The sequence below is a fragment of the Amborella trichopoda genome, chromosome 6 (genome assembly GCF_054954075.1).
Source record: "Amborella trichopoda isolate Santa Cruz 75 chromosome 6, AtrichopodaSantaCruz75HAP2 v2.0, whole genome shotgun sequence".
In the NCBI taxonomy this organism is placed as follows: Eukaryota; Viridiplantae; Streptophyta; class Magnoliopsida; order Amborellales; family Amborellaceae; genus Amborella; species Amborella trichopoda.
The window spans coordinates 43,394,353-43,466,441 of NC_142341.1; the positions used below are offsets into that span (position 1 = coordinate 43,394,353).

Below are 72,089 nucleotides of genomic sequence, written 5' to 3' on the forward strand. Positions count from 1 at the left end.
ATGTAACTTCCTTTTGTTGCTGATATACCCAGAGATAATGTCTCTTTCATATGTACGTAAAATTTGAAACTTTTATAATCGAATAGAAGGAAGAGAAACATTCCCAAACATTTCCATACTTTATTATACACGAACCTACTATCCAAATCAATGTTACATTTCTTGTGTGCCACGTAGTTATTGTTGTTAAATCAAGCTTTATATATATATATATATATATATATATATATATATATATATATATATATATATATATATATATATATATATATTATATAAATAAAGTTTCAACTTTAAATTGTAGAATTACAGATGTACTCCAAAAATCTATAGGAAATGTTGTTTTAATATTGAAAAAACTTTCTAATCAATCATCTCGATATCGACATCTATGAATATTAAACAAAAAAATTTTTGAATATAAAAAATAGTGTATCTTGCAACACATTATCTAGATCATCTATTTTCAAGATTTTCATATATTTATAGGTTTACTTGATTTTAACCAATTTTGGAGTTTAAAATTTTCTAATTAGATATGAAAATAGATTTTGAGATAATCCTAATAATGTTTTACAAGAAAATTATATGTTATGATAAAATTTAGAGGTGTGCCTTAATTGGATTGTTTAAGGTTGCAATCTTAAACGATACAATTAAAACGCACCTTAAAATTTTATCATATTATGTAATTTTGTTGTATTACTATTATCGTAAAATCTATTTTCATATCTAATTAGAAAATTTAAAATTCCAAAAATTGTTATATTCAAGTAAATCTATAAATATATGAAAATCTTTAAAATGAACGGCTTGCAAGATGCACAATTTCTGAGACTCAATAACTTCTTCTTTTTTTTCTATTCATACATCTTGATGCCGAGATAATCAAATAAAGGATTTTTCAACATTAAAAAAACCATTCCGATAGATTTTTGAGGTGCATTTGTAATTCTACATTTTAAGGTTACAGCCTTATATAAACTTTTCCTAACAACCATTCCCATAAATTTTTTGAGGTGGATTTGTAATTCTATATTTTAAAGTTACAGCTTTATATAAACCTTTTCCATATAATATATATATATATATATATATATATATATATATATATATATATATATATATATATATATATATATATATATATATATATATATATATATATATATAGATCATTGATCCAAATTATATATACAATTTCCAGTTTGGTGAACCTACACCAGTTTTCTTGGGGAGCTTCCGCCAGCTTTCTCTCTCTACAATTTGGTAATCCTACACCAGTTTTCTCTCTCTACAGGTTTGATGCTCCTTCTTAATACTACTCTTGATTTTTTATGATTTGTTTATGTTCATGGATTACATATTCATAAAAAAGAAAAAGATTTTTGGAATTTTGATACTAGATCTTTTTTTTTTGAATTATTGCGCTTTTTATAGTGTGAATTTTGATGGTTGCTCTTTTATTTTAGGAAAAGTTTTAAATAAGGTTTGCAACTTTAAATTGTAGAAATAAAGATTGACCTCAAAAATCCATCGTAAAAAGTTATTTGGATGTTGGAAAACCCTCTAATTGATCATCTCGACCATGACAATTGAGATGTATGAATATGAAAAAAAAAAAAAGATTTCGAGTCCGCACAAAAATCCATCGTAAAAGGTTGTTTGGATGTTGGAAAACCCTCTAATTAATCATCTCGACCTTGACGTCGAGATGTATGAATATGAAAAGAAAAAAAGATTTCGAGTCCGTGAAATAGTATATCTTGCAACACATCATCTGGACTGTCAATTTTCAAGATTTTCATATGTTTATAGATCTACTTGATTTGAACCATTTTTAGAGTTTAAAATTTTATAATTAGAAATGAAAATAGATTCTCGGCATCTTAAAAAAAATTTATATCAAAGGTACCTATATAAAATTTAGAGCCGTGCCTTATTATTTTATTAGTGCTTATAAATTTAGGAAAGCTTTGTACGTGACTCCACCATAATATAAATTATATGTGACCTTTGGATTGCTCATCTCATAAACCAAATAATGTATGGTTTTAAATATTTTCTACAAAGCTTTTTGAGTGAAATTTATGGTGTCCTAGCAAAAAATTTAAAAAGTATTTCTTATGAAAATAAATGACGAAAATACCCCAAAAGTTCAGAGGCACTTTGATAATTTTTCTATGATAGGAAATTTTTTTAATTTTATCATGTGTGCCCCTGTGCACACGTGTAAAATATTTTATAGAGTAAAGATCAAAATCATTGTGGGATTATTGATTATTTTTGTCGAATTATTTCCATTTATGTGATTTTTCTTCTGCATCGCATGAATGGCCAATGATGATAATTGAGAAAAAATTATAAAGAAAGAAAAACTTATTTTTCCAATAAAATAAATTAGGTTTGTATGAAGGTGTTTATTTGAATAAACACCTTGACCTTTTCTTTTTTCTTGAGGAGAAAGCGATTTAAATACTATATTAATGGCGCATTTATCATTTAAAAATAAATCTTGTTGCTTTTTCCCCAAGTCTCTCTCCAAATATTGTATGGGATTCTCTATAATATGAAGAAGGAAACTCCCCAAACAATTTATTCCTTTTTCTCCTGATTTGGGATCTTACTCAACAAAATAGGAAAATAGGAATAAGATTAGGAGAATTGTTTGGTACGTCCAAGCCCACACCTGCTATTACACGTTCTGTGATAAAGAGAGTATGGATCTACACCTTAAATAACAGTAAAGTCCAAAATACATCATTTCCTGTTTTTAAAATTTGTTTATTTTTAGAGAAAAAAAAGAAAAAGAAAGATACTAATCTCTGATTTGGGTTTTAGTTAATCCTAATTTCTTCATATGTTGCAAACAAAAAAACAGACTAGTTTCTTCAGTGTTTTTGTGGTTATATGCTTTTAATCTTATTTGATCTTAACTTTCTTGAAAGAATTCAGAAAATCCGTAAAAGAAAAATAGAAAACAAAGCTTACAATAAAAAAATTGATAATTCATATAAAAAGACATGAAAATTATGCATAATTAATTAGTAATTTAGTAAAAAAGAAAATTATGTTTTTTTGTATGCTCAAGTTTGAACTGAACTCGCCTCGGCAGGGTGCTGTGGCCGAGTTAGTCGGCCAAGTCCGAGGCGATTTGTTTAAATCACTTTCACTTTCAGGAACCAGTGATGCATATTGTTGTGATCTACTGTATACTGTAGTTTTTTGTTTTCTTTCTCTGCTGTGAATAGTTGTTGATGATTTTAAATGACCTGCCTTTCACATGTTAATAAAGAAATTTTGTGCTCTGTTTAGCTGATTGAGAAGTAAGATTTTCTATCTATCAATGGGTTCCACACAGGTATGTCCTAAAAGCTTTGTATTATTCAAACACTTGTATTTCCTCTATTTTTATAATCAGTGTATTGCACTACGTTTTCCGTTTTTTTACTGAAGTTTTCATTGTCTATCAAATAGCTTAAGATTACTTAGGAGATTCGTCGAAAAAAGAGATTGTTGTTGTGGGTTTTCTACTGTTTACTTACATATATCTAAGTATGTTATGGTCACAAAAATATCAAAAGGATTCTAGTTATTTTCACCTAAGTTGCATAAAGTGTTTTCTTGTGGATCCAACTGTACTCATGGAGATGATTATCTTGTCAGCTATTATTGGTTTGAAAAAGGTTTATATAAGCTATCAACTTTATATTGTAGAAATAAGGTACATTTAAAAAACTCATTGAAAAAGGTTGTTTCATTTTAGAAAATTCTCTAATTGATCATATTGACATCAATACATATGGATATGAAAGTAAAAATGAATTTCCACTGTTAAACATGCATTGTATAATATATTATCTACATCATTAATTTTCAAGATTTTTAAGTGTTTATAGATCTGCTAGATTTGCACCATTTTTTGAAGTTTCAATTTTATTATGGGGTGAAAAATGGATTTTTAGGTTATAATAAGAGTTTTGCTACCAAAAATACATCTTTTAATAAGATTTGGAAGTGCAGCTTATTGTGACTGTTTAAGGTTGACACCTTAGCAAAACCTCACCCTATTGATTTCGAAATCTTAAAGGCTATCCTAACATGAACCTTTTTGCCGTAGTTATTTACAGTTTGGTGCTCTGATATGTATAAACTAATCCACAACATAATAGTTTTCTTTTTGACAATGAATCAACAACATAATAATTCATCCACACATACAGAACTCACTATGGAGAGGGTTATTTTTATATATTAGTAATGTAAGAATTCCATTATGTGTTTGTCACTCCTTTCATGGATCTTCTTATCAGGGGAAATTTTTTTTAAAAAAATAATGTTTTTGCCTTGGTTCATTAGTTTTCCAAACAAGAAGACACCTATTCAGGCCATCCAAATTCGCACCTAATGTACATATTTATAATCTTATGAATTCAACATTTAGTGACCTCTTGCAAGCTACTATGCACTTGCCTATTCATATTGAATCATCTGAAAATTTTCTTAACCTTCTTTCTACTTGATTCAACGTCCTTACTGAAAGGGATATGTACTCCCTTAGTTCTTATGGAACATCAAATTCCACATTGCTCAGGAGGCATGTATATTTTGCTAAGCTATATAATCATAAAGTATTCTATAATAGTACAAATTTATAATTATGTCTATATCACGGAGCAATATTGTATTGGACATTATTGTAATCGTATGTGTGCTGCCATAAATGAAGCAGCGAAAGTTTAGTTCATTTGTTTTACAAATAGGGTTTATCTGAAGAACAATTGTTCCATGCAGGGCTGGACCGCATCCATATGTATAGAGCATCCATCTTAAAGATGGATGCATGGTCCATCTAAAAACAATTGTAACTAACGGCCTAAATGTTTTTTTAATATAATTATCATTTCTAGTATTCAAAATTTATTTATTTATTTATATTCATGATCTCCATGTTAAAAATTATATATTCTTTAAAACTTGGGATATATTTATTCCCAAGCCTGCATTTCTACATTTCAAAAATATATTTATTGCCACGCATGCTAACCACGTCATTATCTGAATTCACTAGTAGTATTGGACCTTTGCTTACATTTGTTATTATTTTGCAGGATTATGGAACTGATGAATTTGACTCTAGAAACGATGAATGTGATTGTTTGGATGGGTATGGATTTGATGAATCAAATTTTAAATGGACCTAATAAGGTTTCAACTTTCTCATTTTCTCTCTTTTGTTTTTCTTATCATGCAATAGGTTATCTGCAAGTTTGTCTCTGTCTAGATATGCATGCCAATTTGATAGTTTTCTCATCCGGTCACCATGGTCTGATTCCATGTATACTTTTTGTGTTTGAAATAACTATTCGCAAAAATTCCACCTTGGTTCTAGTAGCAAAAACATATGAATATAGTTTTTATGTTTATAATACTTTCTTCAACATAGCAACAAATCCTTTACTTTTCATACAAGCTTAACTTTAGTCCTGATGGGATCTAGTCCATCAGTGCTTGCCAAACCCATTGCTATCTAGTATTATCGACAAATTGTCACATCATAGTCTATTTTACAAGGTTCAGTACTTGATGAATGGACTCGATTGCTGCATTTCTGAATTTCTTTCAATAGACTACGTTTCGACATATTCCCAAAAAATAAGTCAAATTAATCCCCTCTGAGTTTTTAGTTCTAGAATTATGTTCTCTGACTTGTGCTTTATTATAGATACGGATGTTCTCTCTTGCTTGTTTATTTAATATTTCATTGTCGTAACTCTGTTTTATGTCTTTGTCTTTTATGCCTCAGGTAGAAAGTGGGGATAAAGGTATGCTCTCTGGAAATCCAACTTTCTTTTATGCTATTTATCAACTTTTTTTTCTTTTTATTTTTATTTTTATTTTTCTGTTTCTTTGTTTTTTTTTTTTTTTTGAGTCCTAAATTTGGGTTTACTGTTTTCTTGAAAATTCCAGTTATATTGCCTCAATCTGCACTCCATAGTCTTGGTAAACAAACCTTTCTCTTTCTTATTTCCATTGCAGGCCATGGTTTCTTGATTGTTAGGTAGAGTTGGTTAGTTTATAAAGATATATAACTATTTTTTCTTTCTTTGTTATATATCTTTGATGCTTTTGTTTCTGGTGGATGTTAGTATTGACAATATTAAATGCACGATGCTATGTTTTTTCTACAGCAACTATGCATATGGAATACCCCATGTTGTTTGAGCTTTGGAATCCTTCCACGGAACATGTCGCATATTGTGGTCTCATAGAGTTCACTGCTGAAGAAGGCGAATTATATATGCCCAATTGAGTACGTATCTTTTGTGTAACAATGTATCTAGTAGTTGCCATTACTACAAAGCAGGACATGAGATTATTCTCTTTACTATTCTTTTGTAATTTTTTGACTTTTAGATGATGGAGAACATGCATTTACAAGAGGGCGTGGAAGTAAAGAATGGCACCCTTTGAAAGGGGATATTTGTGAAACTGCAACCTCACACCAAGGAATTTTTGGAGATCTCGAACCTAAAAGCCATGTAAGTAAACTGTAATAGTATGATTTGATCATTGTAATTGCTTCTAATTGTGCCAATTTATACATTCTGTGTTTCAGTTGTACTTGCTATTGTTCATGCTTGTTCCAAGATGGTGGTGTTAAAGTTGGTTTGGCTTGAATCTGCTGGGTTCCTGTTTATCTAGAGTAAACTATTATACAGTTGGACAAACTTTCGATGAATTGATTGTCATGGGTAGTTTGGGAAATGGTTGGTAGCTTGGTTTCAGATCACGCGGTCTACGCTCGGGTCTTCAGGACTAGCTGGATCCAAACTTGATTGGCAAGTCTATTTAGTGTGGAAGTTTACACCTTTGTTTTTGTCATATGTCTTTGAATGTTTTCTAGGCTACTAGTCGTCATGATTGCGGCTTGCTTTTTCTTTAATTTCTTGTGTTATGAAAATTCCATTTATTTTTTATTTTTCTTGTTATATATAAGATATATGGTATACAAAACATTTGCATTGCTAATTACCTTTGAGTTTGCTTTATTTATGTGAACCATGAGTAAATCTATCGTTTATTTAAGAAAGAAAAAGAAAAAAAAAAAGATGACCAGGTCCTTCAAGTAATTATGTTTTTGTATATCTCTCTTCTTGTCTGGGTGTGCTAAAAGTGCTCTAAGAAAAAAAAAAAAAGATGACCAAATCCTTCAAGTAATTATACTTTTGTATATCTCTCTTCTTGTCTGAGTGTGTTAAAAGTGCTCTAACTTCTTTTACAGCTAGTAGTGTAGATATTTTGTCTAAGATGGAGTCTATAATTTGTTGGAAGTTGTATTGATTTGATCTTATTAATTATTTGCATGGAAAATTTCGATTTTTGCAACAATAAATAAGAAATATACAGTTATAAAAAACTGTAAGTGGAATACAGGCATAACAACATAAGAAATAGAAGGAAATAAATGGACACAACAATATAATAAATCATCCAAATTCTCCATTTGTAAATTAATAATCTTGAAACTTGTCATTTATCAAGTTATTCATTTTCATCCCTTATACATGGGTATAGTTACTTACTTGATAGATTCAACTTAACTTGTTTGGGTAATTGTCTAAAAGAGGTGATTCTCAAAAGCTCCTCTGACATTAGCAACAATGTACTCTTCATTTGGTGGCAAGATATAGTGGACAAGGTATGGTTCACTGTGAAGAGTGGCATGTACTATTATTTTTTCATATGCATTAGTTTTGTTTGAGGCCAGCGGCTTATGAATATTGATCATCCAAGAGTTGCTTGATAAGCCCCTATGATACATAGAGGGGTTGAGTGACATAAGTCTTCTCCCTGTTGATTCTTGCAAATTGATTGTTTAGCAAGTTACATGCCCTTGCGTTGTAGTCAAATTTGCTTTTAATGTGAAATGAGATGCAAAAGAAGTATTGGAACCATTAAATTGGTTTAAAACGTGGTACATTTTTTAAAGGAGGAAGCAAAAGGGAGCTAAAATATTTTATTTAATCTACTCCATTGTTTGACGAGATCTTTGATCCCTTTTTTCTTTGTTTTTTACAGTTTGGAAACTACTCTGCCAAGCTTCACTTGTAACCACTGGCGACCGCATTATGTTGGGCTTCAATAATAAAAATTATTACATAAACATTGTGGAAACGAGACCAACTCCAACGGTTTGTATTGTTGATATAGACTGTGAGGTGGATTTTGCTCCCCCTCTCGATTACAATTAGCCACAAAGATCTGCTACCACTCTCTCATCAAGCCAAACACTTGAGAAAGGTTTCTCAGGTTTTTTCCGATTCCTTCTTTCTTTTCATTTTACTTTCTCATGTCTATTGTTATTCTTTCACCAAACCTGGCACCTAAGAAAGGTTTTTCCTGATTCCAAGGTTTTTCCTGATTCCTCTTTTCTTTTCATTTTACTTTCTCGGATCTATTATTACTTGATCCAATTATGATCCTTATTTATGCATTCTATCCAAATGTTTTTTTACTAGAATATTTCTGAGACTCCTAACATTTATTGTTCTTTTTCCAAAGCTAATTTATTTGAATTTGTGATGTTCTATTATGCTATCCGACATACTTTTAAAGAGTGTTATCCACTGTCCACATTGAGATTCCATTCTTTTACTTTAGGATTTGTTAAAGACTATGACTCTCTCAAATAAGAAAAGTCTCAGAGTTTTTATCTGTTTTGATTGAATCATTATTCTTCTCAAAATTCTTGGACATCATTTCTTAAAGAAACAAAAAACCATTGTCTTTTGTTCAAAAAATGGTAGTTGATTAGAAGGATGCGGGGATTAAACAAATTGAGTTCTATAAATAAAGCATCATGAATATAATGGATTTGGGTGCTCTTGTCTTTCGCGATATAAGAATAAACAAATTGAGTTTATTAGCTCTTGTCTTTCGCGACATAAGAATAAACAAATTGAGTTCTATAAATAAACCATCATGAATATAATGGATTTGGGTGCTCTTGAGTTCTATAAATAAAGCATCATGAATATAATGGATTTGGGTGCTCTTGTTTTTCGCGATGTAATGCTTCTCTTATTTTCCATCTTTCAGCCAAAGCTCTCAAAGGAATTTGAGAAGTTCATCCTTTTTACATGGGTTGGAAGTCGCTTAGATGGAAAGCATTCTTCCAACATTCAATCTCCCAACCCTTCCAATATTCCAATATTTAGAAAGAAGTTCAGAAAGAAGCCCCTAAAGAAGACTTCTTAAAGGAATTCAATCTCCCAACCCTTCCAATATTTAGAAAGAAGCCCCTAAGGAAGAACTCTTGAAGGAATTCAATCTCCCAACCCTTCCAATATTTAGAAAGAATTCAGAAAGAAGCCCCGAAGGAAGACCTCTTAAAGGAATTTGAGAAGATCATCCCTTTTACTGGGGCAGTGGGATGGTATGCATTCTTCCAACATTCAATCTCCTAACTCTTTTACCAATGTTCAGAATCCTTTTACCAATATTAAGAAAGAACCCCTAAGGAAAAATTCAAAGCATTTGCAGGCAAAAATTACAGATTGAGGGAGTGAAATTCACAGTGAACTCATTGTTACTTGTATTATTTTTTTATTATCAATTAGAATTTCATTTCTTCCCTCTAATCCAATGTCCAATGTGGTCTGATCATGAACGTGTATGCATAACTAAGTAAAGATTATGGCAGATTTTTTCAAATGAAAGGAGTCCATCGATGAATTGAATAAAAATTCAACACCTGCATTAAAATTCACTGAAATTCACTGCTTTGGATGTGATCTATGATTCTCGTGAAATAGGTCTCTGATATCATTAGATCATAATTTTAGATGTTATACACTGGACTCCATTAGTTACCCTTTGGACCACACCATTACTGTAGAATATGAAGTGTGGATTTGTAGTTGCTAAGTCAGGAACTAACAATGGGAACCGGTTATGTAGAAATGCGGGTCTCTTAATAATTTTATTTTGAGATGGATTTTAAGACTTAATATTTAAGGATATATAATCAGATCACGAATATTGAAAAATAAATAAATTTTAAAAAACTAAAAATAATAATTCTAGTAAGAAAACAGTTGGACCATTAGTTTCCATTGTTTTTAGATGGAACACTTTCTTGCATCCATCTTTAAGATGGACGCTTTACACTTTCCGGACTCATATGTAAGAATGAACTCCAGAAACAATTTTCTGTAACAATATATTGGGACCCATATGTAGGAATGTGCTCCAGAAACAATTTTCTGTAACAATATATTGGCAAAGTAGAAAATAATTGGTAATAAGTTAGTTTTGGTCAAGAAAATTAACAACAAAATGATGGGGCTATAGGAATAGCCAAAAATTAGTTAAGTAAAAAATAGAGACTACTTGGGATTTGGCTAAAAAAAAAGTGGAATACAAATTCTGATGTGTGTACATGACAAAATAAAATATGGGTGTGATCTGAATCACTTTTTCTTACATTGTTAACTAGCAATTGGGGAAATGCAGTATTTGGGGGAATATCGGAGAAGTATGTTTTAGGATTTTCTTTTTTAATTATAGAATACGTGCTGATTTTGGTTTCATAAAGAGGACGCTTTTAAGATCAGTTAGAAAATTTGGAGTTTTTAATGAATTCCAAAAAATAAAAATTTCTTTGAAGTAATTGTGTTTTAATCTGTATGGGCTAGAATTCCTAATATCCATGGGTATGATTGGTCAAAAACGAGTGCATAATCTCATGGAAAATTTATCTTCTTTTGCTGAAACATAGGTTTTAATTTTAAAGTTGCGTCACTTGATTTGATTTAATTTCTAAATATTTAATAAAACTCATGGGTATATGAGATAAGAAATTAGTTTATATTTGGTCAAGTAATAGATTTATTTCCTCTCGCATCTTTATCTAAGTTATTATAAAAGGCACTAGTACGTCAAACGGAGCACATGTGAACCTTGCTCATAGCTTTAAGATCTGAGAAGATGGTTAAGGAGGCTTGAGTCGCAATGTGTCAAGCTAGCTATTAACTATCATATCGTGATCAGATAGATTATAGCTATTTATTTATTTTTTTATTCTACAAATAATTTTGAAGTTAAATTTGAAGCATGCATGGATCCGACAGAAGCGCAGACAGAGGCGCATATGATAAAAATAATAAAGTATTTATGATGATGAAAAATTATCAGAATAGCCCTAAAATTGTAGGGATGCCCAAAATTTCATCCGAAGTGTTTTGTAGAAAATAAATAAATAAATAACACAATGTTTGGCACGAACAATAGCAGGTATTCGATTCAAATCGAACGGCTAAAAAGTAGAGTCACATATAACTAATTTGTTGTTGGGTCACATAGAAACATTTCCCAGTAGGTAAGGGTTCTGAGAAGAGCTTAAGTGATTTTTTGTGAGGCGTCATTTTTATACTAATTGTAGAAAATTTCAGTAAAACTTTCCCATTATTAGTTTTGTGTTTATGTGGGCTTTTCTTTAGTCCATCTGGACTTGCATTCATTCTTGGTTTGTTTTGGCCAGCCATATTCTTATTTATCTTGGAAAATTATAGATACCCATGGTCATGCCTTGTAGGCAATGCTTACCCTCCGCACCTTTTTAATTCACACCATCACTAACTTTAGTACTATTTATTATTATATCCAACTCCCAAATAAAAAATTAATTTTCATGAGACAAAAATACCCATAATGCTTAAACCCACATTCATTCTCATCTCTTCGCTCTTCACTCTCTCTAAGATTTCAAAATTTTTAGAGACTTCCTTTTTAGAAACTTGAAATTTTAAATAATTTAGATATTTAAGTTTTTTTGATATAGTTTATGATGCAGAAAAGTTTGAGGGAATAGTAATATCAGTAAGGAACAAAACTAAATACAAGCATAATTCAAAGAAACATAGTATCTCTTCTCTAAACCTAAGCTAGAGTTGCAAAAGCATAAGTTTTTATTTCTCTTTCAATTTTCTAAAAATCGTAAGGAATGGCCCCTTTAAAGCTCAATACTCCTCTTATATATTATAATTTTATGTTCCAAGTACAAAAAGTATCCAAACATACCATATATTCTAACTTAAACTTGAATTCGTAATTATAGGTTTACCGCTGTGAATAGTACCAATAAACAATACTCGTGTACAGTAATTGTGAATAGTACTTATGAAGTAAATAAATAAAAAAACTCCAGAATATCTAAAAAACAAATAAATATTTAAAATAAACACTAAAACTAAAATTATCATATATAGCTTTCAATTTTGAAAAAAAATTAGAAATAAGAATAATTTTTCCCTCCATCATTTTACCTTGTTTGGAGAAAACTCATCTTCAGGTTTAGAAGTGTGCTAAAATGAATTCGGCATCAAAACCACATTTTTCAACTTTTTTTTGCTTAATTTGTTTAAATATTGTTTGTGATAAGCATAATTCCCAGATAAATGGATCTTGGTGTGTATATGGAGGAATCAGTGCAACTTTTTCTAGTTTTTAGAGGTTTTCTAGACATCTATTTCATGACTTTCTAAAATCAAGGCCACAATTCACAGTTTATGAGTTGACTACATTTCATCTACGCTACCATGATTCCAATACCCTAAATTTCTTGAATGTTCTGCCTATATTAGTGAGATCTTCAAAAGCCATGATTTGGATCAGTCCTCCTGTTGTCTTCTCTCTATATTCTTCACCCTCTCCCAAAATATCGTCATCAACATTTCGATCCTTATTACAGATTAGATGTCATAAGAGATTCTGTTGTTCATTAGAGTATATCAAAGATTGGTGGTGAATCTCAATCTACAACTTGTTGATTTTTTATACTATCTGTATCAAAATCAATAATTTCGTCCTTAAAATCGAAAATCATAAAGTGATGTTCTCCAAGTCTAGATCTTCTATCGCTATCCTCATTACCTGATTCCACACGCGATATACAAATATAGAAAGGCTTGTACTCGATATCCTTTTAGGCTGAAAGATCACCATTGTCTTTCCTATTATTAAAACTCACGAATTACTACAACAACTATTGAATTTTCCTTTCAAGTTCATCAATTATGTTATTTATGGGATCATAGAGTGGATCTATGAAACCTCCCATTACACAGCCGCTTCTTGTCTAGGAATCGCCAAAATCACAAATACTAGGCAAGTGATCAATAAAACAGCAGAAATTAGCAAGATCTAAGTTTTGTTGTTGATCTAGAGTACAAAAATTAACGCTAAAATACCATCCGCATACTACTACAATAACTTCCATACACTGCAATAACAACTTCTTGACACTACTATATTACCTTCCGTATAGATAGCGAACTCTGATACCAATTTGATGCAGGAAAATTTGATAGAAGAGTAAAATCAACAAGGAATAAAACCAAACACAAACGTAATTCAAAGAAATCTAGGGTACTGTCCCCACATCTATGTTAGTTAGTGTTGCAAAAGCATAAGTTTTTATTTCTCCTTTAAGTTATAAAAACCATGTGGAATCACTCCCCTCAAAGCCCCACACATCTCTTATATATTATAATTTAATATTTCAAGTACAAAAATTATACAAATAAATAATACATTGACCTATAACCCTAAATTAAACTTAAAATTTATAATCACAAGTTTATCCCTGTGTACAGTACTCGTGAACAATAGTTATGAATAATATTCATAAAGTAAATTCAACCAAAATCCCTAGAATCTGTAAAAAACTAAAAGAACCTAGAAATAAACTCTAAAACTATAATATAGATCCTTCAAAATTGAATAAAAATTAAAAATAAAAATAATTTTGCCCTCCATCAATTTTTTTCTCTAAAAAATGTGAGATATCCTCTCACCTTAAAACTTGATATTTGAGATAATTTATCTCTCTAAAAATTTTAAGATGGTTTATTTATCTAAAAATTCAACATTTCAGATAGTTTATCTCTCTAAAAATTTTGAAATAGATTCTTTTTAAAATTTCAAGTTTCAAGTTGTTAGAGAGAAAGGGAAACTACCTTAAATACATGACGGTATCCTCATCCTAAAAGTTACTTCTTTACTTTGGGGATGGATGCAAAAATAAATATTGTTGAGTTTAGTAGCATGGTATAAAAAATATCCGAAGGTGGCGTGCCTAGAAAGTGTTGTCCCATAGGGTACTTATATAGATGTATGTCACTTATAACTCAAAATTACAATTTTCATTGAGATATACTGATTTCACTTGCCCATGCCATGGACATACACCGTTTTAGGTGAACTATGTAAATTGTGCGTCGTTGTAGTATGCCTTTTATATTTGCTTTATTTTTATTTTATTTTTGAATGTTAACTATTACTATCATCATATAAAAGGAGACGAGCTACAAAAATGCAATAGTAAACACAAAGATGAAGAAATAGAGAGATACTAATCCTTACTTCCAAGAATGACTAACCTAGACTTCCAAAACACAGACAACTCTAATCCTTGAAAGATTCACCATTACCGGCTAGCTAATAACCTCAACATAGCCACAAAAAGTAGCTTCCTCATAAATCAAACTCTCTTATTTCCTCTGCTCGACTTGAACCACTCACCAACACATTATAAAGCACCATCCCTTTAACAATAACCTCACAAGACGGGGTTGGAGTGATACATAACATACACTAATCTGCTTTATTTCTTGCATACTCACTATCTTTGTCTTGATATATTTTAAATTTAGCCACGTATATGATATTGAGTGAAATGCCATTATCAAATATCTAATTTTGCAAACATGGGGTTCATGAGTACCATACATAGTTGGGGTCCAATTACCCTTTTCCTTGCCAATTTAGATATCAAGTTCCTGTTCACACGATAGAAAAAAGTCACTGCTTCATGAGTAGGGTTGCGTAGCTTGGCCTGACCCTAGAAGAGTAGGGCTTCGGCAACAAACCCTAGCCCAATGGCAACACAAAGGCTAGTGCCCGCCAATTTGGCCTTGCCCGACCTTTTTTTTTTCTTGTTTTGTCTTTTGTATTTTATTCATTTGTTTTGGCACAGCCCAATCTTTATAGGGCCAAGGCCGGGCCTATGGGGACAAGGGCCTAGCCAGGGTTGCCCTAGACCAAGCACACCCTTATTTTTGAGTGATGAGAATTGAAATCACCAATTTAGGGCCAGTTTGGACGTACCCGAAATTAGATTATTTTGGATTGCAATTCAAAAATCTTGTGAGCCGCACTTTGACTTGTTTGGACAAATAGACGATTTTACCATATTTTTAGATAGAAAGAAAAAAAATCCCATGTAAAAGCCAAAAGTTACTATCCATCCAAAAATAAAATAAAATAAAGCTAAACTTGAATTTTTTCAGATGTAGATGTCACCTTCCGCGCCTCTTCTGCCCTCTGTCGCCTCACTCTCTCAACCCTCTCTGCTCTCTAACTCCCTATCGTCTCTCTGCTCTCAGTGACGCACAGTACTGCTGTAAATGGGTTTGAGAGAGATAGTAGGCTGCAAAGCCCTGTTATCGATGGGTTTAGTGAGAGACAGAGCCCCAAGCATCTAAGACAGGGGGAGAGAGAGGGCTGCAAAAGCCCTGTTGAAAATGGGGTTAGAGAGAGAGAGAGAGGGCCCCAAGCTTCTAAGACGATTGGAGAGATAGAGGACTGCAAACCCCTACTGTAAATGAGTGAAGCCCTGCTGTAAATGGGGTTAGAGAGAGCCCCAAGCTTCCAAAATGAGAGAGAGAGACACAGAGGTAGAGGGCTGCAAAGCCCTACTATGAATGGGGTTAGATAGAGGGTTTGCCAAGCCTCTAAAATGAGAGAGAGAAGGCTATAAGCCCTACTGTAAATGGGGTTAGAGAGACAGGGCCCCAAGCTTCTAAGACGAGAGAGATAGAGGGCAGCAAAGCCCTGCTGTAAATGAGTGAGGCCCTACTGTAAATGGGGTTAGAGAGAGAGCTTCAAGAAGCTTCCTAAATGAGAAAGAGAGACAAAGGTAGAGGGCTGCAAAGCCCTGCTATGAATGCGGTTAGAGAAAAAGAGAGCACCCCAAGCTTCTAAACTGGGAGAGAGAAGGCTGCAAAGCCCTGCTGTAAATGAGGTTAGAGAGAGAGGGCCCCAAGCTTTTAAGATTAGAAGAGGTTGTTTTGAAAATATCTTCAAATCGATCATCTCAACATCAAGATGCATGGACATGAAAAAAAAAATGTATTTTAAATTTTCAAAATAATATATTTTGTAACACGTTTTTGGACTGTTAATTTTTTTGGTTTTCAAGTTTTCACATATCTATCAATCTATACTATTTTTAAAGTTTTAAACTTTATAAATAAATATGAAAATATATTTTAAAAATATTATAAAGATTTTCAAATTTTCATAGATCTATCGATCTATATTATTTTTAGAGCTTTAAACTTTATAAATAAATATGAAAATATATTTTAAAGATATTACAAAGATTTTCAATATTAAAACCATGTTTTTCATATACTATTTGAAGGTAGACTCTAATTTGATTGTTTAGAACCTAGGCCCTGTACAAACTGCATCCAATAAATATTGACATTGAAGTCACGGATTGCGCCTTTTACCAACAAGAACTTAATTATACTAAAATATACACAACTTGACATTTAAGATAGGCGTGTGTTTAGGCATGTCTTAGGACACACCTCTTATATATTATTCATTTTGTCAGAGATGGATAATGGATTTAAGATTTTAGTCGCCCTTGACGGCGACCATTATAGATATGAAAAGTGTTTATAAAATAATTTACTTGCATGCTTTTTACAGCAACATTTTAATTTTTAAAATATTACAAAATGTGTATTATTTTTAGAGCTACAACTCATGGTACAAAGAGAAAATAGATTTCCAGTTATGTGAGATGCGTTTCAAGCAGGGTTTTAAAAATAATCGATTAGGATTGAAATCAACAGATCAGGATGGGAAAATGATGGGGATCGATCCAGCTCTCGGTTGCAACTGTGAATCGATCATTTTAATAGGAAAATGACAAATTTTCTCAGGGAACTCAGCGATCCAAATTGGGCGGATCTCTAGGTTCCAACATTTGCGATTTATTTATTTATTTTTAAAGTTTTTTATTTTTGTTGACTGGTTTTTCAAAATGAGATTTAGTTCGATTGTAGGTTCGAACGACTTTCCGAATTCCCAGCTCACCCGGCCCATCCAAGTTTTAAAACACTGGCTTCATGTCTTAAATTCCTTGAAAACTAGGGTAGACACGGGAATCTACCGAATCACCAAAATACTTCTCCCCTAATATTCTATCCTTTCTTAAGCATCTCTCATGAAATTAGGTCATATTATACCAGTGGTTTAAAAAATGGATCGGTGCCTAAGAACGGACACCTCAAAAATCCATCCGGATCAGTGAATCGGCGATCCAGATTGAAAATCGACTAAATCAGTTCTATTAAGCCTTAAAAAAAATTATAAAAATTCATTATAAATGTTATTTTTAATAATCCAATAAGAAATACGGGTATTACATTTTTAACTTTCATTTTTAATCAATTTGTGAATAATTAAGATGTTCTTTTCCTGTATGAACTTATGTTAACCATTAAATTTACATCACATAAAACAAAAAATATAGAATTACCATGAATAAAGTATATAATCATACATAAACTACAATAAATAATGGATTAAGTCGATAAAAATGGCCACTAAAATCTTGAATTGGCGAAAAACCTAATACACTAAAAAAAAAAAAAACCAAATTATTACAACCTAACTAACTTTAATCCAAAATTATTATAACCTATCTAACTATAATATTATATAGTGCAATAAAAATTGTTGGTTTATATTTTATTATATAAATAATATAAAGTTTAAAATATTTTATAATACTATTTAATTTAAAATATATTATTGACAACTGTAAGAAAAATAATACATTACAAGATTTATAATACAAATAAATAAATAGAATATTTAATTATCAATATATAAATTATTCGAATGCACATCAATTTTCAAAATAACACTTCAAATTTTAAAAAATATAATTTTTTAGAATTCTAGAATAAATTTAATGGAAGAGATTGTTAGAGACAGAGAATATTTCAAATGTGTATGAATCATAACTTAAAATTAATATTCCTAAATTTATGTTAAAGCTTACTATATTATAAAAAATATATATATAATTAGATCAGTTATTCCTAGTTTGTAATAAAAAATATTTGTTGTATTAAGAAATATATATATATATATATATATATATATATATATATATATATATATTTACAAGTAATACTTGTTGTATGTTATTTTTAAGAGAAAATATGATATTTGTTGTATTATTATTATTATTTTTTTCTAAAGAGAACTAGTTAAAAATGATTAGATTTTTTAAAAATAAAAATAACCTATATACCCCTAAATTTATTTTGATCAATTTTTTATTTAAAATATTATTAATTAATGATAACTATAAAATAAAATTAAAACCCCAATTTCAGATTAATATTATTTTTAAACAAAAAATTAAAATAAAAAACAAAATTCACTTTTAGCCTTTGGATGAGGCTAGTTCAATCTTAACCACGTTCACATGTTGTGGATAGGTGTGGCAATAGCCCAGTTGGCTCAACCCTAGGGCTACAAAATGTCCCTCGAGAGCTAGGCGTGAGTCTTATGTTTTTATCTTTTTTGGATTATTTTCCTTTAATTTTACCAGCCACGGTCTGGCCTTATTAAGGCCAAGGCCATGACTGGGAGGTGCAAGGCCCAGGCCCAACCCGTTATGGATGCAACTCTAACCCTATTTAAAATTCCTCATTAAGCTCAACGATGTCGAAAGCACGTTGCCCTGTCAAAAACGCCAGAGTCTTGGGACCCATCTATGCAATAAAAAACACAAAACAAAGTACGGCGAACTCGGTCACCTCAATGAATATGTAGTCGAGAATCATACGTCTCATCTTCTTTTGGCTGGAACACAGTGAAGATAAGAATAAAGTAATTTCCCTCTGTACATTACCCAAACCCCTAAACTAACAAACCTCTTGGCTTCACAACCTTCCTATAGATTAATGAGAATGGTGCCCTATCAAACCAGTACACCGAACCCTTGAACTTCTGGATTCGAACCTAGTTTACTGAAGAAAAAAAAAAGGCTAATTTCTTCATGTGTAAATTGCTCCTTTCGATCTATTTGATGACCATCAAACACCAATGAAGTTTGTTGCCGGTTTCGTTTTCTCAGTCTTATCATTGCTGTTGCCTTTCGGCGGCTTTGCCAAGAAGGTCGTCGATAAGAAGAAGCGACCTCCAGGTCCTTCAGGGCTCCCCATAATCGGAAACCTCCACCAAATAGGCTCAATGCCACACCGCTTTCTGGCCAAACTGGCCAAAACCTATGGACCCCTCTTGCTCCTAAACCTAGCCCAACTGCCCACCCTGGTGGTGTCTTCTGCAAATATGGCAGAGCCAGTCCTGAAGGTCAATGACCTCGCATTCTCGAGCAGACCCCTCTCATTGCGGTCAAGCGTCTGTCGTATGGCTACTCAAACGTTTCATTTTCGCCCTATGGGACATACTGGCGGAAAGTTCGCAAGATTTGTATCCTTGAACTGCTCAACACAAAGAGGATGCAGTCGTTTCAGCCGGTGAGAGAAGAAGAAGTGAAACATTGGATTGATTCTATCCCATCTTCCGCCGAAACTGGTTTGCCTATGAATTTGAGCATGATGTTACCTGCGCAACACAAACGTTTCAGCCGGTAGGAGAAGAAGAAGTGAAACATTTGATTGATTCTATCCCATCTTCCGCCGAAACTGGTAACTGGTTTGCCTATGAATTTGAGCATGATGTTACCTATTCTCTCAAGCAATGTAGTTTGTAGGATCGCATTCTGGAAGAGGTATTGGGAGAAAGGATCGGCATTTAAGGACATAATGGAGTAAACACAGAGATTGGCAGCAGGATTTTCTATAGGGGATGTGTTTCCATCAATGGAGTGGGTGAACTACCTTGCTGGACGACAATACCGGATCGAGAAAAACTTTGCTAGATGGGATGAATTTCTTGAAACAGTGATAGCTGATCATTTTCTTTCTTCTCATGGGGAGGCCAAGGAAGAGGAGGATTTCGTTGATGTTCTACTGCAACTGCAGAGAGAGGAGACCCCTGACTTCACCCTCACCAGAGATCAAATTAAATCACTTGTCTTGGTAATATCTCTATACATTTCAAATTTTTTGCTCTGTCATTGCATATTTATTGTTCCCTTTGTTTCTTTTATGGCAAAGAAACTATCAATTCACACCCTGAACACTTTCTTAAACTTGAGAGGTATAGAATCTGAAAAAAATTTGATCTAGTAAATTCTTTTTCTAGATAAGTAATCTGGTACTTAAAAAGGGTAGTGATCTAATGCAACGGTTGCATCATAGTATAATACAACCACACTTATAGAAAACTATGTTTATGGTATTTGTATGATCTAAATATTTGTACACATACTCTCTTCATCTCAATAATCAATTTCAAAAAACAAAAAAGTTTAGTTTGAACGCTAGATATGGTAAAAATGATTATTCTCCAACAACGAATATAAACCATTAATTTGGTGAATTTCAAGATCTTAACTTTTATAAACGCAAAATCATTTTTATTTTTTTTAATATTTTTTATCTAATGATAATAAAGCCATCTAAAAGAATTTGAAAAATAAAAAGTTCTTTTTGAGGTCTAGATCTAAGCATCTTATCAAAATGGACGACTAATGTTAATTGAGTTAAAAAAATACTTCCTAGGTTGTGTTTTCAAATTTTTCTTTTTTTGTGATTATTCATTAGAATGAAAAAAATGTATATTTTAAATTTTGGATCAACAAATAGCCTTAAAATTTATAACATGGCTGTTGTATTAGATCAAACAAAAACGTTTTTGAAGATTGTTGCATTATATTATTATATAACGATAAATAGTCTCATTGTATACTTTTCCAAAATATAATATAAAATTAATTTTTTTCTATTGGATATGTCCTTGTCAATTCTCAACCATGGAAGGGTGCTTGTGTATCCTTTCACCTATTTAATGATGTGGATGGGATACTTTTTCTTTCAAAGCTTAATGGTGCAGGAGAGAACAAGAGTTGCGTGAGCCTTACACTCTAATGGGCTTCAATTCACCACTTCGATAATAATAGGAAAAAGTCTTCAATATAATAGGAAAAAGTCTATATACGGGTGAGGCCCTAAACAATCAAATTAAAGTACACCTCACAAATTTACTACAAAAGGTTGTTTTTTATGATGAAAAACCCTCAATATCACCTCAACCTTTCCTCTCTTAATCAAATGTGCAGTTTTTAACGGTTCAGATTCAACCAGCTTCATCAAATCCAAAATTCAAATAAATATTTTATTCAAATAAAAATTTAAAACTAAAACCAACGTTTGACCATTAGATATGACCAAGTGAAATCTCAAATATTAAAAGAAGGTGCTTGTGTACCCTTCCCACCGTTAATGTATAATCCGAAAAAAGAAAAAAAAAAAAGAGGGAAAAAAAGGAAAGATTTCTATACTTCCCTAACAGCATAAAAGATCTATACTTCCTCTACCATCCAGCCGTCCAATTTTGATCAAGAGAGTCACTCATCGTTTGATCTTAAATCCGACGTCTCAAAGTATTTTATTTTTAGTTTTTTTTATACAATTCGTATGAGTATGAAATTTGGGACGTACCGTTTTCTCATTGGGGATCACCTATAAAAAATAATAAAAATTATTTTTTGATATAATATAATGACCAAAATACCCCTTGAATTTTTTGGGGGTATTTTGGTCATTTTATATCATTGAAAATATTTTATTTTATATTTTTAGCTAGTGAGAGTTTAATAGAGGATTGGACACAAACTTTGGTGTTAAAATAGTTTGTAGAAAACAAACTAAAAATAAAATAGTGTAGAGATGTGACATTGTGATTGGAGAAATCATAGCCCTCCATTCAGAATGGACGGTTGAATCAGGGGAAATATATATGTTGTAGGGAAGCATAAAAAGCTTGCCCCGAAAAAAATAAAACCTCCTTTCCAAGGATCGATCACCAAAGAGAAAGACTTCAGCCCCCCTCTCTTCATCAAGCTAATCTTCTTTATCAGCAAGAAAACCCACTGCAACGCTAAGAGGCATTTGTTGCAAAGAGCTGTGACGCAATTCATGGTAGCCTTTAGGTTCTAGTGAGAGAAAGATACGGGAGGGGTTATTCTTAAAGAGAGACGGATTAAATTTTAAAATTGAGAATTGTTGGAGTATGTCTACTAGACTGCAGCTACATATAGGCCCAACGGTCCAAATTCAATCTGGGCTAATCTGACGGACACAACATTATTTCTTATTTTAATTTTACTTTTTTATAAAAATCCAAATCATGTGAAATTTTAGGGCATCTATTCTTCTTATCAATGTGTATCTAATAAAAATATTAAAAAAATAATTCATAAAATATAAATTGATCAAAATACTTCTACAATATTTCAGAAGTATTTTCATCAATTTATTTTTCACAAAATATTATTTTGATATTTTTAATAGATTTTAATATTTTTGAAGAACATACGTCCAAATTTTCAAGTGATTTGGATTTATATAAAAATAAATAAAAATAAAATACGAAATACAATCATGATAATTGGATCTGCCCAGATTCAATATGGGTCGTTTGACTTATATGTATCTAGCTGTAGGCTAGTAGACCTACGATAGTATTACTCTAAAAAATTAAAAAATGTATAAATAAGAGTATGTTAGGGAGCTCCAAAAGAGAGAGAAGGTTAGAGAGAGATCAAGGGATGACACTGGAGTATTTAGAGTGAGATGGGGTAAGAGAATGAGGGGGATTCGGGGAGAGAGAGAAAAGGTGGGTTGGGGTAGGGCTGTCAATGGCCCGGCCTATCCTTGATCGGGCCAAGGCCAAAGAGAGACCCTAGCCTAGTCTTAGTCCTAGCCTCTCAAGGCCAAGATAGGTTGGGCTAGAAAAAATTAAATAAAAAAAAAAAGAAAAAGAAGAAAAGAAAAATAAGAGCTAGGCTAGACCTGTCATGCCCCAGCCTGCCCTTGGGCCTGGCTCGCAATTCCACTAAGGTTCGGGTTATAGATTTCATTGAGAAAAGGGACCAAAGGAGAGTTAATGGAGAAAAGGAGGAGAAATGTGTGGGTACAAGAATGTAGGGAAAGAGGTTGTGCCTTTGGGAGTACCGGAAGGCATGGTAGTAGGCACTTAAATTGAGGCTGCAAGGGTATCTTGTGAGCATGTAGGCATTGAATTGGGTTAGCAATTAACATGGGGGGCATTTTAGGCCAGCCGGCATTTAATTAGTCAAAGTCTCAAGTTTTTATGAAGAAAATTCTATATTGAATATACGAATTCAATATGACATGACAAGAATAGGAAGACATTGTTGACGCCTCCAATACATAGGGTAACTTTGGGTAAAAGGGGAGAGTGAGAGGCAATAGTGTAGGGAGAGTCTCAAGCATTAAGGAAAGCAGCGCAAAGAGAGAGAATGTGGTAATTGAGAGATGAGATTTAGGAAGTTGGGGAACCATGGAGAAATTGAAAGAAATTGTGGATTTAGGATGACGGGGGACAGAGATTGGGTGAGAGAATCGAAGCACCTTCTCACTAAGGCTGTGAATGGGTTAGATTGGGTCTGGATCCAAGAGGATTTGGATTCGAATATGAAAAGTATGCATGGGGACTACAGCCCGATCTGAGCTTGATCCAGAGCTAATCAGATCCAAATATTATTTTATATTATAAACTAATATATAACAAAAAATATTATGTAACATGTACATATAAATAATATATAATATTTTAATAACTAGGTTGGATCTAGATCAGATCCATCTGCACTCGGATCCGATCCAAATACTATTCGGATCCAAATTTTAGAGCTGAAGTTTTTGATTATTCAGATCCAAATTTTGGATCCAAATCCAATCCATCGGATGTCATACCCAAACCTAGATAGAGTTCGAAATTTGAGTTTCGAATCCAAACTGGGTAAATTCTTACCCTACTTCTCACCACTAAGGCACCATCCTCGGCACTACGCAAAGAATAACCCTCCTAGGCAACTCTAGTACTTTCCCTTAGGAATCCGTGGCCACAACCATTTTATCCATGGAAAAGTCAGAAGCGTGGAAGGGTGCACAATGGTTAAAATTTCTCGAGGCCATATCTAAGGTCAAAACTCAATTTAATTTTTTATTTTTTTATTTTTATTGAAATAAAATATTTATTTGAATATATGGGTGTAGGTTTTTTTTTGTAAAGATGGCCAAAATGCACTAAATTTATTTTGATCAATATTTTTAATTCAATTCCGTATATAAAAATGAAGCTAAAACCCAACTTTCAGATTAACATAATTTCTAAATAAAATTAAAAATTAAAAAAAAAGATTCATTTTTGGCCCTTGGATGAGGCTAGTTCAATCTGAACCGTTAAAATGTGCTCGTGCACCTATTCAGCTTCCACATTTATTGGACGCAATACTATCCCTTTATCTATTTTGAACTTCGAGAATATATTATTTTAAAGGAATAACATTTAAAGAGACCATTTACTTTTAGAACAAGGAGGTTAAATTCACTCTTGTCCTTCCGATCTCAAATTGAGTAGTTGTAAGCATATTGTTGACTAGAATCAAAATTCCAAAGCAAATTTCTCGAACTTTATGACACATCCGAGCCATCCAATTTGGCATCTAATAGTTAGAAGTAATTGTGACTTTCTTGTATGAAAGATAAATAGTCTTAGTATACAATTCTTATTTTAAACCTTAGCTTTTTACTATTTTTGCAGCTTTCTCTTTTTAAATGATATATTTTTAATATTGGGTGTGATTTGTATAGAACCTAGGCTCTAAACAATAATATTAGAGCCCACCTTCAAATGGTGTCGAGAAATGTGGTTTCAATACTAAAAATATTTGTGATAGCCTTAAATATATTTCTATTTTTATTTATAAAGTTTAAAGCTTCAAAAATAGTGTAGATCGATATATCTATGAAAATCTTGAAAATTGACAGTCTAAAAATGTGTTACAAAATATACTATTTCCAATACTTGAAATTCATTTTTTTCTCATGTTCATGCATCTTGATGTCGAGATGATCAATTTGAGGATATTTGGGCATCAAAACAACCTCTTCTAGTGCAATTTTTTAGGTAGGCTCAAATTTGATTGTTTAGAGCCTTGGCTTTATATAAAATTTTCCCTTTAATATTTGAGTTTAATTATATTTTTAGAATCATAATCGTGGCAGAAAAGATTATTGTGAAATTGAAGGGTAAAGAAGCTTAGGAAAGGTTTCTATACTTCCCCTACAGCATAGAGGATCTAAGCTTCCCCTACCATCCAGCCATCCAATTTTTATGAAGTGAGCCACTCATTGTTTGATCCTAGATCCAATACCTTAGCGTATTTTATTTTTAAGTTTTTTTATACAAAGTGTATGAATATGAAATTTGGTACATGTCATCTTCTAATTGGGGTCTACCTACAAAAAATATTAAAAATAATTTTTCGATAAAATATATTGACCAAAATGCCCCTTGAATCTTTTAGGGGTATTTTAGTTATTTTATTTTATCGGGAATTTTTTATATTTTTTACGAGTGAGAGTTTAATAGAGGATTGGATGCCCAAAATTTGGTGTCAAAATATTATATATAAAAAATTTAAAAATAAAATAGTGTAGAGATGTGATGTTGTGATTGGGACAATCTTAGCCCTCCATTCAAAATAGACCGAAGTATATAAATTTTATGTTGTAAGGGAAGCATAGAAAAACTTGTCCAATAAAAGTTTGCGTGGACATACAAAACACTTAACAACAGGGAAAGATTTATGGTCGTGTTGGAACAAATTTTAGATTTAGACCCGACGACAAAAAAACCTTGTTTTGTGGTTTGTTTTGTCCCAAATGGAGCAGGACCTTTACTCATATCTGAGATCCATCAAGTAAGAAAAGAAATGGAGCTCAACAAATGCCGGAAATTAATTCTAGTACAGAAGTTAATTTTTAACTGTTTGTGAACATCTAAATCCATGTTTGTGAACATCTAAATCCATTGTTTTTTTTTATTATTATTATTATTATTATTTTCTTTTTTAAAATTTTTAAAAAACCATCATGACGTGAAATAAATATGTTATGAAAAGCTAATAATCATGTTATGGTTTCCAATCCTACTGATACTATCTACTTACACCTTCAAAATAGCTAATGCACCTTCAAAATAGCTAACTCTCGAATCTATATGAAAAAACGAATAAGGATTTATCTTATCTACTTGATTAACCCAAAAAAATAAAAACACAAAATCCCTAACGCTTGTCTGCAAGAATAGTTTGGTCCAAAAGAACCACCATCTACACGAAAATACGACTCAGAACCTGGCCATGGACCAGATCCGGATAAGTTCCAGGTAGCGCATAGAAGCATTAGTTTTTTTAAAAAAAAAAAAGAAAAAAATCCTAAAACAAATAAAAAGTATGTTTAAAGTAGAATTTAAAATAATACATCCAAATGAGCATAAAAAGATAGCGCAAAAATGAGAAAAAATGAATTTTGAAATATCACTTTGAAGGGTTATTTTAGAAATAATATAAAAAAGTATGAACAATGTAAAACTAAGTATTTATGATCAAACTACTCCCCAATCTTTTCCAAAACAATAGAAAATATAAAAATTCTATTGCACTATTACAAATAAATTATGTATCATATATATATATATATATATATGAGTAGTGATCTAATGCACCTGTTGATGGTATAATGCAACCACACTTCTAAAAAATCATGTTTGTAGCATTTGTATAACCCAAAATTTTGCACACACTCTCTCTTCACCTCAATAATCAATCCTAAACAACAAAAAAAAACAAGATTCAATTTGAACCCTAGATAATGTCAAAATGAGTCCCCTCCAAGAATGAATCTAAACCATTCATTTGGTGAATTTTAAGTTCATTTTTTCTTTTTTTAACATTTTTCATCTAATGGTAATAAAACCATTTAAAAAATTTAGAAAATAAAAAATCGTTTAAGCATCTTATCAAAATGAATGGCTTATGTTAATTGGGCTAAAAAAATACTTTCTAGGTTGCATTTTCAAATTTTTCCTTTTTATGATTGTTCATTAAAATGACAATAGTGTATATTTTAAAATTTGGATCAAACAAGTGACCCCTAACATGGTTTTTGAAGATTGTTGTATTATATTACTATACAACTGTTGCATGAAATCATTGCCCTTTTAAGACTACTTGTTTGAGTCCAATTTTTAAATGTATACTATTTTCATTCCAATGAACGATCACAAAAAGTAAATTTTGAAAATATAACCTAGAAAGTGGTTTTTTAGCCCAATTAATATAGGCCGTCCATTTTCATAAGATGCTAAGATCTAGGTTTTACAAGGACTTTTTTTTTTACAAGGACTTTTTTTCCTTTCCAATTTCTATAGATGACTTTACCATTGAACAATGTTAAAAAAGAAACAAATGACTTTGAGTTTGTAAAAGCTTAAGTTTTGAAATTCACCAAATGAATGGTCTATAATAGTAGTTGGAGGGCCTCATTTTTACCATATCTAGAGTGTAAATTAAATTTAAGTTTTTTAAAATTGATTATTAGGATGAAGAGAAGGTTTGTGCAAGTTTTGGGGTCATAACAATACCAAAAATATGGTTTTCTAGGTGAGTGATTTCATTATATTAAAATGGCACAGTGACATGATATCATTCCCCAACTTCTTGGCTTGACAGCCCAAACCGGCCAAGGCCAGTGGCCGGTTCTAGGTCAACCTAGCTGGTATTGCTAACACTGATCTATAAACCCCTGTAAAGAAAGGAACCTTATTTGTACAAATCAGCCCAACTCACATTATCCACATTATTTTGTAGTTTTTAGTTCTTTTTTGGATTGTACATGGCAAGTCCACAAGGCCTGCGGAGTGGCCGAATCGTGAGCCCGAGCCGAGCAAGTCCATGATATGCCAGTGTTCCTCCTCGCTAGATCCATTTTGTATGGGGAGTTCATGGCACTATTTTTTTGATTCATTCAAGCCCTTTGGGTTGCCTACTTAAACACAAAAGGGTGCAGGATATGTTTGCAGGTGCGACAGAAAGTGCATCCGCGACATTAGAGTGGGGAATGTCTGAGCTGATGAAGAACCCGGAAGTGATGCGAAATGCCCAAACTGAAGTGCGAAGGATCACAAAAAGCAGTGGCAAAACAATGATAGAAGAGAGAGATTTGCAGCACTTGGATTATCTCAAAAGGGTGGTGAAGGAGATCTTGAGGGTACATCCCCCTGCTCCACTATTGCTTCCCCATGAGAGTATAGAGGACTGTGATCTTGATGGCTATCGAATCCCTTCAGGGACCAGGGTTTTCCTAAATGCTTGGGCAATTGGGAGCACCCCGACTCTTGGGACGACCCAGAAGCATTCAAGCCCGACAGGTTTAAAGAGAGTAGCATTGATTTCAGGGGACAGCATTTCCAGCTTATTCCATTCGAGGCAGGTCAGAGGGGTTGTCCTGGACTCTCATTTGGAGTGGCTGTTGTAGAACTTGCATTGGGGAATCTCTTGCTCCAATTCGATTGGGAACTGCCTGATGGGGTGAAACAGAGAGAGTTGGACATGACTGAAGCGCTGGGTATCACTGTGCATAGAAAATCAAATTTGATCCTCAAGGCGACGCCTTGCCACAGTATATAGTGGTATCAGGGACTATTTTTCATGGTGGTGACTATGGCCATTGTTCTGTTTCCAAATTATGTAGAATAGGTAGATGGACAAATATTAGTCTGAAATCTTGTGGGTGATGCATGACTAAAAAAACATGGTGAAGTTCATAGGGCCATAATTTCAAGCACTACTATTATTATTTTTTCTATCTACTGTAGTTAAGATTGCTTCGGGATTTTCTATTTCGATTTGTATTTTTTTGCAAATATGACCTCAAATTTTGCACACACTCTCGTCATCTCAATAATCAATTCCAAAAAAAAAAAAAGTTCAATTTGAATTCTAGATATGGTTAAAATGAGTCCCCTCCAAAAACAAATCTAGATATGGTCTAGATTCATTTTTGGAGGGAACTCATTTTGACCTTATCTAGGGTTCGAATTGAAAATATTTTTTGGGGGGAATGATTATTGAGATGAAGAGAGTGTGTATGCAAAATTTGAGGTCATACAAATACCACAAACATGGTTTTCTAGAAGTGTCATTGCATCATAATATGATACAAGTGTTGCGTTGGATATATATATATATATATATATATATATATATATATATATATATATATATATATATATATATATATATATATATATATATACCTTTCAAATTACAAAGGTTTAAGATAGAGAGAGTTGTGAATTGTGGATTTATTAATTTTGTAGTCAATTTTTTAAAAACGTTTCTTTTGTGGGGCAAATTTGTAAATATCACTACAAGACAAAGGTTACTTTTGTCACCTCCGTAAGGGGTAAAGTTGAAATTTTAATTAAAAGACCAGGGCACTATACAAATAAAGTTCCAAAATACTAACTTCCTAAATGCCATTATACATTTGTGAAAATTTTAAATTTATCATTGCTTGATGGTAAAGTTATCTATTTAAATAATTTTTTTATAAAAAAGTAATAATTGATTTGATAAATACACCCATCACAGCCCCTTATAACTTGAACCTTTGTAGTTTGAGGGGTTGTTATATATATATATATATATACAAAAGTTAATGATAGAAGGGGTTGTGACAATTGTATTTATCAAAATGATCTTTATTTTTTTTATTAAAAAATTATTTTAATAGGTAACTTTACTATTAAACAATAGCAAATTTGAAATTTTTATAAAAGTATAATAACATTTTGGAAGTTAGTGTTTTGAAACTTTATTTGTAGAGTGTCATTATCTTTTAGTCAAAATTTCAGTTTTACCTCTCATGAAGATAACAGAAGTACCCATTGTCTTGTTGTGATATTTATAAAATTACATTTACTTAATGAAGTAACTTTTTTTTATAAAATAAGTCACAAACTTAGTAAATCCACCATTCACAGCTCATTCTATAATTAACCTTTGTAATTAGGTTTAGGACCCCAAATTTTGGGGATATAATCTCTTTGGCCTCTTTAACTCATAGACTAACCTCAATAAAAATCCCAATTGCACCCTCTAAGCACTTGAAAGAAATAATTTCCCAAGATTGAATAGAAACTGTCCAATTTTTTTAGGGTGAGATCTAGGTATTAGAATACTCAAATGTCTTCTTTCTTTCTTTCTGTGGGCAGTTCTGTTGGGCAGGGGGGTAATAGGGGGGTCGGGGGGTAATCATCTAGAAAAATTTTAGATGTAAAATAGTCATCTGACTAAAGGAGGAGGCGTAAACTATGCTCCCAAAAGAGCATATTATATATGTGTTTATAAATAAATACATACACACACAATGTATGTATTAATATATGTATGTATGTGTGTATATATATTGATATGTTTGGGTCGGGTCTGGGTAGGTCAACCTAGATCCAAATCAAACTCTAATCCGACTCAACTCCAGGGTTTTGGACCCAAACCCAATTCACCATATACAAAACTTGGACCTGAACCCCAACATAGATTTCCACCCCTACAAAATGCTAGTGCCTTCCAACCATGTGAGAGGTGCCCCAAAATTTGACATAAAAATTAGATGGTGATTGTTATGGCCCGTTTACGGTTTAGAAGTTACACGTGCTAATTTTTTTTAGACGGTCTAGATGCTCTTTGATCTCTCATCTATTAAGTTTGAAAGCAATATTTTTGTTTCAAAAATGTATATTATGAGATAATTTATTTTTTATATAAAGAGATCACAATCATTATTAGCCCTCAGATGTAAAATCAAACAATTAGGATACGTCATTGACTAAAAACAACTTCCAAATAAAATTTTACGAATGTTGTGACATATTTCAAGCTATCGAATTTCACGTCCAATAGTTACAGTAAATGTAACATCCTTGTGTCTAAAGTAAATGAACTTATTAAATACAATCCCTTTTGTTCCCTTTGGACGTTTGGGAATCTTTCACTTAAGACATATGAGTGATGATGCGTTAATCAATTATTAAGGGCTGGTGAGGATGCTCCACTAAACTACTCTTTGGTGATGTTGAGAAGGCATTATATGTGAGGGCCCATTTTTAATTGTCCCTTTGATTGCCCCTATAGAAAATCCAGATTTTAATGGTAGCTTTAATTGCCATTTGATATGCTAACACGTGTAAAGCTCAAAATATTTTATTTTATGTAAAAAAATGCAACCAACTCTAATTAATTGAAAAAATAAACTACGCGATTGCTTTCTTTATTTTGCTATTTCAAATGGTTGTGGACGTACTCAATGACCCCAATTACTTCATGGCAACTAGAAATAATAATTCAATTTCCACGTACAAATCAGCATTTTTTTTTTTTTTTTTTTGATATAACTGACGACAAAGTATTGATTACACTAGATTTTTGTTAATAATATTTCCACTTTACGTTATGGATGGTTGGTGTCCTCCAATCATTCTAAATTTAAGATATTAAACGCACCTTATGTTTGAATTATTTAACATCTCGCCGTCTTTCTTGACGTATTTTAAATAGGCGATCTATTATTTTTTATCAAATTTTAAGTAGCATATCAAAGCACATGCCAGAATCAGTTTTGATGCCCCACCCTTTTAGTAATCTACATCTACCATTTTAGCTCGGTATTGTCGATGTAGCATGTATTTTAAACTAATGTCAATAAATCCATTTCTTTAAAATAAAGGTTTGTATCGATGTTCGCAAAAGCGGTCGGGTTACGTTTTGGTCGGTCGGGTTACGTTTTAAGGTTATGTTTTGGTCGGTCGGGTTACGTTTTAATAAATTGTTGGCAAAAATTTATTAAAAATCTAGAAAAACATGAAATTAATTTGTTATGTGTTTTTTTATATTTTCTAATATTTTGGTAAAGATGTTCATAAATTGATTTTTCAAAATCTATTTATTTACTAATTTTTTAACCTCATTTAGATGCGCTTTATTTAATTTACTTTAAACATAATTGTCATATTTTTTTGTTTGTTTTGGTATTTTTTTTATTTTCTTAACAATTATTTGCCCTCATTGAGACCTACCCATCTAGCTCTGGGTTACCTAGAACCGGTTCATGGCCGGGTAACTGGCCCGAGTCGTGTAATCTAACACGGGTTTGTATAACGTACCCATCTTAAACTATATTACTAATTCATATGTTTAAATTTTACAGGAAGATATAGTTCCTGACAACCAGTATCAGAAACCTTAAGATGGCTTGAAAATATATATTAAACATAATTGTGAAATTTATTTATTTTTTCAACTTGTGCAGATTGAGCAGATCTATAAGCACTTGAAAATTTTTAAAATAGATAATATAAATAATTTGTTATAAAATACATTATTTTAAAAACTTGATTTTTTTTTTTTTAATATATTTATGTATCTTGATGTTGAAATAATCAATTGAAATGCTTTTCAAGCATCTTTTGACGGAATTTTTAAGATACACCTTACTTCTACAAGACAGTTGTTGGATTATATAAAATTTATCCTTTAAATAAGTGCACAATCAATACTATGCAATTAAAATAGACAATGTACATTACTACAAGTTTGTTTCCAACATGACATTGCCACGTTCAACGAACTTTTTTCTCATTAAAATAGATCTATTTTGTTTACTAAAATAGAGAAATATATACAATGAGACCATTTATTTTTTATAGAGGTGTTGGGTGTGAAATTGGGTGGTCGAGGATGTATCATTGATTGGGCACAATATCAAAAATAAAACTTCTCGAATATTGGGACATATTTCAATCCATTAGATTTCACATTCAATAGCTGAAAATGATTATGATCTCCTTATACAAAAAGCAAACGAGTCTCAAAATATACAATCCCTTAAAATACACCTGATAAAACCGGTTAATAATTTAACCTATTAATTTTGTTTCCATAAATCATAAAAAATCCTCGTGGCAGTACGACATCAAATGAGGCTGAATTTCATGTTGTATTGCAAGGTCTAAAGCTGGTAAGGGAAAGGGTGGAAGGTGATTTGCTAAATGCCATAAATTGGTGCAAGAAGTGTAGTAAGCTTCCATGGAGACTGCTGCCAATATGAGCGGAGGTAATGGACTTACGTGTGAGTATAACCGTCATATTTTCCATCTCTATCTACATGCCAATTCGACGGCGGATGGTCTTGCCAAATTTGATACAACTTTGGAGGTGCTTGTAGTTCTTGAGGTTTTTAATAAGGAAAAGCATACAATGAGACCATTTTTGTTTGGTATAAGGTGGTCACAATTGTACTTCTTGAGATTTTAAATAAGGAAAAGCATACAATGAGACCATTTTTGTTTGGTACAAGGTAGTCACAATTAATCTTAGCGATTGGATGTGAAATTAGATGGTTGTATTTATTTCGTTGACCAAGCTTAAATTTGAAAAAAAAATTTCTCGAACTATATAACACGCCCAAGCTATCAAATTTGATATTAGATAGTTGTAAATAATTGTGATCTCCTTGTATCAAAAGTAAATAGTAACATTAAAACAAGGGTGTGGTTTGTATAAGGTTGCAACCTTAAACAATCAAATTAGGGTGCATCTCTAAATTTTATTGTAACGTGTACTTTTGATATAGAAAATTCTTAGGATTACCGAAAGACCTATTTTCATATTTAATTATAAAATTTTAAACTCAAAAAATAATTAAAATCAAGTAGATCTATAAACATATAAAAGTCTTGAAAATGGACGGTTTAGATAATGTGTTGTAATATGTACTATTTTTGGCACTCAAAATATTTTTTTTATATATATTCATGCATCTCAATGTCAAGATGATCAATTAAAACGTTTTTCAATATTAAAACACTCTTTTTCAATGAAATTTTGAAATGCATCTTTAATTCTACATTTTAATTCCAAGGTTGCAATCATATGTAAACTTTTTCCTTAAAACAATAAATAATATATAATAGTACAAAGAAAAAAAATATAAAATGACATCGTTTACCTTTGATATAAAGGGTCACATTAATCTTGACTATTGTAAAAAATATAGTAAAACAAGTGGAAGCGTTTCACATTAATTTAGGTTAATTGTGGCAGTGATGATAGGACAAGTTTCGGTATGCAAATTATTTGTCATGCCTCGGAGCTTTCAAAACATTGGATTCCTGTCATATTTTATTTATATTAATGTACAACCCACTGTGGCAAGGCTCTCGGTTTTGTCAGCAACTTATTGAAAAACGAATCCACCAGCCATTACGTGTAGTACAAGGTAGATATTGACACCACACTCCACTGTGCTTATGAAATGAATGGCAATGAATATAAGACAAAAAACAAATATAAAGTTTTGGACACGAGTGTAACTGCTCTCCATATTCAAAACCCACTTTGTCGTCTTACTTGAGGTTACAATCTTAGATAATTCAAATTACGTGTACTTCCAAACTTTTTCATAAGTTTTGTATTTTTGGTGTTAAAAGATTTTTACTAAGGAAAAAGTTTAGAAAAAGCATAGAATGTGACTATTTACTTTTTATATTTAGTGGTCACAATTAATTTTGATCATTGGATGTGAAATTGAATGACTGTATTTTTTCTATTAACGAAACTCAAACTTCAAAAAAACAATTTTAAACTTTGTGACATCCAATTTCACATGGGATGGTTGTAAGCAATTGTGACCACCTTGTTTCAAAGGTAAATGATTTCAATGTATACGATCCCAAAAGTTTACATTAGGGTGAGGCTTAAACGATCAAACTAAAGCGCATCACAAAAATTCACAAAAAGAGATTGTGTCGATGTCCAAATATTCTTAAATCCATCATCTCAACCTCAAGATGTATGGACACGAGAAAAAATAGATTTCAAGTATGAAAATAGTGTATCTTGTAATACATTTTTTGGACCGTCAATTTTCAAGAGTTTCAAGTGTTCATAGATTCGCTTGATTTATACTGTATTTTAGGATTTAAATTTTATAATTGGACATAAAAATAAATCTTCAGGCTATTACATAGATTTTTAGTACTGAAACAACTTTTATACAAACCACAACCGTTTTAGATTAGCTCGAGAATCTATTTTATTTTTAATCATAAAATTTTAAACTCTAAAAAACATTAAAATCAAGTAGATCTATAAAAACATGAAAATCTTTAAAATTGATAATCTAGATAATATGGTGCAAGATGTGTTATTTTTGGAACTTGAACTCTTTTTTCTTTTCAATGTCGAGATGATCAATTAAATGGTTTTTTAATGTCAAAATAACTTTTCCCAATGGTATTTTGAGATACACTTTAATTCTACAATTTAAGTTGTTAACCGTGAATAAATTTGTCCTTTGTTTATTTATTATTTTGTTGATGTTTTGTATAGCTCCTTGGGTTCGTGCATCCTCGTATAAAAGCTCTACATTGGAGAAACGGTAGAGGATTGATTAAGGTGCCTACCTTATATATACAAGTAACGTGTACTTCTTATTAGAAGATGCTGCTTTGATGTCAAAAACTTACGATTGCTGGAAAATTTATGTTAATATTAATTATGAAATTTGGAATTTTAAAAAATTAAAAAATTTTGTAAATAAATTGCCTAGATACCAGATGTATAATTTTAAATATTTAAAAGTATTTTTTTCTTTTTATTCATACATCTTATGTCAAGATGATCAATTGTAAGATTTTCCAACTTCGGAATGTTCTTTTCTTTTGTTATATTTTTTAGTTGGACTTTATTTTTATAAAATAAAATTGCAACCTTATATAAAAATTTTATTCATATAAAAGCCGCTATGTATGTAGTTTTAGGGTTCTAGAATGCTCTTGGTATGGTATTGGGATTAAGTTCCTCAACTTCATAATGTTGTACTCTACCTATGGGAAAATATTACGTTTTATGTTAAAATGACTTTTCTATTTAACTACAATGTTTTGGAAACCATATTATGTCTTATTTGTAAAAAGAGAAGTAGTGGGCTATTTATCTTAGATTAAAAAATGAATTAAAGAAAATCATGTTTAATTATAGGGATATCATCTTTCTTCCTGCTCTAAGAAATAAGGATTAGAAAAAGCCTCTATAGAACATGTGCATGTACGTGTATGAGGACGCAGAGTTGATTAGGGTACACTTGGTGCTTCACATACTTGCATCGGTAAGAGATGCCCACTAAGCCTGCTGCGACTGTGTGTGAATCGAGACCGGGGCTCACATAAATTCTACCACATGGGCATAAGTAAGAGTGGTATAAGGGAATAACCGACCTTAGTTCAGTTGGTAGAGCGGAGAACTGTAGTTTGTAACTGTTATCCTTAGGTCGCTGGTTCGAATCCGGTAGGTTGGATTTTACACATCTATCGTTCCTTTTTATTACCCAAAAGACAAAGTCGTATCTAAAAATAGAGACTAATTTTCCTCCCATTAAGTATTTATTTTTTTACTATTTTTGATAACAGAATATCATGTATTTTCTCTCTAAAACAACAACTCTAGTATTCTAGGTCTTACGATATTTGTGCATTTATGTCGGCAAGATAGTTGAACAATCATATGTTTTTTTAATCCTAAAAACAAACTTGCCTAGAAAACTTAGATGCACACTGATTCATGTCAATTGCTGCAAATGTTTTCTTGTAATAGTTAAACTGTTTGTGCTTGGAAACAGAGAGACTGCAGTTCTTACTTCGCTTCACAACAAAAGTTTTGATATCTTTCCTTGTGTGGCCCTGTTTCATCCTCCATTCTGCAGAAGATAACTAACCTTGAAGCATAAAAAATTATTATGCATTTTATATTTACTTAAGAAAATAGCATCTCAGGATTGAAAAGGTGCTGGAAAAAAATGAGGACTCGGATCGAGGCTCATTGGTTTGGATCTAGAATTGGAGGGGACTGACTATGTTCCTTGATGGAACCAGAAATCGGTCAGGTATTCACTGTACTCTTAAAGAATTGAGCAAGTCTGCCATGGAACTAGAATCCTGATTGGCTAAATAAACATGTTCCCACCGGTTTAAAAATAAAATAATATTAAGTTTGGTACCAAAATTTTGGGACGATGCAATTTTTTATCCCTTGGGAGAATGCTATGGGAACTATTTGGAAAAAAATGGAGTTAAGATGCCGCAAAGAGAAGAGATCACAACAAACTTTCAATGTTTTTTGGTCTCACCGGGTCCACTCCTTTCTTGGTTCGCATGTTTGTTGTCCTAAATGTGTAATATTTCTTACGTTTTCATAAAGGGTGCAGAATCAAAGTAAAGCACGCCTTCAAATAGTGTAAGGAAATGTGGTTTCAATGTTGAAAATCTTTGTCATAGTTTTAAAATATATTTTCATTTTTATTTATAAAAGTTAAAGCTTCAAAAATAGTGTAGATCAAACAGATATATGAAAACTTAAAAATCTTAGAAATTAATGGTCCAAAATGTGCTACAAGATGCACTATTTCCAAAACTTGAAATCTTTTTTTTTTTCTTGTCTAGGAATCTTGATGTCGAGATGATCAATTGGACGATATTTGGACATTGAAACAACCTCTTCTAATGAATTTTTGGATGTGTGCTCTAATTTGATTGTTTAGAGACTTGGCTCTATTTAAACTTTTTCATAAATGGTGGTGATTTGTTTGTAGCTAAAGATGCTAGCTGATAGCGCCACATAAACTATGATGCCCTCCTTTGATCAGAGCCTTTGTATGGCTCTCCCCATAATGAGCTAGCCTGTAGATTTGTTTTTCAGTTTCCTTTTTTAATATATTTTTAATTTTTTAAAAAAATTATTAAAAGGATAAAGTTTATATAGAGCCAAGGCTCTAAACGATCAAATTAGAGCCCACATAAAAAATCATACTAGAAGAGACTGTTTTGATGCCCAAATGTCCTCAAATTGATCATCTTGACATTAAGAAGCATGGACATGAATAAAACATAGATTCAAGTTTTGGAAATATTGCATCTTGTAACACATTTTTTGACCAACTTTCAAGATTTTCAAGTTTTCATAGATCTGCTCAAATTTTTGAAGCTTTAAATTTTATAATTAAATATAAAAATATATTTTAAGGCTATCATAAAGATTTATAGTATTGAAACCACATTTATCGATACTATCTGAAGGTGCTTTACTTTGATTGTTTAGAGCTTTGGCTCTATACCAACCACACCCTTATTAAAAATTATCGATATAGATCAATTATTTAATTTCCTGTAAATATTTTTTTAAAGACTGATCACAATTCACGTGATCATCAATTGAAATAGTTTTAAATTATAAAATTGTTAAAATTTTAATATTATTTACACAAATTTCCCTAATTAAAAAAATGAAACCTGTCAAGTTTATAAATAAACCAACGTGAAGGTGCCAACATTGCCCCAAAGTTGCTCCAATGTTTTTGGTCATACATGTATGTTTTTGTTTTACATCTTAAACATTAAGTAAAAAATTTTATCTAATGTCTTAGATGTAAAACAAAAATTAAGAGCTCTTCTCTTGTTTTTATTTTTCTTACTTCAGTTTATCACTCCAAGTATCATGGCAAAACCTCCTCTCAAATAACCAAAGCCCATTTTAGTTAATTGGAAAATTTATCTAAAGGAAAATCTTTAAAAACATTTATAGGCGAAGGGCTACAGCGTTTCGCCACCGTCACAGACTTGTTATGTCCATGGTAGTTTATTGAACGGACTCGCAATAGACGACGCGTTCTGATTCCATGTAACATTTTGACCGTCACGGACCTATGAATGGTAAAAAACACATGCCGTCTGATTTTTTCGAATGGTGACGAGCCTATGGGCAAAAACACTATCCATTTTTGCCGATAGCCGTTGCGTACTCTTCCTTATCTAAATTTCTAGAAGGGATGAACTATTTAACATTCTACCCTTCTCTTTTATGTGGAATTTCAAAGTACCTATCAAATACACATGATCCTGAGTTGGAATAGTTACCTATGGGTAAAATACTTCTAGTTCATCTCGAATATTTTTGACATATATCCCTCATCTATATATGGGGACTGTATATTATAAGACTATTTATCTTTATTACAAGGGGTTCACAATTATTCCTAGCCATCAGATATCCACCTGGATGGCTTAGTGTGTGTTACGAAGTTCAAGAAATAGACTTTGAGTCTACTCAAAGGCATACTCACAGCTATCCGATTTGAAATCAGATGGAGAAGAGTGTTTATAACCTCCTTGTACTACAAGTAAATAGTATCTCGGTGTAATTGTCCTTTATTTATACCCACCACAAATGACCGTAAATCATATCCTCGTCATTTCATTTTTTGGGTGAATTTATCCTTCATCATTCTTGCTTTTGCCTACCTACATCACTATTATCTCTATTTTCCATTTGAAAGTAGTACCACTTAATCAAGAAAAATGTATCCTTAGTTGTGATCATTGTTTAGAAACCAGCTCGGGAACCTGAATTGGGTGCTTGTTGGGTCCTAGTTGGCCAATCCGACTCGGCCAATATTACCAAAAAGAGAAATATAAAGAGAGAGAAAAAATTGAACAAAGGGTATGGTTTGTATAAGGCTGAGGCCCTTAACAATCAAACTAAAGCTCACCTTCTAGTAACGAAAGATGTTGTTTCAATACCAAAAATCTTTATGATGGCCTAAAATTTATTGTCTATCACTAATTATGAAGTTTAAATCTTAAAAATAGTGTGGATCGAACAGATCTATGAACACTCGAAAACATTGAAAATTGATAGTACAAAAATGTATTACAAGATGCACTATTTCTAAGATGTGAAATCCAATATTTCTGATGTTCATACATCTTGAGGTCTAGATGATCAATCTGAGAATTTTTGGGCATTGAAAAAACCTCTTCAACTAAATTTTTGAGGTACGTCTTAATTTGATTGTTTAGGACCTCACCCTAATATAAATTTTTTCTTTAATAAAAAATAGTAAAAAAAAAAAAGAAAAAAGAAAAGGTAGAATACATAAATCAAGAAATCAAAATCATATCATAGAAAGACACAAATTACGCTTATTTATATTTTCCATTCAAGAAATTGATGTAGTCTTGAATGAGGGCTTAAGCACGATTAATTTGGAACAAGTTTTAAGTGATTCTGCTTAGAATCGAGAGAGAAATCAGATGAATGGCCGATTTGAAGTTTACGGTCGAAGGAACAAAATTGTTTTATGACAAATTCTTTTCAAGATCCGAAATCGATTCAAATGAACTAGTTTTGGATCCAACAATGGGTGTTAAAAAATTAATTTTAAAGGGAAAATAGTATTGGATTAATTATTGATAAGAAATACTCAAATAAAGAACTGAAAACCGAATTTTTTTTAGCTTTTTAGAATAAATATACGGTAGCCCATGACTCGCCCTGGTCCTGGCAAAAATGACCCCGGTTTCCCACCTTGCTCGGTAGGCTCAGAGGATTTCCAGTTGACTCGCCGGTTTTCTAAACAATGACTGATGCACGTCTAATACATGCCTCATCAAATTTTGTCCTTTTGGACATCTCTGTTTTTATCAGAGTACTCTTACACAATAAGAAAAAAAACATAGGCACTATGTAATAAATATGGCTACATGTTTATTGGCATTTCAAAAGTAGCTTTGAGAAGTCTTGTACCCCTATAAAATGCAAATAAAGGGAAATTATCAGTTTAAGGACGAGAGAAGAAGGATTTGACAGTTTATTTATATCTTTTCATTTAATTTTAAAATACCTATAAAAACACCTTGTCTTAAGCTGTAATAGTTCAAAGCAGATAGGGAAGTTATTGTAAATATATTTTAATTTTGATCTAATTAGAAAAAAAAAAAAACCCAATACTTTTTTAAACCTTCATCCACACCATTTTTTTCCACTTTTTATATTATTTTATTACTAAAATATCCTTGGCCTTTATGGTATAGCCAGTGTAGTAATGTTTAGAGGCATCACGGTACTTAAAATATCATAATGAACTTTATATGTATGATTAAGAAAATTATTAGAAAGATATTTTAATTTTCGTTTAATTGATAAAAACCTTCAACTTTCATAAACTTTTTTCACACCCTTTTTTCTCAATTTTGACATTTTTTTTTTACTAAAATAGCTTTCACGGTAGCCGTATTACCGTAATAAATACAGCATTACATTACGTAAAGCACCATAATGATAGACCCTTCACGGTAATATGACTATCGTGAAGAATAATTTGATAAAAAGACTACCAAAACTAAAAAAAAAATATGAACGAAATTTATGAAAGTTGATTATTTTTCCAATTAAATAAAAATTAAAGTATAATTTTTATAATTTTTCTGTGTATTACGATACGTAAAGTGTTATCATTCGAGAGATGTATCACGTTGCTTAAAAAATGGTGAAAAATCCAACAAAAATAAAGATAGAAAGTTAGAAGTATAGCAGTGAATGGCGCGCTAACCTGCACACCCATGTGCCTTCACCTTTTTTTTTGTCTCCTTTCTCACTTCTATTTCCAGCTAAATATATTTCTTGTATTCTCTCTCTTCTGGTCCCCACGCCACTTGCAATTTGTCTCTCTCTCTAAAGCCATCTCTCTTTTGCCTCCCAAGCCACTTAGCACTTGTGGCCCCCCAGTTAAGTCTTCCGTACTCTCTCTCCCTCTTTTTGGAGCAGTTTCCAGAATTAGATCAAGGGATTTACTCTTTGAGATAAAACCCTTTTCAGAGCTTAATTTTGGGGTTGTGCAGGAAGAAGGCGGGGATCCAAATCCTTCCGCTAGATTTTCTCATCCCACAAAACTATTATGGTTTTTTAAGTACCATGTCATCGAGGCACTTTAAATAGCGTGATACATCTAATGTTCATTATGGCATTTTAAGTACAACAAAGGTGAAGGTTATTTTGGTTAAAAAATACGAAAAGTGAAATAAATGATTAGATGAGATTTAGAAAAGTATGAAGTATTTTTGTATTAGCTCAAAATTAAGGTATATTTTTAATAATTTTCTAAATAAATATAAAAATCTTTGTATACTATATATTATTATAGAAAATATGGTCAGATACACTTTTGTAGTAATCTTAATTGTAAGGATGCTAGTTTGAGATTTACAACATCGAACCGGTGCTTTTCTTGAAAAGCACCTCAGAAACTTTTTTCTTTTTCTTTTTTCTTTTTTTATTTTTCCCAAGTTACGCCAATGTTCAAAACTCACAACATCGGATGTGGAAATTGATATTTTAACTTTTTATTTTGTTGGAGACGTAGGTAGTTCGATATTTCAAACCTTGGATAGCTCTCGATATAGTTTGTCCTATATTTCAAATTTCGAACGTCTTGTTATCCTTAATTTTAAAGTAGAACAAATGATCTGGGCTTAAAAACATCGCATTGGAGAATAACGACAAGCAGTTTGGCATGTTGAACTTCAAACTGCTTGTTCTCCCTATCTTCCTGTGAGAACATGCAGTATGAGATTCTAGACCTTGATCCAATACCTACATACTTTCCCCATCATAGTCGGGCAATTGAATCATATTTAGGGCTATCCGACATTTCAAACATCGGACATCTCCAGATATGGCCTCTCCACCAACTTTAGAGCCTTATGAGTGTGATTTTCGAAATTGCCCCTTAAAATACTATTGAAAAGGCATAAACCTGGCAAAAATCTATGAATTATAAAAGGAAAATGTTTTGAAAGGGTGCAGCCCTATTAAAATAAGTAAAGCCTCACCTCAAAACTAATTAAAAAAATTAGTTTTGGCATTGGAAAACCTAAATCGATCATCTCAGTCCATTATGGTTGTGAAAAAAATTTAAGATTTCAAACCCTAAAAATAGTGTATATTGTAACACATTATCTAGACCTTCCATTTCACCCTAAAAATCAGTGTTCACGGATCTACATAATTTATATCATTTGGTGAGCTTCAAATTTTATAGTCAAGGTTAAAAATTGATTTTAGAGCTATCATGGAAAATTTATGATATCTAAAGTGCTTTTCAAAATGAGCTTTTACTTTATTTTCATAGGTCATAGGCCTTATAGAAACTGCTGGCATTATAAAATTGAAATGCATACAAAGAGACCATGACTTTAATAGAAAATGACCAATGAACAGCCGGTTGTATCGATAAAACTATAGGACCACATCAAACCTCTATGTTGTGATGGACTTCATAAAATATTCTTTGTACTAAAATGCAAGAGTGATCATGAGTTGTGACCTCCAATTACCACAACCAAATGGTTGGTTCGTACATTTTTCCATTATTCATACCCTCCATTAAATCGTATCCTTCGTCTATTATTTGAAAAAAAAAGTTATTGTGACCTCCAATTACCAAAAGCAAATGGTTGCTTTGTATATTTTTCAATTATTCATACCCTCGATTAAATCGTATCCTCCATCAATTTCCGTGGGTTCATGTATTATTTGAAGGAAAAAGTGATTGTGACCTCCAATTGCCAAAAGCAAATGGTTTTTTTTTTTTTTTGGTCTACTTTTGCATTATTCCTATCCTCCATTAAATCATATTTCCTTGAATTCATGTATTATTTTAAGTTTATAAATACTTTTTTTTTTGGGTAGTTCCATGGGGATGACAAACCCTACATGTTTTTTGAAATTGTTAGTGGTTTTTTAATATGTTGGGTGAGAATGGAAGCTTAGACATTAACTAGAGCACAAGTGGTACTACTACCTCGACCCCGACCCCAACCCCAACCCCAACCCCAACCCCAAACCCAAACCCCATTCTCAAGTCCATAAATATTGTCATGCATAATTGTCAATATAGTATTTGAAATTGTAGGGTTCTCAAGAACCCCTTAGCTTGCAGAACCAGGAATCCCCAATAACGGGATCCCACTTAAGATCGTGTGCTCAATTGATAAAATGCGAAGTAGATGAATACACCTATAAATCGAGTGCGAGAAATAAAGCAAATATAAAAAGCATTCCACAACAATACATAATTTGTGTGGTTCACCCCGTAGGGCTACATCCACGGCCTCGACAACTAGAAATCCACTATCACAATGAATATTACAGTTTTAGGTTACAAGAGATAATATCTATCTCTAAACATTGGTAAAAGACTATCACCGATCTTCCCTTCTAAACTCGCTCTTCTGACCGAGCAACACCGTCGATCAACATCATCTTTCCTACCGCAATACCGTAACTGGAAAGATAACCTCAAGAGCAACGTAGAGATTTTTTCTTTCTAGAAGTAGAAGTTAACCAATCCAAAACTCATGGGAAACCGCCTCTCTGTCAGAAGCAGTATCTCTATCTCTTGGAGACAAGAGTAATGATCCTATGAGATATTGCTTCTGAGAGTAATGATCCATAAGAGTAATGATCCCATAACCCCTAAATGGGTGACCCTCAAAGGATGTGTATTATGTCATTATTCATTCTCTTATAAAGATATCACTTTCTTACTTCTCAAAAAAATTAATTTTTTATTTTCCATAAGAGTAATGATCCTATGAGACCTTCTTACATTTATGTATGTAGAACTCCAAAAGATCATAATTAAATTTGACACAGATCTCTAAACAAGTCAAATCCCGCACTCATGTGATAACTTTTCTAGAAATATGTATTGAATTTAATAGTGATCCTTTAGGGTCCTATACACATAAGTGTGGGAGGGACTCATTGGATCATTACTCCTTCCACAATGCCGTAATCTTTAGAAAAAAATATGGGTGCGGAATTTAGCTATCACCAAACCCAACATAAATCCATTGTGAATTTCTAGTTTATAGCCTCCAAAAATATCTCACTCTCTCTTGAAGAGCACATATATAATGGCCGGTCCCAATTCGAAAGCGCAACCTATTCTCTGATCTTGAGGCCTCAATAGAGCGAACCCAACCCTTTCTGCACAAAACATGGCTGACCAACAAACAGCTGCAATACTCTACACCTTCCTTCTCTGTTTACTCTCTCTGCACTTATTTTGGGTGTGGAAGAGGTCAGGCACCAAAAAGAAGGTGCCTCCGGGTCCTTCAGGGCTCCCCATAATCGGCAACCTCCACCAACTCGGCTCGATGCCGCATCTCACTCTAGCCCGGCTAGCTGAAACCTATGGACCCCTCATCCACCTGAAAATGGGCCAAGTCCCCACCCTGGTTGTCTCCTCCGCAAAGATGGCAGAGGAAATCATGAAAACTCATGACCTCACCTTCTGCAGTAGGCCGGCTCTTCTCTCCCCTCGACACCTCCACTATGAATGCTCTGGTATAGTTTTCGCCCCCTACGGGCCCTATTGGAGGAACGTTCGCAGGATATGTGTTCAAGAGCTCCTCAGAGCGAAACGGGTGGAGCTGGAATCATTTCGCATAGTGAGAGAAGCTGAAGTGGGGCACATGATTGACACTATCACCTCAAGTTCGAAGGCCGGAAAGCTAGTGAATTTGAGTGAGATGTTCCTTTCTTTCTCTAGCAATGTCATTTGCGGAGTGGCTTATGGGAAGAGATATTGGGAAGATGGCTCTGAATTGAGTGAGATGATGGCACAAACAGATCGTTTGTTTGGTGGGTTCTTTGTGGGGGATTTCTTCCCATATTTGGATTGGGTGAAATATGTTACTGGTTTGAAACGCAGGCTTGACAAGTGCTTTACAATCAGGGATGCGTTCCTTGAGAAAGTGATTGACGATCATCTTCTTCCTTCTCGTGGGGAGATCAAGGATGATCAAAAAGACCTGGTAGATGTTTTATTGCAGCTTCAAAAAGATGGCGCCCTTGAATTCCCTCTTACAAGAGACAACATCAAAGCAGTTGTCATGGTAATCACTATTTTATCTTATTTTTATGAGAGTTACAAATGGGGAAGGATGGGTGAAACCATCGCCTCACCTGACAAGGTACGGTGTTCGGCCCAGATCCGACCCAACCTTGGTTAACTTGACCCTGTTAGGTCCTTGACCCAAACTCATACGGAACTGAACTGATGGTGAGGACTATACTTTTGGACCCCCCAAACTTTAACGGCCGGGTCCAGTGGCTAGACCATGATTATTAGGAGCCCTCTTCGAGGGCATGGTTTTGGCTCCGGAATTTAGATCCTGCACTCCGAAGCTAGGATCTCGGCCGAAACTCTTTTTTTTTTAAGGGAGCTCGCGCCCTTTCTGTGGAATCTGGATTCCTTAATAGTAACGATCTTGATCCCACCTTATATCAGTGCTCGATCCAAATACTTGTGGATCCTGATCCCTATCATGTTCGGATTGCGATCATCAATTCAAGGATCTCGATCCTTTTATTTATGGATCTCTATCTTTATTGGGATCTTGATACCTATATTTGTGGATCTCCATACTCATCGTGTATTAATCCCAAACATCAAGATATAAATTATCTATATTGTTGCCAGAGATGTAAAATGTATAAATCACATTAAGAAATAAAATAATTAAAATATTTAACACAATAGGAAGAGAGAATCTCATTCGTCGTGTTATGTGATCTAGTTTCTATGAGCATTGGGACTGCTGCGATCCTTTATATTTATGGGTCGAGGACCCCAACTTATGTGGATTGCGGTCCTTGTGTATTTGGGGTTTGAGATCCCATGAGAAGTGGGTATGGCAGTCTTTGTGAGATTGGATCTCGCTTCCATGAGCATTGGGAATGAGATCCTTCATATATAGGATCGAGCTCTGGGATAGATATGCTTTACATAGCGTGTGCTCTCCCTAAATGCTTGGAGCTTCTATCACACTTCGATCCACTGTTCCCGCTCTTGATCTTGGAGCCGTCCCTGTTCCCGGTCTTGTAGGTCTTCCCACTTGGGTTAGACCACAACTTAGATTTAGGTGGACCAGTAGCCCTATACCTATGCCATGTACAATTTGAATTCTATGATGGGCGATGTTTTTAAATTTGGCTCAGGCCTCAGACTCATCTCTAACCCGAGCTGAGTAATTCGGCGGAGTCTGAGTGGACTCAAGTGGGTTTGAGTGGACTCAAGCAAGTAGCATATAAGACAAAATGGTTAAAAACAAATAAAAAATATACATAATTTGCTAAAAAAAATTTAAATAATAAAAATAAAATAAGTATTAGAACTCATTAGAAATCCATAAAAGTCCAACACAGTATATAAAAATTGGATTATTGGAATTATGATTTATATATTGAAATATTAAGAAAATAAAAAAAATAACGAGAAAAAACTTCTCAAATCATCAAAAAAAGTATATAAATGATATAAAAATATAATTTTAAATCATGTATACTTTTATATCATTTAATTAATTTTTTAACAAAAATAGGTATTTTTAATCCTTTTAAATGTGAACAAAGTTGTCCCCTGGAACGGTTAGAATATTATTGAAAACATTATTCGTTGTTTGGTCATTCTTTGCTAATGGCGGGAGTGTAGTACATGCTTTTGTTTTTTTCTATGTGGTGAGAGGGCCTTTGGAATTGAACTTACCATGGGAAATCGTCAAGCACTAACTAATTAAGGCTCGACTCTGGCTTTTTTTTAGAGTAAGTGGGGAGTGGGCACTTGCCTTTTATACGAATTGGGTCGAGCACTAACTAATTAGGGCTCGACTCTATCTTTTATTGAAGAGTCGGTGGGCAGTGGGCCCTTGTTTTTTATAAGAATTGAAGAGTCAGTGGGCAGTGGGCCCTTGTTTTTTATAGGAATTGAGTCGGATGTAGTGTTATAAATTGTCAGGCGCTAACCAATTAAGTTTCGATATTTTTTATTTTTTATTTTTTTAAGTAATTCAGTAGAAAAGACAAGCTTCCATTCATATTTTCAAACAGATTAGGAATTAGCTTTTTGAAAGTGTTAGTACCATAGTGTTAGTGATGGGAAGCTTTTTAAAAGTGTTAGTACCATAGTGTTAGTGATGGGAATGGAAAGTAGATTAACAATTTGCTTTTTGAAAATGTAAATGATGGGAATGGAAACTACAATGTGGTGACTAGAGTGTCCACTACTCTAGCCCCTTCCCATTAAGCATGGCTTTTTTTTTTTTTCTGATAGATCAGTAAAGAATATATGCCCCTACCTATTTTTAAAAATAATTAACGGTTTTCGAATGCATCGGGAGAATGAAAACTTAGACAGATAGTTGAAGTTCAAGTAGTAACACCACGACAACCTCAACCTCATTGATTAAGCCCTGGCTCTTTCCCTAGGCTAACTACATACTTGAATAGTGTGACTGATCGAGCATCATCAGCTGTTCATTGTTGACAATGGACGGCTAATGTTAATTCAAAATACTGCAATATACTATAAGCAGCATGATATACTATTTCTAAATGAATGCGATTTGAACATGGCACGCCTTATTTCCGTTATGTCATATTAGGAGGAGCACTTGTGGATTTTGCTATTCTACCCAGGGTTTAAAAGCACGGTTCGGTTACCCGGAGCCCTCCAGAAAACTGGTCTTGATCGGTTCGGATCGATGATCTGGCCTAATAAAACAGCAAATAAAAATAAAAAATTAAAAAGTATTAAAAAATAAAGTGGGACCAAGCCAAAACCGGCCGGTTAATAAGGGAAACCAGCCGGTTCCCAAATTTAGTGGGACCTAGATTTGCTTGCCTGATTCTCAATCCATGTCAACTAATTCCGATATGGATTACCAACTTTGAAAACCTTGATTTTATCAAAAGAAATACTTTTCTTCTAAATTACTATTCCAAAACATGAGTTTTTCGAAACACTAATCCAATTTAACATTAAGAAGCTCATGTAATCTATAACTTTAGGGGTGAGGTTTGCATAAGGTTGCAACCTTAAATAATCAAAGTAAGGTGCATATGCAAACTTTTTATAAGATGCAATTTTTGTGTTAAAAACTTTTAGAATGACGCAATAATATAATTTGTCCCTACTTATAAAATCTGAAACTCCAAAAATAGTTCAAATCAAGCAAATTTATTAATAGATGAAGATCTTCAAATAGAATGTTCAAATAATATGCTACAAGATGTTCTACTATATTTGGGAGTTGAAAATGTTTTTTTTTTCCTACATCCATATATCTTGATGTGGAGATGATTAAGTAGATGGTTTGTCAATATCAAAATAGCCTTTTCTAATGCACTATTGAGGTGTTCATTAATTCTACAATTTAAGTAGTCAAACTTATTATAACTTTTTCCACACTCGAGTTCAAATGTGTACTGTTTGTAAGCAAAAAATATGTTAAGGGTGTGGTTTGCATAAAGTTGCAACCTTAAACCATCTAATTAAGGTGTATCTCCAAATTTTTTCATAAGATACAATTTGGTATAAAAAGTTCTTAGGATGGTGCGATAATCTATTTCTATATCTAATTATAATATTTTAGACACCAAAAATAGTTCAAATCAAGCAAATCTATAAACTCATTAAAATTTTGAATATGAACAATCCAAATAACGTGTTGTAAGATTGACTTTTTTTAAGCTTTAAAATATCTTTTTTTCTCCATATATATACATCTCCAATATCAAGATAATCAATTAAAAGTTTTTCTAACATTAAGACTACAAAGGATTTGAGAGGTGCACCTTAATTCTACGTTAACATATAAAAAACTTTGCTTGAGGTTTTTGACGTTGTAAACCCACTGTTGGTGGTGGCAACTTTATATCAAAAAAAACAACAAAGGGTGGTGGCAACTTTATATCACATTTTTTTATAAATAAGGGATTGTTTATAGAATGATCATTTATCTTTTCTACATTGATATTATAATCATTATTGTCTTTTAAACCCCTTAAATTTCAAAATGAGTGAATGTAAGAATGTCATTAAATAAATACAATTTTTTTTTTTTTAAAAAAATAAATATCTACCTTCGTTACTCACTCTAAACCATCTAATTTAACATCTAACGTGTGAGAATAATTAAGACCTCCGGGTTCAATATACAAGATATAAATGGTCTCTTTAGAGACAGTCCATTTAAAGATGGAGCGAAAGGCAAAATTGGGAAGTGCATCTAAGGGTTCAAAAACTCGGGCCGTACCTAAACGGCCGAGATATTAGGACTTGTACCTTATAATCCGAGCACTTGGTACTTGGGTTGTAACTCATAACTGGTCCATTAATTGGCAATTTGGGTGGGCCGTACCTGTATGCTCGTTTTTATTTTATTTTCTAGTTTTATCACATTTGATTTTGGGGGAATCCTACCGGTTTTTTTTACATTATGTTTATTGTTTTTAACTATGGGATTGTTGGATAGCTTGGAGGTCAATTAGGGGTCTGTCGATGCTTCAAATTTCAAACTCTCCTAAAGTCTTAGTTGTTAAATGTCCCAAATATCAGGAAATTTATATAGTAATCGTCATCTCTTGTTTTGGGTCGGTCCGATGTTCAAAATATAGGGTTGAGGACTGACCCCTTAGTCTTTTTTTTTATTTTTTATTTAAAGATGGTCCAATGCTAAAAATATTGGACAACCTCTTTAAAGTAACTGGTCCAATATTTGGGACATTGAACCCTCTTCTAGAAGAAAAGAAAGTGGCTAAGTTGTCAGTTCGATATTTTGAACTCAAACAAGGGTTGAGGAGCAGAGGTCTTTTAATGTTTGAGACATCAAACTGTGCAACTTTAGGGCAATCTAATGTTTAAAATATCAAACCGACTGCATATTGACCCCCAATGTATTAAATATCCCTACAGTAAAAAATATAAAAATATGAAGAATAAAAAACTGGCCCCACATTTACAACATTGGACTTGGGGAAATACAGGAATAGAAAAAAGGCAAAAGGATAGGGCTTCTATATAAAATTGGGGAAAATATGTGGAATATTATAATCTTTCATTTATTTTTTCGTTTTCCTATAAATTTTCTTGCTTAAAAGCCATGCAAATAAAAGAATACATATAACCTCAAAGTTACCTACATAACATAGGATGACTACCATTCCAATGGTATACTTAAAATATAACATTTCTATATAGGGTAAGGTTTGTAGATACGGTAAGGTTTGTATAAAGTGCCCACCTTATAATATATAGAAGTAAAACACACCTCTAAATTTGGTAGTTTAGGTGTCAGAAACCTTTTGATGGCTTGAAAATGAAATATTAAATTCTAAAAATGATGCAGTTAAAGTTGGTTTATAAATAATTAAAAATCTTGAAAATAAATTTTTTAAATAACTTTTTGCAAGATTCACTATATTTAGGACTTAAATTTTTTTTTTTTTTTCTTTATAAATCTACACATCTTGAGGTGGAGATGATCAATTGGAAGGTTTTTCAACTTCGGAATGCTCTTTTCTACTGGATTTTTGACGTGCAACCTTACGGCATTTTTTGGTTCGTGTGAAAATATTTTTTAAAAACATTTTCTTATGAAAAATTCTCTCATGTGGTTAAATATGATAATATTTTTATACCAATTAGCCTTAGTGCATCTTTTCACACCAATTGGCGAACTAATTGATGTAAAAATATTCCTTAATCCGGACAACTTTATATGAAGGACCTTGTGCACTAACCTCTTATTTAATAAAGGCCTATTTTCGGGCCATTTTATTATGACCGTATTAAAAACCGATCCATATGTAAATTTCCCATTTTTTTTTTTCTGTGATTTTTTAAATTTTAAATTATTAATTCAATTTCTGGTCCAATTCTGACAAGATAACCTATATAAACCACTACGATGCGGGGCTATCGACCCCACAGACCCATGTTTAAAACAGGCATATATGCATACTGTTTCTTAGTAATCAGTCGTTGTGATTTAAGTATTAAGGATTCCTATGATTGACAATGAAATGGAAATATTTGCAGGATATGTTTGGAGCAGGGATAGATACGACTTCTGCAATACTAGAATGGGGAATGTCAGAGCTCGTGAAGAATCCCAGAGTGATGCAAAAAGCCCAAGAAGAAGTAAGAAGGATCGTCAAAAGCAATCATATCAACAAAATAAAGGAAACCGATTTGCACCAGTTCCAGTATCTGAAAGCAGTGGTGAAAGAGATTATGCGCCTGCACCCTCCAGGTCCATTGCTGGTTCCTCGTGAATCAATGGAGGATTGTGAAATTGAGGGCTATCATATTCCAGCAAAAACTAGGGTTTTAATTAACGCTTGGGCAATCGGCAGACACCCAGATTCTTGGGAAGACCCCGAAGAGTTTAAGCCTGAGAGGTTCATGGATAGTAGCATTGATTACAGGGGCCAAGATTTCCAACTAATTCCCTTCGGTGCAGGCCGGAGGGTTTGCCCAGGGCTCTCATTTGGAGTGACTGTCTTAGAGCTCACATTGGCGAATCTCTTGCTCCATTTTGAGTGGGGACTGCCGGATGGGTTGAACCCAAATGATCTGGACATGGCTGAGGCTTTTGGGCTCGTTGTGCATCGAAAATCTCATCTGCTTTTGGAAGCAACTCCTCTCAGTGCTTTCTAGCTTTGCCTTTGGCAATTGTCTTAATTAACAATAAATCCTTGTTAACTATTAAGAAACTGTTTCGATGGAAATATGTAATTTGAATCTCTCTAGATGGCATTCTCAGCCATTTGTAGAGAAGGTTTCATTAACAATGAGATTCCTTCCTGTTTAAACGAGGCAGAGAATTGTCTTCAGAAGTAAAACCATTTTGGGTTGATGCCCATGGTTCAAATGTGTTGAAGTGTCCATGGTACAAAACCATGGGTTACTAATGCGTTGAAGTTGCAGTAAAAGAAATAGAGACGAGAGGAGAAGAGAGAGAAATAGATCAATACAACATATATGTGGTTCGGTAATGGTGTTTAAATTTACGGAGGGTAAACCAGTATCATTCATACGGATTACTTCAGTTTATCAGAGATTTATAAAATTACAATTATAATATTTTAAAAAACAAATCTCATACAATTGTAATCCCACAAAATGGAAAACTCAATATAAGAAACTTAATATCTTGTAATACACAAGATATGAAACCCAACATCTGGTTTCTATAATTGTCAACAATCCCCCTCAAGTTGGTGCGTAGATATCAATAGAGCCTAACTTGGACAATATCTGATGGAACTTTGTCTTGCAATAGCTTTGGTAAATATGTCTACTAGTTGGTCTTCACTTTGAACATAAAGAGTGCTAATAATTTTTTATTGAAGTTTTTCTCTTACAAAGTGACAATCAACTTCTATGTGCTTGATTCTTTCATGATAAACTAAATTGAAGGCTATATGCATAGCTGCTTGATCATCTCCATTGGATTGACCGTTGTGAACCCTATATTTCGAAGTAGGTATTTTAGCCATATCAATTCACTTCTAGTTGAAGCCATAGTTATATATTCGACATCTGCACTAGATCAAGCAACTACATTTTGTTTCTTGCTTTTTCAAGTAATTAAGTTTCCTTCGACCAGTATACAATAGCCGGTAGTTGACCTCCTATCAATTGGATTATCTACCCAGTCAGCATCAGAATAACCCATAATATTAGTGTGACCATTCAGTTTGAACCAAACACCTATGTCGGGTGACGACTTAAGATATAGGAGAGTCCTATTGACAACTTCCATATGACATGATCTCGGAGCATGCATAAATTGGCTTACAAGACTAATATACATACATTATAATTTGTTGTATCACAGTCAAATAAATCAATCCCCCAACAAGTCCACATCTTCAAGAGGTTTTTCATTTGTTGAATTGAACTTGTAATTATTATCAATAGGAGTGTCCCAGTTTTCCAGTTACTTTCAACAATCTAATACATATTTCTTTTAAGAAATGAAGAGTCAATTTTCTTAACGTGTTACTTCAATGCCTAGAAAATGCTTTAGTTAACCAAGATCCTTAATGTCAAATTTCTTGTGAGGATAATTTTTAAGCTTCATAATGCTTTCTTTATCATTACTTGTAAGGATAATATCATCAACATAAATAAGTACAACTGTTGTACCTGAAGTTCCTATTTTTGTGAACATTTAAGAATCAATTGTACTTCTAAGAAACCCGACACTCATAAAAGTTGAAATGAGTTTGACATACTATACGCGAGGTGATTGTTTAAGTCCATACAAAGCCTTTTTTAATTTGCATATAAGACATTTCTCCTTTTTCTTTAAATGTCTTAGAGGAATACTCATATAGATTTCTTCAATGTCATCATGTACGAAGGGCATTTTTAACATCGATCTTATGCAGATACCACTAACAATTAACTACGATAGACAAATAAATACGAACAATATTTATCTTGACAACTTATGCAAAAGTCTCTTTATAGTCGATTCTATAAGTTTGGGTAAATCATTTCCAGGCATTGTGTCTTTCAACAGACTCCTCATTATTATATTTGATCTTATAAACTCATCTACATCCAATTGTTTTCTTCTCTTTAGGTAACTTGACAATGTCCTAAGTATGATTTTTGTCAAGTGCTTGAAGTTCGTCTTTCATGACCTTCCTCCGTACAAGTTAAAAAATAATATTTTAAAAATTGGTTGGCTCAGAATTATTAGAAATAGAACTAAAAAAAAAAAAAAAAGTTATGAGATATATTTTCATAGGAAATATAATTTTGAATATGATAAAAAATTACATAATAAGTATAAAAATCTTGAAGTCGAAAAGAGGGTTGAGAGATAAAAGAAAACCTGTGCAATGGGGGATTAGTTGGGGCCATAAAGGAGTCTTTTTCTGCTAAATCAATTTAGTGAATTTCATAGGTATCTTCAACTTCAGCTTGATCATTATGAATTGTTCCGGGTGTGTTGGACGCATTATTGATATTAATATTAGTTAAGGGCAAACAACTTCTGGAACACTCCTGCTAAGTCATATTTTCAAAACCACTCTCTAATGTATAGGACTCCATTCAACAAATTGAACATCTTTGAAAAAATTCATTTTTCTGATTGTGGGATCATAATATTTGTATCCTTTTTTAGTAGAGGAGTATCCAATAAAGATAGATCTAGTGGAATATTTATCAAGTTTATCCTGGTTGTGCATAACCACATTAACATAAGACATGCATACAAATACATGCAAATGAGGCAAATCAATTTTTCTATTTTTACAAACTTCAAGGGGAGATTTATCTTTAAGAATTTTACTCGAAAGCCCATTAATAAGGTAGCAAGCAGTTAAAACTGCTTCAGACCAATAAATGTTTGGAACATGCATCTAAAATATCAAAGTCCTTGTAGCTTTCAAAATGTGTCTATTTTTCCTTTCAACAACTTCATTCTGCTGAAGTGTTCTAACGCATGATGTTTGGTGTATAATACCAAGATTATATAAATGCTCAGAAAAAACTCTGTTTACATACTCGGTGCCATTATCAGTTTCTAGAATTCTAATCTTCCCATTAGATTGAGAGGAAATCAGTTTAGAAAAATTCTTTAAACATAGAAAAAACTTTTGTTTTTTATTTCAACAAATATACCCAAGTAGTATGAGACTAATCATCAATAAAAATAACAAAATATTTAAATCCAGTATAATAATCAACTGGGGCTGGTTCCCACACAGAAAAATATATCAAATAAAAATGTTCATTTGAAACATGCATAGAAGATTGAAAAGGAAGTCTTGTATGCTTTGAGAATTTGCAAACTTCACAAGAATGAGAGTTTAAAGATAGAGAGGGCATTAAGATTTTCAAAACTTTATTTTAAGGGTGTCCAAATCTCCATTGCTACAATTTATTAATATCAAAATTACTTTGACTAATAACCAAATCCTTATTCTCCTGATTAAATAAATATAGTCCATGAGACAATATTCCTTCACCAATCGTCCTCCCCATGGTCAGGTCCTAGAAAGTCATAGAGTTGGGAGAAAAAATAACACTGCAATTCATGCTCTGAGTAATTCTACTAACAATCATCAAGTTCGAAGAAAATGATGGCATAAAAAATACTTCAGTGTTATGAAACTTGGAGAAGAATTTTGTTTGACCAACACCATGGACAAGAATCAAAGAACCATTAACAATAGAGTCATGATTCATATTTTCATTAGTTTTTAGGTTGGATAGACATTATAAGTTACTAGTCATATGATCTGTGGCCCTTGAGTCTATTATCCAAGGAAAAGTACCACAGGAAGACATGATAGCATAATTTTACCTGTGTTAGGAAATGAAGAAGAAGGATGTTGTGTGAAGGAAAAATCAATATTGTTATTTGGTTGTTGATAATGATCACAGTTACAGTGATGCGTTTGAGTTGTTGCAGTCTGAGCGATAAATCTGTTGGTTGTCCTATTATTAATAGACCATAAGTGTGGGTATAATATCTAACACCTATCCTTCACATGTCCTATATTATTGCAATGACCACATCTAGGACACCATCTATTACTACGACCTATTCTACCATCGTGATAAATGTTAGGGCCTTTGCTTCCATCATTATTTTGAGGCCATTTTGTTTCATATTTCTCAATATTAGCAACCATTAAAATTTTTTCAATATTTTCTTCAAAGGTTTTTAAATCAAGATTCATGATTTTCTTCCTAGTTATGTACTCAAGTTTAAATTTTCCAAAGAGATAATGATAGACAACTTTCGATCAAGTAAGATAATCAAGTCTATTCAAAAGAACAATCATACGTTTCATGCTAGTGTTATTTTCTGAATCCACCATAATAAAAGATAATGGGAACTAAAAGACTGACCTGATCAGAATGAATGACGAATAAAAAATAGAGGACGTCTTAATTAGAATTAACCGAAGATCTCAATAAATATTATGGTTTCTCTATGTAGAAATCGCCGAAGTGCATAGCTCAACACGGACCAAACAGCCGGTGACTAAAACAAATAGCAATTCATATAACCTTTTGCACAAATAGCCTTTCATAGAAAGAGGAAGGAAGCATCGTTTCTTCAAGGAGATCAAAAAAGCACCGTTAACTTGGGGTGCATGGAATGCAACCTTTTGCATTCCGAAAAAAAGTTCGCAAATCAACGTCTCAAGGTGAAACAACAGCTTGGAGATTATTTCCTTGAGGTGCAAATCAACGGCCTCAAGGTGCAAAATCGGCTGGAAAATTATTCTTTGAGGTCTCTTTGTTGACGGAAGCCCAGAACATAAACACCCCTTTCGGCTCTGCTAGGGAGGGATTTGATAACAACGATTTTTTTATTATTATTATGTAAACATCTGCATACACATGCAAAAATCATAAAGAGAAATAGATCAACACAACATATACATAGTTTGGCAATGGTGCCTATATCTACGGAGGATAAACCAATCTCATTCATAGTGATTAGTTTGGTTTACCAGAGATTTATAGAGTTATAATTATTATCTTATAGGAAACAAATCCCATACAACTGTAATCCCAGAAACTAGGAAACTCAATATATGTCACTTAATAACTTGTAATACATAATATAGGAAGCCCAACATCTGGTTTTTATAATTGTTAGTAGTGTCCAAATGTGTGTATGGTGAGGCGTTTGATACCGCATGTAGATAAATTCAGAGAGATGGAGAAGTAGATGTTAATTGCGTTATAGAGTACTATAGAGAGACTTCGCGGAAAGTTTTCATCAGTCCAAAATTCAAAATGTGTGGTTTTATTTCTTAGAAGTTTGGTTTCATGTATGGGAATTCTGGTGCATAAAAGTTGCATACAAGTATGGGAAATAGGGCACATGGGAAATCTAGTCAATTTCACATTTTGTTAGGGGTATTTAGTCATTTTTTAGTTCCAACAAATAAGTTTAGAGAAAGGTTTCTATACTTCTTCTATAGAAGATCTATGCTTCCCCTACTATCCAGCCATCCAATTTTGATCAAGAGAGCCACTCACCATTTGATCATAGATTCGACATCTTAAAGTATTTTATTTTTGGTTTTTTTTATACAAATTGTATGAATATAAAATTTGGTACGTGCAATCTTCTCATTGGGGCGCACCTATAAAAAATATTAAAAATAATTTTTTGATAAAATATAATAACCAAAATACCCCTTGAATCTTTCAGGGGTATTTTGGTCATTTTTTTATTAGAAATATTTGTTTTGTATTTTTTGATAGTGCAAGTTTAATAGTGGATTGGACATTTGGTGTCAAAATAGTTTACAGAAAAAAATTAAAAATAAAATAGTGTACAGGCTTGACATTGTGATTGGGGCAATCATAGCCCTCCATTAAGAATGGACGGTTAGATAAGGGAAAATATATAAGTTTTATGCTGTAGGAGAAACATAGAAAGCTTATGTATAGAATATTGTTGTAATGGTGGGTTAGCATTGTTGATTATTTTATTTAATGAAATGAAAATGTCTTCCTTCTATTTGTTGTAGAGCGAGTAAAAGAGTTCTCATGCTTGTGTAGCTCGAGTCTCTTGAGTTGAAAGGCCATAATTGTGCACTGCAAGTACCTTGAGTGGCAATAGTTAGGGCTCACAATTCTTTTCTCTTTATTCCATTGATTATGTTCAAGGAAGCCGGGTTACTATTGCACACTCGGCGTTGAATCTATAGTTTATGTTGTCAGTTTTATATTATTTGGTATCAGAGCAACGATTGGTGAGTTTGATCTATTTTGATGGTTGTTCGTGGTAGAGGATGTGATCATATGTATGGTGCTCGTGACCTAGATTGGATAGCGAAAAAGGTGAATAACCTGAAGGAACTGGTGGCCTCGCTAAGATGTGACCCGTTGGCTGAAAGGTGGACTACCTAAAGAAAACAATAGCCTTGCTCATGCGTGAAAGAAATCAGCCTAGGCATGCCTTGGATGAGATAAACCTATGGTGATGAGATCACCATGCATGACGTTTTATGACAAGCACTGTGAGACGCAAGCCAAATTGGTGTCAAATGGGTTGGATTCATGGCCTGCTCATAGTCAAGGGTTTGATGCATAACATGATCGACCTAGAAACAAATAAAAGATGATTTGAGGGGCTGTTAGGGAACTTTATTTGGTGACAACCATGGAAGGGCCTTGTTCTCTTCAAATAATTCCCAAAATCAGCAAGTCATGGATTGGGATTCTCCACTAATCTTTAATGTATATCATGATGAAGAAACAGGTGAGATGAACTTGCTCCCTAGATGATGGGATAATCGATTTCTTTGTTTAAGAATGAATTAGAGAGAAAAATGGTGTTCGTCATGAAAGTGAAGATGTAGATGAGGAGACATCTAGAGGTAGAGGCTGCAAAGAGTTCCTTTCTCCTAATGGTATTGATGATCGTTTGTATTTTGAGTCAAATCACCTTACTCCCCACCTCTATGTTGATGAACATGGGTGCGCCCTTGCTCTCTATGTCTTACCTGAATTTAGGGTGTCACTGAGGTTCCCACCAAAACGTTAGAGGTAATTTACACTAAACTCTTAGTTGTTGAGTTTAGCATAGGGGATGCTTACCAAAGAGTGACTGAAATCATTCTCTACGAGGGAATAGGGAACTCAGGCTAAGTTATCACTTTACTTTGATGGAAGAATTAAATTTGTTTTTTGCAGAAAAACCCAAACATAAGGAACCCTGTATTTTCATTTTGACCTACCAAAATTCAACAAGAGGAATTTTCATCAGAGTGGCGTAAAAGTTCAGAGTTTTTCTTGCATCCGAAGATGAGTTTTTATCAGAGTGAGCTTAAAAGTTTTTCTTGCATCCTAGGAGGAGTTTTTTTGCATCCTAAGAGGAGTTTTCATCAGAGTGAGCTTAAAAGTTCAAAGTTTTTCTTGCATCCTAAGAGGAGTTTTCATCAGAGTGGCGTAATAGAAGTTTGGTATTAAGGAGTTTCACAAATTTCATGTTCAACTTCATTACTCGAAAAGATGTAATCAATAGGGTCTTAGGAATCCACCATCAATTGAAAGAAAAACCTTCTAAAAAAATTACCAAAACTCGAAGACAAGTTCTTTTCCAACCTGAAGAGTATGATGTAAATCGCATCAAGGGACTGCCTGAAATAAGTTTTAGTTTTGAATTTGGCCTTGGGATGTGTCTATCATTTTCAAGATCTTTTTGGTCACCGGGATGAGTTTGTCATTTTTAATGTCTTTTGGGTCACCTGGATGTGGTTGTTATTGTCTTTTTTGTTTTGGATCCCGGGATGAGTTTGGTCAATTTGGGATTTTTCAAGGTCTATGGAATTTGTTAGAGACAAGTACTTTATTGTGCGAAAATTTCTTGAGTTTGAAAAGTCAAAGATGTGTAGTTTTAATGCATAGGAATTTGGCTTCATACATGATAATTTAGGTGCATAAAAGTTGCAGGAAATTATAGGAAATAGGGCACATGGGTAATCTTATTATTTTCACACTTTGTTAGGCGTATTTTTGTTATTTTTTAGTTCCAGCAAACTAGTTTTATATATTAAACACTATAGTAACAGTTTACCAGTTCTTTGAAATTTTGATAATATAATCTTCTTCCTCTTTGGTGTAGAGAGAGATCCCATTTTTGTGTATCGAGAGTACTTTGAGTTGGAAAGTCATCCTTGTGTCGAGCCATTGCATACTTTCTTAGAGCTTCATGAACAATATTAAGAAATGCAAGTTCTTGGCCTACTCTAGTGAATACATGCTCCCATGAGAAGAGCAACTACTGTGCATCTCTTGCTCATTACCACCTTCATGTACATTAGTGTTGGATTTGGTGCTATCCAAAATCACTCACATAAAAAAATCTCATATTATGTGGGATTGATACTAATATTGATAAGTTTTTTTTTAAAAATAGAAATCCAAAAGGTTAAGACTCTTGGGTATATCTTTTGGTTTAGAGATATATGTAACATTCATGAAAAGTTTCATAATTAGTGTGGCTTACTAACTTTATATATGGGATGAAAGAGGAAAGATTTGTGTGCCCAAATTGGATCACCATGTAGGAAATTTGACTTCCTATAGAGAGGGAGAGGCATATATCTTAAGGCGGAGATGATCGATTTGAAGATTTTTAGGGATCAAAGCAACCTCTGATACTGAATTTTTGAGGTCGCTTTTATTTGATTGTTTAAGGCCTCACCCTTATATAAGTGTTTTTTATATATAATCGCTAACATGGAGATTATTAATAGAAATAAAAAATAAAAAACAAAAAACAAAATGGTATATTTTAGAAGGAATTATTTTTTATTTTAGTTGCTAGGTCTAAGGGGTTTACGCTAAAGATTTAGGGTATTAAATTTACTCATAAATTGGGTTCTTTGTGATGGTGTAAATGGAGATAATACGCAGATGCACGAATATAGAATCTTTTGGCATATTGTTAAACTAATACGGTTTTTATGAGTCGATGTAGAAATGAGTTACCTCTTAAAAATCTATTTTTGAGATGGGCGTTTGGACCTAATGTTTAAGGACATGTAATCTCTAATATGGAGATCATGAATATAGAAAAATAAATAAATTTTGAAAATTAAAAATAGTATTTCCATTAAAAAAACATTTGTACTTTCAATTGTTTTTAGATGGACCACTTATCTGCATCCATCTAATTGGATGTTTAGACCTCAGGGACTGCAAATATAGAAATGCGGGTCCTTGCGACATGAAACAATTTTCCTGGTTAAAATCATGGTAAGAAGTTCATGTTGCGTTGGCTTGTTTTGCAACAATGAGGTGGTGGTCTGATAAACATGGTGCGTGTGTTCGAATCATTGAAGTAATAAACGAAAAGTCCGTCGGGGAACAATTTCAAATTGAGATTGTCTACAAAGTGACCATATACTTTTTTTATGAGGAGACCTCAACTACTTTCACTCATAAAATGTCAAAATTGGATGATTTGAAGTGAGTCAAGAAGTTTTGAAATTTTTTTTTTTAAAAACTTTGTGTCATTCACATTATTACGATCACTTATTCTTAATATAAAGGAGAAGAATGATCGTAAACTTTTTGTATAAAAAGTATGAAAAGTTTTCAAACATCATATTGTAAAGCCGGGCAAGTAAAATGCTGTCTTTTGTCGCTTTTTTATAATTAAAATTTGTAAGCATCCCCGTTGGGTGCTGTCATTTGGATTTGAGAAATCACAACTGATTCGAAAAATCCCAACAGATGCCATATATGTGCAGCGCTGTCAACCAAATATTATCCATTTTGTTTATTCAATGAGGATCAATTCATGGATACAGATGATACGGTCACAGGTCACCCCAAGATTACAGCAATTTAATAGAAAATTAAACCTTAAAGTCAACATCACAGCCTTGAAAAATGTCGAACAATGCTCAAAAAGATCATCATCCATTGGATGCTTTCTCATTTTACTTTCTCACTCTGAATTTTCAACAGTAGAATTGGGATAAAACAGTAGTCTCGCGTCACCAAAATTTTGTCAGTTTCAAAGTGGAAAAAGAATAGGTCCAAAGTGATAAAGCTCCGAATACAGGTTAGGTGAACAATACTCATCACCCTAAATATTTCTCATCCTCTTTTCCTTGTCTTTATTAAAGATTCCTGTGAGTGTCATATACACGAGGATTTCTTTTTTTAGGTCAAAGTACACTTACAGTCCCGTGCAGGATCTAATCTTTGATCTTCCGTGTACCGGTAAGGTCAATAATACTCATCACGGTAAATATTTCTCTTTCTCTTTATCTTGTCGATTCCTGCGAGTGTCATGTACAAAAGGACTTCATTTTTTTAGGTGAAAGTACATTTATAGTCCCGTGCAAGACCTAATCTTTGATCTCAAGGCCTGTACAGCAAACCAAGCCGATTAAAGCACGTCGGGTCGGATCGAAACCGCGTTTGAAAAACCATAAGTGGCCGATCCATTCTTTGTATGGCGTTAATTACTCATTTTTATTTTCCAAGATGAATTTATTGATAAAGATGAAATAGTCTCATGAGGTCGCCCCAAGATTACATCGGTGTGATGGAAAAACATTTTTATGAATTATTTTTTACGCTCTTAAAATGTGAAAGTAAATAACTCTCAAATCCATGATTGAAGGGTTAAAGCTTGAATTTGAATAAGTCCAAGCTAGTGTGGGTGTGTGAATTAAAAAATAGTCCTATCTTGCCGATTTTTTAATTCAAAACTTGTCAAGATAGGAATCACTTTCGTAATACTTCGAGTCAACATTACAGAGTTGGAAAATGTCAAACAACATTCATAAAGATCATCGTCCATAGGATGTTTTCTCAGTTTCAAGCAGTGATTTATAAAACGGATCGGTGCCCCAGATCGGCATCCTAAAAATCCATCTGGATCAGTAAATCGGTGTTTCGAGTCGAGAATCGACAGAATCGGTTGGATTCGGCTTTAAAAATAATTCAAAAAAATTATTAAAAATCATTATAAATATTGTTTTGTAGGAATCCAATAAGAAATAAAAGTATTACATTAATAAATTTTATTTTTTTACATCAATATGGAATATTGAGATAGTATTTTCCTGTATGAAGATTCTCATTAAACATTTATTAAAACCTAACTAAATACAATATTATATATTGAAATTAGAATTATTGGTTTGTATTTTATTATTTTATCATCATTTTACTATACAAATAAGAATAAATTTGAAATTTATCTTAAAATGTCATCTAATTTAAAAATCATAACTATAACAAAAAATAATACATTTCATAATTTATAATGCAAATAAATTAATAAATAAAATATAAGATTTGATTATCATTGTAATTATACTAATTATTAATTACATTATTATAACAAACGTGATTAAAAAAATAATGGTATTACCCTCACAAATAAATAAATCTAATGTATAATAATTAGTGCTGAGAGAAATATAGAATTTAGTAACATAAAGTTGCGATCATATTTTAATAAAATTAAGAAAGTAAATAAAAAAATTCATATTTGCAATGTGAGATAATTGATAAAGCAACTTGAAATAAATTTTAAAGTGGTATGAACGAGTGTTATTTTTCTCTCTTAAAATATCCCATAAGCTAGTTTTTTTTTTAATGTTCAATAAACTAATATTAATATTATTTTTTGTTTTTTTTTTAATATCCTATGAGCTAGCACAACAAATTCATATAATTATGTTAATTTTTGTAAATTATTATATGGAATTTTATTTTTGTAATTATATGTAATTATATGTAATTAAAGATTAATTATATGTACTTTATGTTTGTATATTATAAAAACAAATAAATATAAATAATATTAAAAAAAATTAAATATTATAAATAAATAAATAAATAAAATTAATTTAAAAAAAAATTATAGACCATTTCATTTTATAGATGTCCTTGTATAAGAGAGAAAGATCTATTTATAAAACTTACCCATCCCTACTTAATACAAACACCATAAATAATTTCGAACAATTTGTCGCCATCATTTAATGAGAATTGTCCCATATCGAAGAGATGTGAACGGTGTTGCTTGTTCACGCTCTACACAAGCAGTCCAAAAAACCGAAAAAATTGTAAAAGAATTGCTAAAATAATAAAAAAAAAACCCAATATAAAAAAAATAATATTAGAAGCCTATAATACCTGAAAACTATATATAAAAGATAGATTAGTGCACATTGATTTATAGCTTGAAATATTTCAAAAAAAAAAAAAAAAAAGTCGAATTGCAGCATATTATAAGAAAAGTTCTCAAATCCTCATAAAAAAAGATAAAAATAATTTTGAAAAATATTTCCAAATTATTTATTAGAAAACTTTTAACCAATTTTTTTACTTTCTAGTGCTATTTAAGACTAAAGAGTTGGGCTCAAAAAATCTTCTATCGAGTTGCCGAAACCGAGTTTGGCTAGCCCAAACAGATTCAACCGAGTTTTAAAACCCTAGTTTCAACTTTCAACATTAGATATTAGATATTATTCCAAGAAAAGATGGATTCCAAATTAATCTCGCGTCATCAAAATTTTGTCAGTTTGAAGTGGAAAGATAGAAACTTTGCAGATACCAGGCAGTCGTATCCAAAATGATTTGCAGGGGTGATCAGGTCTTTTGATGGCCCTAATTGCTTGATTTCGATCGAGTTTTACTTTTTGAGTATTATCTTTTTGAATTGCCACGATTGATCAAGAAGGTGAACTTTCGGTCCATCTGTTTTCTAAAACCGGCTCGCTCCCTGCAACATGATCAACCAACAAGCAATTTCCATACTCTGGACCTTCCTTTTCTCTGTCCTTTCTCTGCAACTGTTTCTCCTTTGGAAGAGGTCAGGCACCAGAAAGAAGTTACCTCCGGGTCCTATAGGGCTCCCCATCATCGGCAACCTCCACCAACTTGGCTCGATGCCGCACCGCTCTTTGGCCCATCTAGCTGAGGGTTATGGGCCTCTCATGCACCTTAGAATTGGCCAAGTCCCCACTCTCGTGGTCTCCTCTTCGAAGATGGCTGAGCAAGTTATGAAAGCCCACGACCTCGCTTTTTGTAGCAGGCCCACTCTTCTATCTCCCAAACGCCTCACCTACAACTGCTCTGATATAATTTTTGCCCCTTATGGTTCCTACTGGAGGAACGTTCGCAAGATATGTGTCCAAGAGCTCCTAAGTACGAAAAGGGTGGAGTCTTTTTGCCTTGTTCGAGAAGAGGAAGTGGGGCAGATGATTCACTCCATCTCGTCATCTTCGAAACATGGGGCGATTGTGAATTTGAGTGAGACGTTCCTTTCTCTATCAAACAATGTGATTTGCAGAGTGGCTTTTGGGAAGAGATATTGGGAAGATGGCTCTCAATTGAACGAGATGATAGAAGAAGCTGACAGATTGTTTGATTGTTTCTTTGTGGGGGATTTATTCCCATATTTGGAGTGGGTGAAGTATGTGTCGGGTCTAAAAGAACGGCTGGACGAGTGCTTTCGCATCCGGGATGCATTTCTCGATGATGTGATCGCTGATCATCTCATCCCGTCTCGGGTCGAGATGGAGGATGAGCAAAAGGACTTGGTTGATGTTCTACTGCAGCTACAGAAAGGGGGCAACCTGGACTTCACTCTCACCAGAGACAACATCAAGGCCGTTGTCATGGTAATCTATCTATCCTTAGGGCATAAAAGGCTTTTGTAATACGATATTTGTAGCATAGTGTGCACTATGCTACAACTTTAGCTGGCCGTTGCTTGTTTACAACGGATGGATGGCTGTTGTGAACTGTTCCTACACCCTAGTGGCTGGTGTGAACTGTTCCTCCACCCTACTAGAGTAGGGCAATGGCTCATATCCGTATCCTTTTTTGAGTGCAGGAACACTTCGCATTTGTCCTTCTTTCTTGAAAATGGATGGCCAAAGATTAACTGTAGCCTATTAAATTGTGCTGTAAGTACCATGATATTCTATTTAAAAAAATATTAACTGTAGCCTATTAAAATGTGTTGTAAGTACCATGATATTTTATTCTTAAGTAGTGTTTAAAAAAGTGTGTTGTGAGTACCATGATATTCTATTCTTTAGTGTTTAAAAAAGTGGAAAAGTATACGCAAAGAGTGATACTTTTCCATAATTTAATGTGACACACAAATTAAGCATTCTTTTTTCCTTCTTTTCTTTTGTTTTGGGTAAAAGTAAATGAGTTCGTCTGGCGGGAGTCGAACCCGGATCCATTGCTTGGAAGGCAATTATCCTAACCGTTGGACTGCAAACGCCGGATTCTTCCCTTCTACAAATGCAGTCAACCCATTTCAATCCTCGTCTACTATACCCAATCCTGCAATTATAATTTTGTTTTTAAAGGGGAGTATATTTCCTATGCTCTCATTAAGTACGAATTTAGACGATTGCGGGGCATGTTATTGATTTTTCAAACTTTGTGATAAACTAGGAACCATTCTCACCGCCTGAAGTGAACATTCCATTCTTGTACTAAAGTTAAACAACCAATATCTTGCCATTCAAAATCCCCAATTAATACAAATTGAATTTGAATAAGTAGGGCAAGTTTTGGTGTTACCATACACGTGTCAAGTCAATGGCCAAAATTATGGGTATGATGTATATTACCAAAATGATGTTTAATACATCTCCTAAAGGAAAAGGTTTATATAACGTTGCAACTTTTAAATGTAGAATTACGGATGTATCTCAAAAATCCATTGGAAAAGGTTGTTTTAATGTTAAAAACCTTGTAATTGATTATCTCGACAGCAAGATATATGAATATGAAAAAAGAAATTTTATTTTGAGTTTCAAAAATAATACATTTTGCTGCACATTAGCTAGGCCATCCATTTTCAAGATTTTCATATGTTTATAGATCTACTTGATTTTAACCATTTTTGGAGTTTAAAATTTTATAATTAGATATGAAAATAGATTTTGGGAAAATCCTAAAAATGCTTTACACCAAAATTACACCGTACAATAAAATTTGAAGATACGCCTTAATTGGATTGTTTAAGGTTGCAACTTTATAGAAACCACACCTTTCAAAGAAAGTTGCCAAAAAGTACCTACCATAACATTGATGTAACTGTTTTATTGCCAAAAGTTAGGAACAATTATAACCATTTGCATGGCTTCACTGTTTCATGTTTTTTATAACCATAATAAGAAATGCTCTACTTATAGGTGAAAATTATAAAGAAGATCGATCAACCCATTTTTTTTTACTTTTTCAAAATTGCTTTTCACTCTAAGGATATCCTCAGACAGCATTTTAATATTCTTTTCTAGTTTTTTTTCATTAGCAGGGCATTGTCCTACTAACAAAAAATCTAAAAAAAAATTTTAAATTCGGACCAAGGATTTCATCATCAGATCAAAAGACAATTTTGAAAAAAATAATAAAGGAGATAGGTTGACTGACTTTATTTATAATTTCAACCTATAAATGGAGCATTTTGTACCTTAGGAAAAATTTTAGGATTCATACATAAATCACTCTTGTTGCAATAAATAGTCATTTTTTTGCTAGTGGTAGATATAGTTATTAAGGATTTCTATGATGCATATTGAAATGTAAAACTTTGTAGGATATGTTCGGAGCAGGAATAGATACAACTTCTGCAACATTGGAATGGGGAATGTCGGAGCTCATAAGGAGCCCAAGAGTAATGCAAAAACTCCAAGATGAAGTAAGAGGCATCATCAAAAGCAGTCGTAATAACAAAATAGAGGAGAGTGATCTAAACCAGTTCCATTATCTGAAAGCAGTGGTGAAAGAGACTATGAGGCTGCACCCTCCTGCACCATTGTTGGTTCCACGCGAATCAATCGAGGATTGCGACATAGAAAACTACCATATTCCGGCAAAGACTCGGGTTTTGATTAATGCGTGGGCGATTGGAAGGCACCTCGAGTCTTGGGAAGACCCAGACGAGTTTAAGCCTGAGAGGTTTATGGATAGTAGCATTGATTTCAGAGGTCAAGATTTCGAACTAATTCCCTTCGGTGCAGGCCGGCGGGGTTGCCCTGGGCTTTCATTTGGAGTGGCTGTCATAGAACTCACATTGGCCAATATATTGCTTCATTTCGACTGGGGACTGCCAAATGGGATGAGCCCCAATGATTTAGACATGACTGAAGCCATGGGGATCACTGTGCATAGGAAGTCTGCTCTGCTCCTGAAGCCATCTCCTTTGAGTCCTTTATAGATTAACTTTGACAAAGTAATAATTAAGGATGAATAACAGTAAATCGTTCCAAAAATGATAAACTATTTGTAATGAAAATATGTTAGTAATTTTATGGTTTTCTAGATTGGGACTTTATTTGATAATATTTCTTCTAATATATGGAAATTTGAAAAGAAAGTTGACTTTTTAGAAATTTTAAAAATATTTAGAATGATTTTGAAAATCAAGTAATGTTACTAATCAATAGGAAAAATTAAATTAAAATTATAGTATCTTCTAAATGGATGTTATATTTAAGAATGCAAGTGTACAATTTAGTAGAAGCACACATTACTTAAAAAAATCTTTTGGAACTAACATTTTGGGATCCACTTAAAGTTCACCGGATGAAAATTTCCTAGAAAAATTACGGTGGTTAAATCTAATCGTTTAGTAACTCATAATCCATTTTTCAAAAAAATACTCGTCTCATTATTTTTTAAGCACCTGGAAGGTTTTCCATTCAATGAATAGTAATAGAACAAATTCAATCGCGGAAGAAGAAAAACAAATGTATAGTACTACAATGTCTAATTGGATTAGTAAAAGAGAGAGACAATGAACCAAGTTTCTTTTTTTTTTTTTTTTTGTTAAAAAAGAAAAATTTCATTGTTGCCATGTTCATACCGATTGATTTTGATTTTGTTGGTTGATCTTCTGAAAATAGAAAAATACAAAAATAATGCAAAAATCACGAGGTTAGGAAGCATGAATATGAGAAAGAGAGAGAGAGAGAGAGTGAGAGGGGGAGAGGAAGAAAGAGTGAGCATCCCACATTGTACACAAAAAACAAAATTTAAGACTCAAATTTATAGTATCATTACTTTGTATTTATAATATTCATACCTCACTTGAATGCTATTGCTTTAAATACAAATCTCAAGAAGCCAACCCCTGCAAAGAATATTCAACATAATCCGGAGGAATTAAAAAATGAAAGATATGCACAAACCTGGATATTCTTTCTTGAAAACTCTTCTAGACAGGAAACCCATAATATTACTGTTTATGCTTACAAATTTCGGTAAAGAATGTCGTCTCCGCATGGTTTCCGGGCGTAAACTCGTCGAAGAGGGGAGTGTAGAGAAAACCGGTACTGTCAATTTACTATTCGGGCGAAAATCAAGCCACAAGACCTTCCCTCACTTTAATTGCCGGCAGAGCCAACTTCCAGCATAGTTTAATCCAAAATCTGAGAAGAAGTTTCGAATTTGGGGTTATAAAAAGGGAGATTTCGAGGTTGTTTTGAAAATAGAATTGAAAACAAGAAAAAGATAAAAGAAAACAAGAATGTACCTGGGGACCGGCACCCAGAGTCGGTGTCTATTTAGAGTCAATGAGTGCTCGAGTTCTCCCAATCCTTACGGGGTCTACCGAGCAAGATGTACTCAAATAGAGGAGGCTAGGAAACTAAGTGTATTAAGGGGTTTTAGTTTTTGGTAAGTTAGGCTAGGGTTTCGAGGTCCAAGGGCTTAATTTTGGTTCGGGTATAGCTAGGTCTAGGTCTAGTGCGGTAAAGTCTGTAATCCGATTCCATCCTTCCAAAGCTGGGGATGGGGATGGGCCCACATTTATAAACAAATGTCCTTCTCAATTACTGTCGGAATCTAGAGTTAAATCTGGGCCTTTTTGACCAATCATTGGTGGTAACGCCATTGACGATGGTGGCAATCTCGTTGGTTCCGGTATTATGGTATCTGTCTTTCTCTACAGTTTTAGTGAGAGAAAGAGACAAGGAGATTAGTTGCAATTGGGTTTTCTCTTGTGGATTGTTGTATGTTTTGTTTTAGAGAGAGAAAGTAAGCAAAAGCTTAAATCTATTGTGGGTTTGCTGTGTATTGTGCTTTAGCGAGAGAACGTATCAAGGAAAACCCATTTTTAGGTGATGGTGCCCTGTTTTGGTGCCTTGTTTAGAGTGAGAAAGAGCTTATGGAATTTGAAGTTTTAAGCTTGATTTCACCTTGTAATCTCTTCAAAATTAATAAGTAAAGCCTCGTACCATTCTTTCGTGGATGTAAGTCACATTTTGTGGCTAAACCACATTAAATCTTTGTACTATGTGAGTTGCATGTTGCTGTATTTTTTATTCCATGTTATTCTTTTAATGCCATATTGTTTCTTGGTTTGTGATAATTTGGATGCACAATAGTTGCAAATGAAATAGACCCCCGCTGTATTTTCATCACAATTGTTCACAACATTCTTCTATTTAGGAAAAGAAGTTCTAATTATCTCTGATGAACCCAAAAGAGGTATGCCCCAAAAAAGAATCACTTACTTAAAAACGTTTGGGAGAGAACTCCTTTATGGTAATTCGGTGAAAGAGACAACCCCGACTCGTTTTTTTCAAATAGATTAGTTTTTTTTCGGTTTTCAATGTGGGATTCGTTGCTTATTGATAAACCCATCTCTCTCTCATTTAGACTTAGGACGGAATTTCTTCACAACTTTTGGTTTCGATTTGATGAACGTAGGAGTGGAAAACCCCCTTGCTATGCATGTTTATGAACACAAAGCTCATTAATACTAAAATTTTAGCCCATTTAGCCATAGGGATCTCGAGTAATGGCTCAGTCGTTGGGGCCAAGGAATTTAATGGACGGTTGCAATACTTGTGAAAGTGATGACCCACAGGGATAGTATGGTCAGTTTTCTTTTCTTTATGATCCCCCCGTGGTGAGCCAAAGACGATTCTAGGAAAGGCCGAGAGGCACTTCTAGAGATCAGATTTGGTTGAAAATTTTACTAAAGTTCCTCATCATCCTTCTTCTCGTAAAAATTTGGAGTTTATTGGACACAAATTTTTTGGGGACGTTTTGTAAAGTTGAGCCAATTTGGGTGGGTTTTATCCGATATCGAAATGGATTGTAACCTTTTTATATTAATTCCTTTCTTCCATTAAGTTTTTGGGCCATTTAACTTTGGATATCATACGGAGCCTTTTGCAAATTGACCTTGGATCGTTGTTGTGAAATGGACATTTGAGCTTCACTAGGACATGTCTTCACCATCTGATATCGGATCAACTTAATTTTTGGATGGTAGCCTTGGGTCACCTTAGATTAAAAATCTAAAAGTTAGAATATGATTCTGATTTATTTTGGCCAACTTTGGATTGTGTCTCATTCTGAAGCGTTTGACTAATGATTTTAGTATGATTGGGGTTGGATCTTTTCTTTGAATCCGGTGATATTTTATTTGAGAAAAAATACCCCTAAACAATGAAAATCATTAACCCTTAATACCCGTGTGTGTTTGATATATCCGATTGACAAAAAAAAGTAACGTTATAAAACAACGAAAAGATTGAGTACTTTATGTTCAAACCTTTTACTATTATTATTTTTTATAGTTTTCCAAAATGTTGACATTACCCCTACGGATCTAAAATTTAACTTGTGTATAATATATTTTGATCTCTTCTTTGGTGGTTATTGAAAGGACTTTATGACAAA

The 72,089-nt window shown here is 32.9% G+C and overlaps 2 protein-coding genes, 2 non-coding genes and 1 pseudogene across 7 annotated transcripts in view; all 5 read left to right on the top strand.

The window, feature by feature from the left end:
- LOC18431197 (ubiquitin fusion degradation protein 1 B-like) overlaps positions 1-8,345 on the top strand; it is a 10,161-nt pseudogene extending 1,816 nt beyond the window's left edge. Inside the window, exons 2-9 of the transcript XR_016058629.1 lie at positions 1,208-1,300; positions 3,316-3,361; positions 5,112-5,208; positions 5,807-5,825; positions 5,971-6,003; positions 6,192-6,313; positions 6,418-6,542; positions 8,083-8,345. The product of XR_016058629.1 is annotated as a ubiquitin fusion degradation protein 1 B-like (transcript). The remainder of the gene's footprint in view (positions 1-1,207; positions 1,301-3,315; positions 3,362-5,111; positions 5,209-5,806; positions 5,826-5,970; positions 6,004-6,191; positions 6,314-6,417; positions 6,543-8,082) is intronic.
- Positions 8,346-18,948: 10,603 nt separating this feature from the next.
- Positions 18,949-28,962, top strand: LOC18431196 (cytochrome P450 71AP13). The gene is made up of 2 exons (XR_016058631.1): positions 18,949-20,201; positions 28,167-28,962. It is a non-coding gene; the product is annotated as a cytochrome P450 71AP13 (transcript).
- A 7,468-nt stretch (positions 28,963-36,430) lies between these two features.
- On the top strand, positions 36,431-36,515 carry TRNAY-GUA (transfer RNA tyrosine (anticodon GUA)). Its single transcript is given in 2 exon segments — positions 36,431-36,467; positions 36,480-36,515. It is a non-coding gene; the product is annotated as a tRNA-Tyr (tRNA).
- Positions 36,516-44,994: 8,479 nt separating this feature from the next.
- LOC18431194 (cytochrome P450 71A1) lies at positions 44,995-52,711 on the top strand. Its single transcript, XM_006841322.4, has 2 exons — positions 44,995-45,951; positions 51,936-52,711. Exons 1-2 carry the CDS (start codon positions 45,052-45,054, stop codon positions 52,554-52,556), a joined length of 1,521 nt encoding a protein of 506 aa, XP_006841385.1. The 5' UTR covers positions 44,995-45,051; the 3' UTR covers positions 52,557-52,711.
- An 11,976-nt stretch (positions 52,712-64,687) lies between these two features.
- LOC18431192 (cytochrome P450 71AP13) lies at positions 64,688-68,772 on the top strand. 3 transcript variants are annotated; one of them, XM_088870988.1, is made up of 3 exons: positions 64,759-66,052; positions 66,268-66,340; positions 67,993-68,772. In XM_088870988.1, exons 1-3 carry the CDS (start codon positions 65,955-65,957, stop codon positions 68,611-68,613), a joined length of 792 nt encoding a protein of 263 aa, XP_088727114.1. In that variant the 5' UTR covers positions 64,759-65,954; the 3' UTR covers positions 68,614-68,772. The 3 variants fall into 3 exon arrangements, with proteins under 3 accessions (XP_006841384.1, XP_088727114.1, XP_088727113.1); XM_088870987.1 differs by lacking the exon at positions 67,993-68,772 and adding an exon at positions 66,587-67,982; XM_006841321.4 differs by lacking the exon at positions 66,268-66,340 and having other exon boundaries at positions 64,688-66,052.
- Positions 68,773-72,089: the final 3,317 nt, after the last annotated feature.

Excerpts from the sequence above, each read along its gene's own strand:
- LOC18431194 (XM_006841322.4), top strand. The coding sequence starts at position 45,052 with ATGGCTGACCAACAAACAGCTGCAATACTCTACACCTTCCTTCTCTGT. Across the intron at positions 45,952-51,935 it reads ACATCAAAGCAGTTGTCATG|GATATGTTTGGAGCAGGGAT; the intron begins GTAATCACTATT and ends AAATATTTGCAG.
- LOC18431192 (XM_006841321.4), top strand. The coding sequence starts at position 65,159 with ATGATCAACCAACAAGCAATTTCCATACTCTGGACCTTCCTTTTCTCT. Across the intron at positions 66,053-67,992 it reads ACATCAAGGCCGTTGTCATG|GATATGTTCGGAGCAGGAAT; the intron begins GTAATCTATCTA and ends AAAACTTTGTAG.